The following is a 63,501-nucleotide window of genomic DNA, read 5'->3' as shown; positions in this document are numbered from 1 at the left end:
AGTTCACCCAGTTCCAAACCCCTGCCATGGCAGGGACACCTTTCAAAAAACACCCCAAACAAGCCCAGCTTGCTCAGAGCCCCATCCAGCCTGGCCTTGGACACTGCCAGGGATCCAGGGGCAGCCACAGCTTCTCTGGGCACCCTGTGCCAGGGCCTCAGCACCCTCACAGGGAACAATTTCTTCCTCATATCCAATCTAAACCCATCCCTTTGCAGCTTGAAGCCATTCCCCCAGTCCTGTTACTACGTGCTCCTCTATGAAGTCTCTCTCCCACTCTCTTATTTTTGTTTTTATCAAAAGGCATTTACCCAACAGACTGCCATATGCCTCTGTTGCAATTTAGCAAGAACAATTCATTATGAGCTCAGTAATTATACAACAGTGAGGATTACTCCCTATACAACAGGGAGACTCCAGAGAAATTTTAAAAATCTAATTATTTTAGACCCTCTCATGTGAGATTTCAGTAAGTTTATACCCAGAACATCACAACAGCAAGCAGTGTGAAAATATTCAGCCTCACCTGGCACTGCAGAGTAAATACACAATGTCTGCTGCTGCCAAAGCAAATGGACAAATGTTACTAAGGAGGGACAGGACCCAAACAAATGAAACACTCACTGACATTCCCTCACCTGAAGCAAAGGTGTGTCCATAGGCTTTGGAACCCTGAACTGGGCGGATGTTGCCCTTGCAGAGGTGGTTTGGACTGCTGTCAGCACACAGCACCCAATGGATCTCAGAGTATTCCCATCATTTCAGAGCACACTGATGATTCATGCATGGTTACACGGCAATATTTACTCAGCTCTCAGGAGGCAAATTCATTTGCAGGGATTAGTCAGCTGTCAAGCACCCATTCCCTTGCATAAGAATGATATTCCCTAAATAAAAGTTTTCATCTCCAACTTGAACTTCTGCCCCACCATCTATTGCCTCTTATTTAATAAGGGGTGAACGAGGACTTGTCATTGTTTTCATGGATTGCAGGAGAAAGGAGCACAGGAGACGTTGACAGTGAAAAATGGAGAGGTGAATGTAGCAACTTGTTCCTCAGCACAGCTGAGCATAATCAAAGGAGCACAAACTTTTGATTTATTCAGAGCCAATCATGGTTGCAAGGGAAACAGGCTTGCTGGATAAAGATTCATCTCTGGCCAAAAGCAGGCAATGGCATCAAGCACTGCACACCTAGCAGCAGGGCAAGTGGGTTTCTGTTTTTTCCAGAGTAAAGAAACACACTGCAGGCTCTAGCAAACCATTGTCTTTTGGCAGATATCACACAATTTCTGTAAAATTTGCATCACCATTTCTTGCTCTATCCAAAGCATGCTCCACTTGTGGCTAAAATGGAAGGGATCTGTGCCATGGAGCACGACAGAAAGCTTGTCAATTACTGCAAACACATCCACAAACAGAAGAAAGAAAATACTTGTTAAAAACCAGCAGAGCACAACCTGATTCCTTGATAAATGGCCACTGAATTTGTAGGGCCAAAGCAAAGCAGGCTGTGGTTTTCAAGCCAACCTGCTGTCAGAGCTGTACCAAGAAAGGAGCACTCCCTGCCCTGTCCTGCTGCTGCAGTCATCTGGCTCCAAAACATCATCCATGCTTTCTCAGTTCTGTCATTTGAGCCAGTAAATGTTATTTTTCTCTTGTATGCTTTTAAATAAAGCTGTCCTAAGCAGGACAGACCAAGCATATTATATGCAGTGCTCATCTAAAAGCTGGAAGCCACTCACAGATGTATGAGAGCCCTTATTTCTGCTTTTATCTGCACTTGAAGAAGCAGCATTGAACGTAGCAAATCAAATTCCAGCCCCTGATGCTGCAGAAGAAAGGACAGTGAGGAAAGTGAGGACAGTGAGTCTCAGCCTCCCTTTGTCCCTGTGAGCAATACCATTTGCCATACTCACCTTTCCCTTTGGTACCACTACACCACAAAATCCCAGCAGGTCAGGTTACTGCGCTGCTCACCTGCCTCTGCCCTGTGCCATATGTTGGAGGCTCCCCTGATGGGGCCCTGGTGTAGCATTTCACCTCTGAGTGGGCTTTTATCTCAGCAGAAACAGAGATGGGAGCTACAGTGAGACTGAAGGCAACTGGGTCAAAAACATCATGAACCAGCTTCGTGCTACCTGTTGTTTGCTCATGGAAATCCTTCATCTGAACAGAGGAGTGATGGTGAGTGCTGAAAGTCCAGAGCCCTCCCCAAATGTCACTGTGACCCCAGGAGACCTGCGGGGCTTTAACCAATGCAATGAGAGGCCTCAGACATTTGGCAGTGTTCTGCCTGCCTGGGAGATGGGGCTGGCTGCCCTGACGAGCACCTGCCCGTGGGTTTGGGTTTTTCTCTCCCCTGCAGCTCCAGTAGCAGCACCCGGCTGGCAGCAGCACTGGAGGAGGATGGAAGATGCCTGCAGGGACCCAGGGCGCAGCCAGCACAGCCCTCCTGCCTCGGGCTCCCCTGTGCTCCCAGGGCTCAGGGTGCTGCCCCTGCTCCCCCTTCTCTTTGCACTGCTGGCTGGCTGTGTGAGCTCCCCTGCCAAGGATGCCAAGGGATTGAATCACAGGTGGGAAGAAACAAAGAGCCTGCAAGGAATAATCCCAGATGCAACTGCTCACATGGGGAAAATATTCTATTATCCAGTGCCAGCGTTTGCCTTTCAGGGAATGAAAACTCAGTACAAGGTAATGCTATTCAGTACCTTTCCTGGTGCAATCCTGCAGCAAAGACATTCACTTTATGTTTAAAATGAGCTCACTAAAAATCTCTTTCCAGAAAGTGCCTCAGATGTATTAGAAACAGGTAGGACTGATTGCAAAAATCTCACCATCATTCACTGCCAATGCAGCAGTTCCCTACTCAGCAAATAACCAACTTACAACAAACCACACCTGTGGTTTATCTACCAGTAGTCTAAAGAATGCAGGGTCTTGGAAATGGACAAAAAATGTTGCCATTATGCTAAAAAACACCCCAAACAAGCACTACTTGAAAAGCCAAGGTTCTGTGGTTTCTAAGATTTTTAATGGATCAGTTGTGGCTGTTTCTGAACTTCTGTTCAGCGAGAGCTTACACTATGCAAAACTGGAGTAGCAACACCATTTCCTATCACTAATTCTGTTTCTCTGCCATCCTCTTATGGAGAAGGTCTCTTTAGCCAGTGGTGCAGATTTGCCAAAGTGGTTGGAATTCCACCCCGAAGCAAACACGCTGCAAGGGCTGCCAGTGGCAGGGGAGGGAGGAGAGTACCTGCTCAGCCTTGCTGCCTCTGGGGGGCTGCCTGCCCAGGAAACACTGAGGGCTGCTGCAAATTTCACCATCCACGTGCAGAACAGCAGTTTGTCCTTGGAAATGCAGAGCTTGAAGCACATGCCAAACAGCTACCAGTGAGTACTGCTGGCCTCCGTGGCTTCTGCTCTAATCAGTGAGGGGAGGGAAAAACGATTTTAAGGAAAAAGAGATGGGTGCTCCCTAATTGACACAGGGTGGGCTTTTTCCTGCTGTGGAAATGTGACATCAAGGAACCAAAACCAAAACAAAACCCCACAAAATACTGAACAAGCACATGTTGAATATAAAAGCAGGCGGTTTTGTTGTCCCAGAGCAACAGTGCACAGCAAACATGGGCATGAAGGCTGCAAGCCCAGCAGCACAGGGACACGATTCTCCATTGTGCAGGGGGCATCCAGCCTCCCTGCTCCAGTTCCCAACTCTTCTGTGGGCAGGGAGAGAGGCAGGCTCCCAGAGAGGCTCCAAATTTCCTCCACAAGACACTGTTTGTTACTGCTGATGGTACTTTTTTAGTGTAAGTACCTCCATTTGGTGTGTAACAGATTGGGAATATCTCTGAAATTAATTACTTCCATAATGAGGACAGCGTTTGGAAATTCAGCCCGTGCTGCTGTGTTCTGCACAAGCAGTAGGATCAAACTTAGCAATCAGTGAAATTGGTGGGATGGGAATCATTCATATATGTGACTGTGTTCACAGGGGTCTTAGGATGAGGGAAGAGATGAGGATCTGACTCCATGTTTCAGAAGGCTTGATTTATCATTTTATGATATATATTACATTAAAACTATACTAAAAGAATAGAAGAAAGGATTTCATCAGAAGGCTAGCTAAGAATAGAAAAAGAAAGAATGATAACAAAAGCTTGTGGCTCGGACAGAGAGTCCAAGCCAGCTGACTGTGATTGGCCATTAATTAGAATGAACCACACGAGACCAATCACAGGTGCACCTGTTGCATTCCACAGCAGCAGATAACCATTGTTTACATTTTGTTCCTGAGGCCTCTCAGCTTCTCAGGAGGAAAAGTCCCAAGGAAAGGATTTTTCAGAAAAGATGTCTGTGACACATATATTCAGGAGAAGGAAGATTTGGATTAAGAGCTAAAATTTTGAGCAATTGTTGACTAAATTCAAACAGGGATCTTCACAAAAATGGAGAGGGGTGTACTGTTAACTATTCTAATTCTGGCCTTTCCATACCAGGTGTGGGAAGGAAGCTGCCATCACTGTTGCAGAAATCATCCTCAGTGCTGGGGCAGCAGCCCTGGGAGCCCGGGAGCGCCTGCGGGTGGTGCGGAGGACGGCGGAGTTCCTGCGCCGGGACAGCTCCGCGCTGACGCTGCTGCAGCATCACCATCCCCGCCCCGGGGGCTGGCTGGTCCTGGCCGAGCGCACCGCGCACACCCAGCCCGCCAGCAGCCACCTGGGGCTCTCCTGGCCCCTCACCTGCCGGGCCTCTGCCCTGCTCCCCGAGTTCAGCCAGGTCCTGCAGCGCAACGTGAACTCACATCGCCTCTCACGGCTGCTGGGCTATGAAATTGCAGGCTGGAGAATACTCAGCACAGGGGAGTATGAAAGGAAGTCTCCAAGACTACACCGCAGGCAGTTAATGGTCACCCCAACACCTGCATTAAAACCAACTAGAATTACCCAGAGACCAGCTGCAGCAGAGGCTTCCAGGCCTTTGTTCCTTCCTGTGCCAAGCCAGTTACTCACACCGCTTGTGCTATCACTCACAGCTACTAAGAGCTTATCAACTTTCTGTGCAGAAAGTATAACCATGGCAAGTTACAAGATGCAGAACAATATCCACCTTGCAAGTCAAGAAACCTTGGTCACCTTAGGAATGGTCTCAGCACAGGACATGCCAACTAAGCCCACAGCATCCATTATGTTTGCAGACCCTCATTTCCCATATCTTTCACCTTCACTGATGACTGAAACGAGGCTTCTCCTCTCTGAACTGGGAGTGCTGCCGGCTGGAGTTTCTGGTACATCCTTGCTGTCAGAGCGTCACGTGCCTGAGGCAGGCTCCTATTTCCTTTCCAGTAAATCAGAGATACCCACACACCATCTCCTACAGGACATCACTTCAGGCACAGAGCAGCTCTCCAGGCCATGGGTAATAAACGCTCTTCAGGAGTGGCCTCACAGCTCAGCAGCGGCGTTTTCTCCCAAGACAGAATTACACCCATTTTTGCCTGGAGCAATGTCAGTACCAGAAGTGCCAGATTACAGCAATGAGGTAAAATGCCACTTTCCAGAATCTGAAAAGCTTTCTGATGCATCCCTCTGTCCAGAAGCATCAGTACTGGACATACTCCCTTCAGTAGTCCAAGAAGCTTCAGTAAGGGCCACAGCTTTGTCTGGCTTCACATCTCCCATCAAGGACACATTCCCAGCTGTCCTAGCAAGCAGCAGCCTGAGCCAAGTGTTCACTAATGGCTGTGAACCTCAGTCTAAAGCTCCTTTGACTACCCCACAGCCCAGTGGCTTTTCATTTGCTGGAGGGAAAAGCAGAGCTTCTTCTGTGACCCAGAGAGAAGCACAGACCCTCTGTTCCAAATTGATTTTCAGTGCTGAAGCCTCAGCCAGTTTTCCTCACACATCAACCAGCACTGTCCCTGGTAAAGCTGAAGCACCTCTTGAGCCAAGTCTGATCACTCTGTCCCACCCTGACACCACTCCAGTTCTTACTGTGCCAGAAGACTTTTCTGCCTTTCACATGCCCAGGTTATCCAGAGCAACATTCCCTCCTCCTTACAGCAGCAGCATGCTCAGAACAGAGCCACAGCCCACGAGGATTTTACCCAGGGGCACAGAGGAATTGCTTACGCACAAAGACCTGGGAACAAGTGGGATTTTGCCAAGTGTCACTGAGCCTTCCCTGGAGTCACACAACACCTCAGGCATCAAGCCAGATGCTGTAGAAGCACCTCTGGTGACTTTATTTAATGCCACTTCTCACCTGGGCAGCAGCATACCAGGTATGTTTAAAGTTTAACTTTCCTTTTGTCCTCTTTCCTGCCAGAATAGTTCTATACAGTTTCTTGTGCAAAAGCACAACTTCCCTGCATTAGGCATGTGCCAACAGCAGTCTTCCCAATAAGGGAATGCAATTTTTTTTGCTTAGCTGGGAGCAGATAACAGCTCAGCTGAATGACCAGGCCCAGCTTTGACCAGCCTATCTAAGGAAAGATGGGGACCTTTAAAAAAGCTCTAAAGGAATACAAGGTTAGTCAGAGGTCTAGAAAACATGTCAAACTAAAATTATTAGTCTAGAACACTGAGCAAATACATGGGTTTGTAAAATATTTTGCTTAAAAAATGAAAGATGCATTCTCAGAATCCCCTGGGAACTAACACAGTGCTAATGACCTTCAAGTGCAGTTAAGATGATTTAAGTTAGACATTAGATAAACTTTCTCACAGTAAGGATAATAAAGCATTAGAAAAGATGCTTGAAGAACATTGTGGAGGATTTTTAAAAACTGAACAATAAATATTTATCAAAAGAGACACAGAAGTAGTTGAGTATCTTTTGGAGTAAAGAATTAGGCCAGACACATTTTTAGTCTGCCTTCTATTCCAGCTGCCTGAATCTGTGACTCAGGCTTAAGTGTATACTAACAATAGAGATGGTTTGTTTGTAGTGCCAGTTGGGTAAATTTGTGGGATTATGTCTTACATTAAATTTGTAAAAATGTACACATGATATATTTTAAACTGTTACAAAGTGCAGGATTCAGAGCCTTGTTAATGCCTCTCAGAGCTATCTTATTTGTAAAAGTTTATTAGACCTACATTAAGTCTGTACCCGAAGCCTGTACCACAGACTGCAGTCTGAGGTATTTCAGTTTGCAATCAGATGTCCCAGCAGGCATCATTGGGATAAAACATGTTGGGTATGACAGGACAAGGGGGAATGGCTTCAAACTGAGAAAAAGAAGGTTTAGATTGAGTATTATGAAGAAATTGTTCCCTGTGAAGGTGGGGATGCCCTGGCACAGGGTGCCCAGAGCAGCTGGGGCTGTCCCTGGATCCCTGGCAGTGTTCAAGGCCAGGTTGGACAGGGCTCTGAGCAAGCTGGGATAGTGGAAGGTGTCCCTGCCCATGGCAGAGGGTTGGACCTGGATGATCTTTGAGGTGACTTTCAACCCAAACCATTCTGTGATTCTGTCAAAGCCCTCAGACGGACAATATAGCCCTAACACATTTCTGTTATTAGCACTTATACAAGCACATGCCATGTAGAAATATTAAAAAAACCCCAACAACTTTATTCTTCAGAGATAGAAGCCACTTCCATTCCCTCATTTTTTAAAGGGGAGGTTGAACTCCAGCCTGCTTCCCATGGTCCTTCCTGTGCTGACAGAAACTGGCAAAAGTCTTCAACCACATGCCATAAAAGCATTCAAATACTATTCCCAACCCTGTAACACATTATTGACATCAGATTCCTTTTACATAGATCTAAATGGTCTTTCACCTTAAACTGTAATGATCTTACTGTCACAGAGGTGGGTGAGACACTGCTGCCATCACACCTGGAGCCAAGCACCCAGCTGTTTCCCTCCTCTGAAAGAGTACAGTTTGTGGAAAGTGAATGGATTCTTCCTCCATTTTCAGCTTCACAAGAGCTGCAGACTGCTATCCAAGGTAAAAACAAATTTACTTTTCTGTTCTTGCTTCCTAACACAGGTGCCATCAACATTTTCATCCACCCTGCAATGTGTCTCTGGCTTCCTGTACTAGAACCCATGCAGTCCTCAGACTATCACAATCAAAATATTCCTGTCCTGAATCCAGCCCTCCCTAATATTTACATGAGGTAATATACAAGGAGGGGATAATAATGGCATGACTTTATTACTCCTCACCATAAAGTGCAGAAAGCACAAGTACACAAGATCCAGAAATGGTGGGAACAGAGAACCATTTTTGTCACAAGCTGCAGGAACTGTGTGTCGTGATCCTTCACTCTGAGCCTGGTAGCAAACTTCACCTGACAGTCACAGAGAGGAGATTTCCTTTCAAATTTGTCCCCACACTTTATCATCCTCCAGCTTACCTGGTGTTGGCTCCCAAATTCTCTGGAACTCTTCAAAGCAGGCAGACCTGAAGCACTTACAGCAATCCCATCCCAGGCATCCATACTCTCATAAAATCCTCCCCAAAAAAATCCATTATTAATGTTGGAAATAGAAGACAAAACAATACCATGTTGTGGTATTTCTGTGTAAAAGTTACTAGAATTAGATGTAATTGTTTGGGAAGGAGCCATACAAGACTTGACTAATATTTTGGACTAGACAAAACAGTGTTAAGGATATTTACAGCTCTTTAAATAAACAGATCTCTAAATATGCTTAACAAATGAGGTTAAGATGTGATCAAGGACAAGACTTTACTGTTAAAAGTTTCAGTTTCAGTATACTCCACAATCCTGAAGCTGACAAGATTTCTTTGCCATCACTCAGCAACAGATAGCAATTTTTTCCTCCTAATTATTTTCCTCCCTTTTCTCCCTCCTCTCTAAAGGACAAGCAAACACTTCTCCAAAGGTTGTTCATTCCATTAAATTCCTAACAGCAACCATCGGCTGCCTGTTCTTTGTGCCCATACCTGCCAACACATTTTATGACAAGGAAGATGGCAACTCCACTCAGTTATCCCTACAGATCCTGCCAGCTGATGGCTCTCCATGGGGAGCTGAGAGCTGGCTGCAGTTTAACACCTCCCAGCAGGCCATGCACGGCTATCCCCTAGAGATGTACTTCCAGCATTCCCCACAGGAGTTTGTGCTGTCTGCCACGGATTCCGGCGCTCTGACAGCCCAGCAATCCTTCACCATCGAGCTCCTGAAGCCCCCCCAGCCACCCTGCCACCATTTCACCGTGCGGACCAAGAACAGCTTCTCCTCCTTCCTGAGGGAGAGGAAAAGGGTGGCTTTGTTCCTGGAGAAGCTCTCCTCCTTCCTGAACTCCAGCAGCCCCAAAGACATGGCGCTGACAGCTCTGCAGCCCGGCTCCACACTCATCTCCTGGTACAACAGCTCGCTGTGTGCAAGCGCCAACACCTCTTCCAGCTGGTGCGGGAAAGGCGAAATGCAGCAGGCCCTGGAGAAACTGAGGGTGCCAGCTGGCTCTGTGAGCCCACAGTTTGTCCAAGCAATGCTGCCAGAGTACAGAATCGATGTGACCTTCAGCATTTCCTACAGTGACGACTGCCCAGCCAGCACCCAGCCGTTCCCTGGGCCTTGCAGCAGCACCGTGCCGGCGCTCCATGCTGAGAACGACTCCTCGGTGAGGAGCAGCCGCCGTGCCCTGCTGAGCAGTGTGTGTGCCACTGCTGGCCTGCTGCTGCTGGCAGGAGTGCTCTGCTGGCTTTGCAGGTGTCCCAGGAGGATTCCTGGAGCTCAGCCTGTGATGGCTCAGACACACTCCCAGCTGAGCCCTGCTGACGTGGAACTGGACACCCTGAGACCTCGCAAAGCCCCTGTGCACGAGTGCAGGGCTGCACTTCCACCTCCGTTGTGGATCCCACCTTCAGGAACACTTCCCTCCCACGGGCAGCATCCCAGGCCCATCCTTCACATCACACCACCCTTCCAGCCACCAAAATATCAACTCCCTCCCCTCTATCCAGAGGCTCTGACCACCCGCCATGGCCAGGGCAACATCCAGAGGCTTAAATTTTAAAAACTTTGAAATGGTATTAAGAGCAAATCTACAAAAAAGCAAATTGCATTACAAGGTGCTATCCTCAACACCCAGAAAAAAACAACATCAACAGGCAGTTAGTGATTTTCACCATGTTTAAATTTAGAATAGAATATATTTGACCTACACCTGACAAAGAGGCAGTGGCAAAAGCAGAACCCAAGTGAAACAGGTAAAAGGATCCCTTGATGAAGAGGTAGAACTACAACCCTGCAAAAGTCAGAACAAGAAAATACACATCAAGCTGATGCTGGTGGGAATGAGGGGTGCTGGGCAAATCTCACTGCATTATGTCTCCCTGACTCATAAATATACATTTTATATAGAAGAGGCAGAACTGTCACAGAAGGATCACCAAAACCATTATGGTTCCATTGAAATTCAGAGGTGCTACAGCCCTGGAGTCTAGGCCATCTCGGAATTTTAGAGTTTTAAAAAATGCCTGACATTGTCCTTTCAATCTTTCAAAACTTTTTAAAGTGTTTCTATAAATACATCATATGTTGCATTTCTAAAGGCAATAGTAGCTACTGAACTCCTCCTGTTAGGTAATTTGATGCAATGTATCTTTAAAAATATATTTTAAAGTTCCAGTCTTGCCTTCTCTACAGTAAAACTGTCTCTTGTCTGCTTCCACCTGGGACAGTTGTAGCAGAGAACTCCTGAGAAGTTCTGCAAAAGAATTTATAAGGACTTTTTAAACATTTTGAAATCCTTCCAGTTTAAGAGATTATCATATACAAAATGCAATCCACAATCTAATTATGAACTGCATTTTGCAATCACATAATTGCACATCAAGCTACTTAATCCATAACTTCCAATTTTAATCTGTAAACTCTTTTTAGAGTTGACAAAACCTTTCTTAAACCTGAAGGCAGTGAGTGAAATAGGAGCAAAGCAGCACCAGTGGCACTATGCAGGGCAGGAGAGGAATATGGGATTGCCCTTCCCAGAAGTGCAAAGATCATCCCTTGCCACCTCTTGAGTCCCTGTGAGACTCTTCAGGTACCTGAAATACAGACCCAGTCACCAGCCCTGCTCATTTAATCACCAACCAGTCTCACCTGGCAGATACTCCAAATGTGGAGAATGGAGTCAGTAAACAAGCTAAACAAATACACATTTTAATAGCAGGTGCTATCAAATTTCTCTTTCTCTAATGAACTATTTAATTCCTGTGCATATTTGCAAGGAGTGCAGCTGAATAATAATGGCACATGAGGAGATGCAACACACAATTCCCAAGGCACAGGATGAGCTTTTCAACTCTTAACTCTCCAGCCTAGCAAATTGCAGAGCTGACATTTACATGATCCCAAGCTTCCAGACTTCAACATTCCTCTAGGAAACAAGATATGCAGTAAAATCTCATTAAAATAACCCAGAAAGTTATGAGAAGCAATAATTTTGTGGCAGTTTTCTCCATCAGAACATTTCAGCTAGGATATCAAGAGATGTGGTGATGCAGGACATTCTGTTCTCAATGAAGTAGTAAAAATAAAAGCAATAGGTCTTCACACTAGATCTCCAAGAGTTACATATTGCTTCTGTAAAAGCTGCAAATATTTTACCATATGATAGAAAATATTACCATGCAAGTACTATTTAATCACTCTGTAAAAATGGTTCTAAAATCATTTAACAGAAAATACACCTGCATCAGAGTGGCTGAATAATCACCTTGAAATTATTCATGGTACTTCAGCAAAGCTGAAGAAAGGATTCAGTCACAAATGTTCAGTGAAGAATATTTGTGTTCAGAGCTATACATCACAAACCATAGTATTTAAAGCTGCAGCTGAATATAAAATACTGATTTAGTTTTAGAAAATCTCAAAGATGTGTCTCAAACCAACTATAAGATACCCAATCTGTGAGCCCTTCAGCTGCTTACAAAGCCAGATGCAGACCAGAGGAAGGCTGACACACTTGGAGAGCTCAGGAATTCATCTTTCCTTAGCTCGTGTGGAAGACAACCCAAAACCTGGCAAGGGATCAGACCACAGACATTGGATGAGTTTTCCCAGTTGAGAATTCTACTCCTCAGTGCAAGAGGCTCTACTCAAAGAAACTGAAGACAGATCAGCTACCTTTTCATTCACAGCCATTCCAACTCAGGCCCTCAGACATGCTACCACAAGTATCTTACAAAACACACTTCATCAATAATATAATTATTAGCAAAAAATTTTATTGTACTTTTGCTTACAAAGCCTTAACTCCAACACAACAACTTGAAAGGCTTTGCTTTCTAAAGACCATTTCCATTCCATTTTTAAAAGTCTTTAAACCAACAATTTCTATCTGTAAAACCCCTCACCCTCCCACCCCTCAGATGAAAACCAAGCCTGGCACTCTCTCAGCTCAGTGTCTGGGTACCCAGTGTACGGTCTTTTCCATAATTATGGACTCCTGAGGAATCCTCATATAAATAAAAGGTGTTCATGGACCAAAATTAAGGATGTTATCAGCTTACTGTAAATTACTTCAATTTTTCTTTTTTTTTAAGACAGTCATCACTGATTTTGAAATAGTATCCAATACTTCTGGGCAAGGACTTTAAGGTGACTAACATTTTTGATTACTTGATTTACTCCATGGCAGCAGAGGTTTTCTTCATCCTAAAGCACGACTGGAAAACGCTTCAGGACAGCTCCTATTTGCACACAGCTGGTTTAACGTGATACGCAGGTTTTATACTTCATAGCAAAAATAGGTCTAGAAAAATGTAAAAACCAATCAAACCACAGCTATACAGTTGTATTGAAACAGTACCAAGAGCAATTCCAGCATTAAATATTTTTGCATTTTGGCCAGGTTTTGTCCCAAGAAACAGAATTAATCCTCACTGCCGGCCTGCTTTTCCATTTTCTGTTGTTTCCATTCTGAAAGGCAAGCAAACAAGTGGTAAGGCTTGTTACTGGAAGAAAAATCAAGTTAAAAAAATCAGATTTAAATGCTTTCATAAATACATTTTACTTCACAAACTGTCCTGTCTCTCCCTACCCCATATGCAATCTTATCTCCTCTTAATACTTCTTTAAGCAGCAGTCATTACATAAAGGAAAGGTTTCTGCAGAGATACATTTCAGCTGTGAAAAACCATCCACTATCAACCTCACCAAAACAGACAATATTCATGTGACTGGATAATATTCATGTGACTGGAGAATCCATTTTGAAAACTTGAGCTTTGGCTATTTTTTCCAAGGACTTGATTTTCAGCCCTCTTACACTGATCATTGCCTACCATCATCTCATTTCCTTCAGAGGAGGCTGGTTTGATTTTCCAGTATTTTTTGTAGAACATTTTTTGTAGGACTACTTCATTCCAGCACAGCCTAAGAGTCAACCACTTTATTACCAACAATATTTCTGTATCAGCCATTCCTTTGAAAGCCAAAGCAAGCAGAAAGTCTCAGCTACTGTTTAAACCCCTGCAGTTTAGTAAGAGTTTTGCTGCAGGGGTAATAATCATTTACTAAGAGTTTTGCTGAGGCCTAGGGAAGCCCAGCTCTCAGCAGCCAGTCTCACTCAGCACAGATGCAAACAGAAAACCAAACACTGCTGTGGTTCTCCATCAATGCTGAGAAGCAAAGGAATGTACTCAGATATTTTAATCATCAAAGGAGTATCTAATGCTGTAAACTCCACACTGACTGCTACCATGATATGGGTAGTGATACATTTCCTGATACAAACCCATTTTCTTCTTTCAGATGTTGATACAGCTCAGCTTTGTTGTTGACAGAGTTCAACCGGCCAATAAATTCCTGGTGTTTCCTAGAGTTGGCAGTATTAATTCTGTTGCTCCATAAAGACAGCAAGGACATTGGCCCTAAAATTGTAAGCAACAAGAGTCTAAGTGATGAAAATTTTGAATTAACATTACATCATTATAACACCTTAAAGGAAATTACAGATTATGATAATTCAACATGTTAAAACAACTAATATTGAACAAACTTACAGTAGTGGCTAAATAAACAGAAAATATGCAAAGTGATAATGGCTGAGGAGCTGCTGCACATGAGATGGACTCTGCTTTAAATGCAGAATCTCAGCATCAGCTCAGCCACTGTGACAGAAAATAATTCACACCAAGGAAGAGTGAGAACTGTCCATTCTGACAACTGCACTGCTTAGGCAAGTTGATTATTTATTAGCAGGAGACAGTGATTTCTGACACCTGCCCTCAAACAGCATTTCCCACATACAGGAGGTCAGACAGCACCAGCAGGAACTTGGCCAACCCCCTGTCAACCCAAGAATCAATCAGCAGACCCACACAGTGTCTCAGTATCTCCCTTTTTTCACAGACCTGGCAGGTCTGTGTTTTCCAAGAATTTCTCAACATTTAGCATTCAATTAAACATGATCTTCACTGACTTAGCTTTAACTCCAATATGATTCACCTCATTACTTTAGAAAACACAGACTGATGCAACAACATCTACCTTTAAAAGAAATAATCTGTTGCAATTGTTTTGGTTTACCTTTTGCCTTTTCAACTGTGGGCATTTCATCCATTGTAATGAGAGGCTTTTTGTTGGGGGGCTCAGGAGAATCAGGGGAGTCTTTGATAACTTCAGCTTCTGCCAGTTCTTCTTTCTCCCGATCCAAAAGACCTTTTAACCTTTTCCAGAGGGAAGGAAAAGGGTGAGGAAAAATATGCTTGAGCACAACATAATTCTTGATAGCTTTCTGTACTGCTCAAAATTATACAGGACGTGTATCATAAGAAATTTTCTTTTGACCCCTTGGAGTGGGTGAAAAAAAATAGAAAATTGTAGCCAAATAATCCTCTGTATAAGCATTACACATAGGAAGGGTTCTTAATACACAGTTTCACTTAAGTTGTTGAGACAATTCATGTCTGAATTTTGAAGGAAAGACTAAATTAAAATAAATACATAGAGAAATGATACAATTTCCTATTATCTTTTCTAGGTGAATTCAGACCCATTCACACCAAATCTCTTTTATCTCAGTCCCCATTTCTGTTCCACGTGTGAAAGCAAAGTTGTAGGAATGATCATTGACAGGAAGGCATGGAATGTCATCAGCACGGTGACAGCAGGGTAGATGAAAAGGCCCTCTCGTCCTAAGTGATCCCAGCATGCACAGAACACATGCAAATTAAGCTTACTACCATGAGTTTTTTGGATGTCTGTAGAAAGTAGTTTCAAAGAAGGAATACAGAACAGACTGACAGGTGCTTGCCACTTAGACAAGCTACAGTAACAACATGAATTACAGACAGGAGGTAAACGGACTATAATCCTGATGCTCAGCTGAAGAGAAGAGCCAAATCAAGCTGGGTTGTTTAATCAACCTGAACACTGAACTATCTACAGCTTGATAAAAGAAAACAACTGCTAGTCCCATGTTTTCAGCCATGCTTTAGGTTTCCATAAAGCAGTTTAATATCAAAAAGGTGGTGTAGTTATGACAGAATCCAACAGCAGGAACTCCTCAAGCTAAAACACCTGGCTAAGAGGTCAGCTAAGAACAACAGTTATGCTACAGTTTGATCTCACTTTAGAAAATGTACCTCTCTGAATCCTGCCATGGCTTATCTGATTCATAGTCTTTGCCCAGCTTCTCTGACTTGTCCTCTTTGTCTTCTCTCTTCCTGCCCCGTTTCTTGCGCTCCTCCTCCTCGGGGGGTTTGCTCCTGCAGGCCATGAGGCACTCCAGGACTCGCTGGTGTTTGTCAGAGTTGTTGATGTGCGCTCGCACCAGGGTCTCCAGCTCGTTCCACATGATGCGGTACTGCTCATCCCTGAGGGCCAGGAAACACCACACTGAGGGTCACCACCACCATTCAGCTACTGACTGGATGAATGCAGGCCTTAACAAACAACACAGAACCCCCAGACCAAAAATAACCCCCCAGAGATTATCTGTCCTCCAGTACTGCAGGTTTCTCCACCTGGGATTACTCCATGCTTGAACCACATTAACATTTCCCAGTTAACGCCCAGAGTAAAATATAAATTGAAATGGATTATGTCCAATGAAATCATATTGTTGGCACTTGTGAAACCTCTCAGGTGCTTGCTAACAATGCAATGTCAGAGGGCCACTCATGCACTAACATGCAAATTAATTATTACATTATTTGGGCTAAAAAAATTAAGGAAGAATTGCACCACACTATTGTCAATAACTCCCAGTCATGTAGGCAAATCAGGAGCTGAATTTCTTTTCAAAAAAATCCATTCTTGGAAATACAAGGAACACATCCCAGTGATTGAGGGATCAGAATATTCCATGTTTATTTTAAAAAAGTATCCCATATTTTAAATAACTGTTCCATAAGGCCTTTAATATATCCCAATTTTAATGCACCGTTCATTTATACTTCAGTTTTCCTTTTTTATAAACTTGAAATTATTCCACTTTATCTGTCCATATTGTATCAATTTCTTAACTTTGCTGATAACTTTGATTTCATATTTTTTAACATACTTAAATTCTTAGACAATAAAATTGTACAGTTTTCTCCCTAATATACAGCACTATCAGTACTGTTATAGCCCCTAAATGGTACAGGTGAAGCACTCACAGCATTTGGGGTGTGCAATACAGTGTTTAGTGCACTATGTATTACTTTAAACTATATTTTAAAAATCTGGTATGAAAACATTGCCAACAGAGTATTTCTGAGAAATAGTCCAGAATCAACAAAGAGAGATATGCATGTAACCTTTTTGGCCCCTTTCCTCTGGTACCAACTGTTGAAATTGGCAGTGGATCGTTCTTCCTCTCCATGTCCACCAAATTGTATATTGTTTTTTGGCAATTCAACACATCCTCATCAGTCATTGTTTCCTTCACAATCACACTGGCTAATGGTACTACCTGCAGAAATAAACAACAAGAAAATGCGTGTGTGTCACAGGAGAGCAATAGGGATTAAAAAATTAAAGGTAATGAAACAACACACAACAAAACTCCACCCTCTTATCCTCAGTTTAGTACTAATTCTAAGTGTAAGTGGATGCTTTCTTTACCCAGCAGAACTGGAGCTGTCAGGTTCAAATCACTTTATTTAAATACCATTCCAACAATCTACTGCATTAAATACAGTATTAGTTCAGCAAAAATAAAGCTGAATTAAACTGATTATACAGCAAGGGATTTATCACCCCATAGAGTTGGTACTTCATCAAGTGACAAGGCAAAACTCAATCTAGGAACAGAACAAAAATGTACACAGCCCAGGTTACTTACAGCTTGCATGTTGAAGATGGTGGTCTGAGAAATAATCATAGGCCAGTAACGAGTATGTTTCTCTAACTGATCTTTTGCACGTTCCAATGGAATTTCAAGACTTCCATCCATCTTATATCTGGGCTCTAGAAAAGGAGTTAATCGGTTTTCCCTCATAAATTCACCAAAATCCTAATGATAACCAAACAAGATACAATTAGGCATTTCTCTAACAAAGTAACTTTCAGTGAAGGGGCTAAACAGCTTAGCCTTGCTTATCACTTTGTACCATCCCACAGCCACATCTGACCCTACCAACCACAGCCCTGTCTCTAACTCTCATACATTTACCAGGGGGAACACAAAAACAGAGGCACAGAAATATGGGGTAAATATCAATGTATGGGTTTTGACAAGGAGGACTTCCAGATTTACAAGGTATTTCATGTATGGGAAGAGTTATATCTTTCCAGAAGGAACTTATGCTTATTTACGAAAGATATCAAGGATGTATTGAAAAAAATAAAGGATAAACAAAAGGCATGTCAGCTGATTGTCTGATATCAGAGTTCAAAGCCGTCAACTTCATCTTTTTTATTTACTGTACAAACACTCATGTGCAATCTATCCTTTGACAATAAGCACACGATACAGTCCTATATGTATCCAACCCACAGAAGAAACTTGCCAAGAAAAATATTTTTCTAGAACCAGAACAAACTTTAAACACTCCTAGTGCATTAAGGAGGCATTCCTTGACACACAAAGTAATTTATGAAGCAGGCATAGCAATCAATAAATGTAGTATTTTTTACCAAATACCTATCAAGGTATTTATTACAAAGGAAACTTGACCATGCAACCCACTCCAACATTTCCTTCCCACACCTAGTGCCCTGCATCTGTTGTCATGTGAGAGAAGCAGCAGTGTAGCACAGAAAGACCCTTACTGTGATCCTGTAGTCAGTGACCCTCCCACCGCAGCCCTCGCTAATTGAGGGGGGATCTTCCAGGATTGAGCGGGAGCTGCTCAACACATGCAAGAAAATCTCTCCCCCGTGGCTGCTGAGCATGTGGCTGATGACTTTTGAGCCAGACTTGCGTGGCTGCTCCAACAACACCGAGCGACCTGGTGGAGGGAGATCAGTTTCATTCACTCATTCCTGGGTGCTGCAATTTTTAAATTTTGAGCTGCATAAATACAGGAAGAATCTGAACCCACCAAGGTGGTGTTTTCACCCACCTGAACAACAAACTTCCATCTCCTCATTTCTTGACACAGAACAGGGTATATGTGCACCTTAAAATTTTACAAAGCAACACCAAAAGGCCTCTCCTAGACCAACCAATCATTTCTTCTATAGGATATTACTCTTAGGAAAAAATACATATTCATAAGGCATTCAAATGGCCCTGCTGCAGAACCACTCTCATTAAAAGCAACTTTCAAAAAGTAATAAAATAACCTCTTGAGTATAAAGGTATCAGCTGATACACTTGCTAATGCTTAAAATGGATACTGTTCTTCAGACAAGAGAAATAAAACTGCATTTGTCTTATTTTCAGTAGAATACACCAAGCATTAAAGGGTGCATTCTCCAAATAAGTTTCTTTTTGTCAGGAAGCAAAAATCAGAAGAGTGAGCTTACCTCAAATATGCTATTAATTTTGGTTCTAACCATTTTTATTAATCAAAGGACATTTTCACTACACAATCTCTAGAGAAAAACACATTCAGATATAGTCTTTAATAAAACCACTGCATGTTTAGACAATCAAATGACTTGACTGAAGGAAACATTCTGTTAAAAGGATATTTGTAATGCCATTTTGTTTGCAAACACACAAACCTCCATTTCAATACTTGTTGCTTCTTTACATATTTCCTCCCATCTTTAAGATTCAAAATACAATTGCCTTTGAAGACATTTAAAAACTTTCTTCTCTTATTTATAGGACATTTTAAAATAAATGTAGTATTTTTACAGTATATACACATTACTGCTACACCAATCAAAATGTGCCACATGCTCCATTTACAAAATTAAAAATTTTAACATTGAATAATTAGCCAAGGACACAAATTTACCATTAAGGAGAAAGTTTGTAAGGCATGAAGAAGGTCTGCTATTTACATCTACTGGTGAAATTCTGTATGCTCCGGTGCAATAGTGCAGTTCTGAAAAATAAAGGAGTAGAAAAGTGGAGTGTAATTCCAGAGACAGAAAAAAAAAATCCACAAAATAAAAGAATGGAAGAGGAGGAGGCTAGTCCACAATGAGCAGAACTAAAAAGTCTAGCTGCCTCTCAGTCTGAAAGTGCCCACTGGAAGGATTCCCAAGAATCCACAGCTCTGAGAATCTCATACATTCCCAACCAAGCCCTGTTTCCAGCAGAACCCCCAATTCTTTATCTCTTGAATCACTTCACTGATCAGTCAGTCTGCTCTTATTTCTCTTATCTCTATTTCTGGCCTGCTGGCTCAATGAGTCAACATAAATTGCTAATAGTTAATAGGGTGCATGAGCTGCACAGCCATCTCAGATCTGCCCTGGCTTTCTCTCCTGTACTCAAATTTGTACAAGTTACCAACCAGGTCTGGAAAGTTCCATGGCACCTACCCACACTGTTGGTTCGAGGAGTGCACCATTTCAGTGTCACAGTTTCTTTAAATGTGCCTTCTCTGCTATTGCCACCCACGTGGTTATCACCTGCAGAGAAAGGCAGAAAGTGGGGGGATCAACCAGAGTTTATTACACAAAAACAACTCTAAACTTGAGGTACAAAATATAACATGAATATATACACAAAGCAATCTAAATTTAAAACTTAAGATACCTAACCTTTTGATTTGACAATTAGAAAGTTCTACATAAGTTTAGTTCTATCAGTAGCAGGCAATTTTTTCCTGCTAAAATGCTCAGGACTTAAAGACAATATCTTTATCAAAATTTTCCACACAGAAATCAGAACTCCTACATACTAGAGCTGACTGTTTCTTGTACATATTGTATTCCCAAAGTCAATTAAACCAATCTAAAGGTACATTTGACAAGTTTAATTTTTTGGAGAAAGAAATATTTGGTCTCATCGCTATGTCACATTCAGCCTGAATTCTCTCAATGTGTTCTACTGACCACAAATGCTTTATTATTAAAATACTGGAAATACTTTATTATTAAAATTAACTGCAACAGTTTTAGAAATTATCTTCAGAATATCTGAAGGCCAAACTTATTTAACCTGAAAATTCCTTGACAACATTTCAGAGAAAAAAGACCAGTGTAACTAAATTCCCACTTTCCTAGCATCAGAGCTATTACAGCTGAATTATGTATTTAGAAACAAATGAAAGAACCCAAAATTTACAGGATCATAGAGCAGACTTTTTCCTCTCAAAGTCCTGATGGGAAAATGTGAAGAGGAAATGCAGTCAGAGTGCTTTTGTATTTTCCTAGGAGACCTAATTCCTTGAGCCTACAGGTTTTACAAAACTGCTTCTGAGCCCTGGCAATAAAAGCTTCAAGATTTCAACATCATACCACAGTTCAGGTGAGGCTGAGGTCATTACTGCAACACCCCATGCTTTTCATCAATCTTTAGTCATCCACTCCCCTAAAATTTGGAGCACAACACTTGGAGATGACAGAGGAGTTGCCTCCTCTTCCTCAAAGCAATGGGACAAAAAGCACAAACTCCCCAAAATGGCTACTTATGGATCATATGACATTTAATTCTACTAATAGAGAAGTTATAAGCTGATTTTAACAAAGTTTGACATCAGGCAGTTTCCTCAACAAAATAATTCTGCAAAAGGCTAAGTGTTGTGCTTTTCTAACTTTGGTTGAGCTATTAAAAATTCACCTCAGAGGTGATAGCAATTCCAAATTTACAAAAAAAAAAGATAGGTATTTCAAATACAACAAAAAAGCTCAACAGCCAAACAAGTCTTGTTTTTTCCAAAGCAATTATTGCCATAAACAGGCCTGTGGGATGTAAGTGGTGCTAATTATTATTACTTAAAGTTCAATTGTGCAAGGCATAATTTTGCACAAATATCCACAAGAGAGACTTCATTTTGTAAAATCTCCCTACATATTTGGTCTCTCACCTACTTTTTGTATCTCAGTAAGAAACTGACATGCCCTTCAAATCTCACAGCAATTTCCTGAACAAATGTGAATTTGGCCTGTTTTCTCATTGCTGTATTAAAATATATCAATAATGAGCAAAACTCTAATGCCAACATTACAAATTAAATTTCCTGGGTTACAAGGAATAACTGAAATATTTACTATTTGAGCCTGAAAATTACATGGATTTGAAGGTCTCAATCTTCCTTTGTGAATACTCCCAAAGAGGCTGATCAAAAGCCACCTTCAGAGGGCCATTCCTACTTACCACTCTTTAAAAAATCCACATGTGCCTCTTTGTGATGAAGCAGCTCCACATCATAGTTGGCTGATGTGTTAGCATGTTGTTCTTCCTTCAAAAGAGAAAGGTGGATATAAACAGAATTACTTTAGCTAGAGGTCACCATTTTCATAAATTAATGATTCTACATTTGTCTTTCAGTCTGGAAGAAAACAAAAAATCTCCAAGTGCCTCAGACAACAACAGGATTGCAATGCTGAGGGAACTTTGCTTTCTGAGCAGTTTAAAGATGCAGCCAACTACTTTTCCTCTTATTTACTTTTTTGAAACCCTATTCCTCTTTACACAAGCCTCATGTCACCATGCAGAGCATCACATACAAGTAAAAACTAGGCTTGACTACTTCACTAAATAAGTGAAGTTAAGGAAGCCTACAAAATGTTACATAATCACCAGCAGTTACAACTTACTGAGCAGCAGCAAAGACTCACTGCAGGGTAGAGTGACAATTACTTTTCAAAACCAAAAATAAAGAATCCAAACCAAAACCCACACTTTGAACTTAGTACTTCTTAAGCTTATGAAATGAAGTGCACTTGCAGCTGCAAGTTTATAACTAAAAAAAAAATTGATTTTTGTAAAGAGGACACTGCATCTTCAAACAGCTGCAGAAGATCAGCAAAAACAGAACAGTAACTCCACTAATTTACTCCAAGTTTAAAAAGAAAAACAATTAAAAAAAAAAAAAAAACACAGAGAACCCAACATATTCTATTACTATAAGGACAAAGGCAGAAGGGAGAGGCACACCAGCAGCACACAGGTCAGAAAGTTACAGACAAGGTATTTGCAAACTGAAGTCACATCTATGTCATGACCCATGTCAAACTCTCATAAAAACTGAAAATTATTTTGATATCATGTTTTAACTCATAAAATCCATGCAATATTGCTAGATTTCAAATATGCAATGATTGACTGTGTTACAAGTTAATGAATTTTTTTAATCATGAAGGTTACCTGCCCATGGCTCATTTTCTGTTAGAATACTGACACATCTGTCTCAATTGTCTCTTGCTGCCTGATCAGAAAATTACTGTCAACTTAACACCTGACATTCTAAACTGATTTCCCTCCAACTAGCAAAAAAATTTAAAATATGGACATAACTTCTACCACAAGACACTTAATTGAATCTCTTTCTTAACTAGATATATCCTGTCTCCATTTCATGTTTATGGATTTTCAGAGTAGAAAACCCACTGGAAAATCCTTGGTAAAAAAAGCAGCTTTTAGTTACAAACACCTTTATGTTGGGTGGGCATGATAATGAAACAGAGGAAAAAGAGACTCACTATGCCACTATAATGCACAAGGGTCAAGAATATCTAAACACAACTAGAAAAAGACAAAAGAATCACAGACAAATTGATCTGAGGTAAACAAGACTGTATTTATATAAAGTAATACAAACAGAACTGAAATAACACTTGTATTGCTACATCAAAAAGTGAGATTTGGCAATACAATATTTTGTTCTGTGATCCTTCTTTACTTTTTTTCCCCTACTTCATTTTTACTAACCTGATCACAGACATTGAATGTGGGCTAATAAAAGAAAAAAAAAAAAAACAAAACAGAAAATATGATATGGAGAGAAAAACAATGTAAAAATTCAATTAAAATAAACATCAGAAGTTTCCAAACAAATTTAGAAGTGATGCATCTGGTTAACACAGAGCTGCAGACACAATATTACCTTCATAGGGATGTTAGTTATTGTGGTTGAAGCCAGATCAAAGTGTTGCTGTACTAAAAGATTCAGTTTTGTAGCCAGGTGCCTCCCTGCACGGACACTGTGCACTTCACTGGTTAGAACAGGGGAGAGCTGAAATGAATTGATACATAGAATTCATAGTTTAGGTTGTGATATCATTCAACAGTACAGTTTGTTCAACTCTCAAATAAGCATTTATACTGCTAAAGCTACCACTCAGAAACCCACACCAGGGGAAACTACTGAGCAAGAAGCAAAAAACTATTTTCATTCTGAATTTTGAGCTTATGCCAACTGCTACAGATGCAGTACTTAAAAATGGTTAAAAAAATTAGAAGTGTGCTAAAAATTGAGTCACTAATTGTTGATAGGAAAAAATAGCATCACAACATGGGGAATAAATCTTAACAGCAGCTCTGGGCCTGGTTTTACATTCTTTCACCTGCTGAGTAACAGCAAAGTAATGTTTAGATGTCTACCTGTAAGTGCATCGTACATACACAAGGCAAATAAACACAAGCTAGGAGATGTATTTGATTTTTCCTTAGCCAAAAAGAACATTGGGTTGGGGCTCAAAACCAAAACAAAATAAATTTAAAAAACCACACAACAAAAATGACAACAATCCTCCAAAACCCTAAAACAAGAACCCCAAACAACAACAACAAAAAAATCCCAGAACCCAGACCCAGAGAGAGAAGTAGTCAATTTGCTATCTTCTAATCACAATTTTTAGCACAACTACAGCAGAGTTCTGTAGAAATGAATCACAGGAATGTACCTCCTCATAGTCCTTTTCATATATTAAATACTATGCAGCACTACATGCTTTTCATGTTAAGTCATTTTTCTGGGGTCTTTTCTTACAGACAGCATGTTAATGCAGAGCAGACTGTTGAATAGCAGAATATATTACAGATTTTTTAATGTACTTGGTTTCAAACAACCACCACATGTGCTTTTGCTACTGAACAACTGAGAATAATTTGCACTGTTTTCAGTCTGACATGGTTCAATCTGGGATAAGCTTTCTCATTTTAAGTTCCTCACCTCTTTTTTAGGACGATCTGAAACAAGGCTGTCTTCACCAACTGGGTACGTGTGGATTAACACCAGTTCACATTTCTGAATCTGCATTAGACTTAAAAAAAAAATCATTTTGCTTAGCCTACAGCATGGCAGATTATCTCCTAAAATTAAATTAATTCTGATATCTAGAACACAGAATCAAAACATATGTTAGTAACATGTTGTTTATGAAAGCGTGTTGCAGGAACTAGGTTACAGATACAAATTTCAAAAGCACAGACTTCAAAATAAGTTCTGATCAGAATAAAAATAAAAGCCTAACACTTCTTGCTCCTCAGATGCTACAGCTCTGTGCTTCTTTTTTGGACACATCGATGGAGTAAGTCCTTAACTGGTGCAATCTGTTCAGCTTTATTCAGCTGAATATTGACACTACAGAGGATTTGTGTCTCCAAGTGTAGGTAAGAATGAGGGGATTCCAGGAAACATGAGAACAACTACCCAAACAGCACAGAGAGCTGGGACATGTAATGGGATATATGCTAATCCTGATGTGGCTGAAGTTTGGAGTGATACAAACGTTGTACCACATCTGTACCTACAGGAATGAGACATCCTTGTCTTTACAATAGATTTAACACCTAATTTCTTGGGCAGGATCCTTTATACATGCATGAAACTGCAACTGCAGCAGGAAAAAAAACAGGAGAGTGCTGCTTCTGCTCTTGAAGTGCCTGAGGAGCAACCAGGAATAGGATCTCAACCCACAACAACTTTACAAGATAACACAGCGCTGTAGACAAACACTTCAGTTTCATTAGACAAAACATACATGGAGAAAGACTTCTCAGAGGAGATGCACTCTGTATTTTAAGATTCCTTTATCTCAAGGGAAGCTCCAGGCAATACAGTCATTTAGAAACTAAAACTAGTTTCAAAGAAGTTAGCTGTTTTAGTCAAAGGAAGGTGAACATGAAAGTAAACAGTATAATCAAGAAAAACTGCTCCAGATAAATTAGTGATTAAAAACACAATGTGTAACAAGGCACAGTTATGCATCTGATTTTGGAGCAGATGTAGAAGGTAACAAGCTAAAGAAATCCTGTCCTATGAGGATGACACTAGAAAGAAAATGATCATACATCAGCTCTAAGCCAACAATATGATGATTTACCACCTTCTACTTCACATTCATTCAAATGGTTCATTATAGTGAGTTTTGTGAAATACATCCATATTTCCTAGAGGATAGAAAAAACTGTAAAAAGCATACTCACTGGTCAGAGTTAGCTGCAAGTTTGTTGTGCTCATGAATGGTCTCCTGAACACAATCCTCCAGCATCCGAACGTGGCTGTCACTACAAAGAAAGGTGGATTTCATTAAGGCTGCACCATCTGTCAGAACCCCGTAACAAAACCTTTGATAAGGTGAGAAGTGCTCTGAGAAGGATCTGTGCAAAGGAGCTGCCTGCAGCCCTGGTGGCAATGCCAGGAGCCAGCAGAGCCCGCGGTGCCCACCTCTTGGCGTTGGTGATGCAGATGATCCTGCCGCGGTTGCCGACGCGCTCGGCGTTCTCCATGAGCGTGGTGCGGGCCTCGTGCTGGTACTCGGTGATCTTGCAGAGCGCCTCCACGGCGGCCACCAGCCCGTGCAGGATGCTGCAGCACTCGGGGTCCGCCCGCGGGTTCGGCGGCCCCACGGCCGCCAGCGCCGCCATCAGCTGGGCGGGACAGAGAGCTGTTACCCCCAGAGGCACCTCCCAGCTTTTCTAACACTCTGACTGCAGACTAACACTGGCAGAAGGGCAAATGGGACCACTAACGAACCTCACCGGCAGCCTTCTGGAAAACATTCGGCCCTAAATTATCCTTTGCAATTTAATTATTCGCATTTATTACAGAAAAATACCTGACCAAAATAACAACTTATTATAACAACTTATATCCAACACCCGAAAGACATTCTAATATTGCTCGTTGCCCTCCGCTTTTATTTTCTGAGAGTTTGGAAATGCATTTCTTCCTCAAAGTAAATTTTTCAGAGGATGAAGCACAACCATAAATAGGATATTAACAATTAAAGTATTTAACACAAGTTATTTGCCTCTCATGCAAATATTTCAAAAAAGAATTTAAGTTCAAAATGTAGCACTAAATTACAGAAGAAATATGTAACTAATTTATTGATAATGTTTATTTTAAATATTTAAGTCTCTACTTAAAGATACTGGATTCTTTTTAAATTTTGTCCATAGAATAATCCAGGCTCACAGGCAGCTATTTGAAATTCTGTTATACAACAATTTCAGACTAGCTCCACCAACACTGTAATTAACCAGAGTTACTTCACATTGAACACAATGTTTATTTCACAATGAAATCTGAACTACAAAACAAAAGAACAGTTATAAATCATACCTCCTGCAAGTTCTGATCTTCCTGAGTCCAAGAATTCAACACATGAGCCCCAGAATCACTCACAATGAAGTTCACCTACAACGATCAAAAAAGCACATTAAGGTAACAGCCATTAAATTGTTACTTCCCCAAATTTAAACCAACATGAATTGTACTTCTTTTTTCTGGTTGTCCGGAGATAATGTGCAATGACAAGCCAAACTCAAAATAACAAACCCACAAAAATCACACAGTCCTGCTATATTAAGCTTTCCCCTTAGTAATATAATTAACAACTTATATTTGTAGACCAGAAAATCATTCTCTACACCAAATAAGATTTACAAAATATTAGTATTTTAAAAGTGATATTATATTTTCAGCAGGATAGGCACAAAATAAAGTAAATTCTAATACTGTAAACTGCACATCATTCTCCAAAGTCTGCCACAGTATATCATGGGGTAAATATCTACCATGATTTAACAAACTAAGAAAACACGGTTTTCTAAACAAGGAGCTGTGTGTGCCAGGAAGCTCTCCTCCCACTTTTCCAAACTGTTAGCTCCAGGGCAATCCTACTCTCTTCATAAAGCCCAGAATTCCTTCAATGCTGACACCAAAACTCTTACAGAGAGCCTACCATGTGTATTCAGCAAGAAAATTCAACTTAAGACAATTCCTCACTGAGGCTTTTGTAAAGTCATTGTTCAGGAGAGCACAATAATAAAGCTCTAAGTTGCCTAAAGCACCTCTCCATGTTTTGCACCAGCTTGTAATGTGACATTAGAACAAGGAAAGATTCCAAAATTAAATATGTAATGAGATTTACATACTACTAAAACTAATAAAATAAAGTATATAAACAGCAAAATCAATTTTTAAGTGATAAATTACAATTTGATATCTTACTCTAAACAACACAAAGATATTAAAATACTTAAATAAAAAATGAAAACATCCCATATTGTATCAAGCATGATATGCAGCATGGCTGGCAGAACCTACCAGTTTCTTGAAAGGGAAAATATCATACATTATTCTACAGTATTCCATGGATGACTCCACTGAGCAGGTCCACAGGGACTTGGAGATGGGTGCCAGAGGAATGATGCCCTGGGTGCGGTTCTTCACTAACATATCGAATTCCACGTGCTGCCTGCATGATTCTGCCATGTAGGGGCAGTGATCCACAACGAAAACAGTTTTGTGAGACTCAGAAAATATTTTCATTTTCTTCCTGAAAGAAACAGACATCGAAAGTGGAAAGAAATTGCACACGGTGAAAAAAACCCAAACAAAACACATCGTAAATTGACTCTGAAAATTACACATACATCCTAGAAATTCATAAGTTTTACACTCCGTGTTTAGTAGACTACATTTTTAATCAGAAGACACTATTTTTTCTCGGGAGGAAAAATAAAGAAAAGTGGAACTATATTACTGAAAAGGCAACAAAAATACACAGTATTAGTCTCCCCACTTCTCTATTTAAAACCAACTTTAAAGAAGTACACAAATTGCTTCCTATTTAAAGCTTATTTCCTAAAACAAGTAACATCCAAAAGAAAAAAAAATTATTATTAAAGACCTATAAGTAACATAATCCAAATTTTAGTCTTGGCTTCGCTAAATATATATTATTTTTAAACAAATAGTTGCATCTGTACTTCAGCATCTCATGACAAATATACCAAGTGTGGAATTATAAAAATCACAGAGCAGGTAAAGCTGGAAGGAACCTCCAGAGATGATCTGGTCAAACCCCCAGCCAAGACAGGTGACCTAGAGGGGGTAATGCCTTCACTGGGTTTGGAATGTCTCCAGAGGGGGACTCCCTTCCCAGGCAGCTGCTCCAGGGCTCTGCCACCTTTTATGTACAGAAGTTCTTCCTCATGTTGAGGTGGAACTTCCTGTGTTTTCGTTTATGGCCACTGCTCCTCTCCTGTCGCTGGACACCACCGAAAACAATTTCTAGCATAAGAATTTACTTTTCCACGCGCTTCTGCTGAATTACAGAATACACAAGACAAAAAATACATGTAAGCTCATTTTGAAAAAATCTAAAATCCCAAAGCAACGAGGATCACGGAAGTGAGACCGCGGCTTCCTCGGGGGGAGGCAGCGGGGCAGGTTTGGGCCCCGCGCTCGGCTCAGCGCGGCCCCTTGGCCTGACCCGGCCGCTGCCTGCCCGGCCCGAGCGCCCGCAGCCCGCCCCGGGCGGGGCAGGGAGCCCGAGGGGCCGGGGCAGCGCCGCTGCAAGCGTTACGGCGACGGCGAGCGCTCCTCACCTGGGCCGGCTCCTCCTGTGGTGCAGCAGCCCCGGTCCCGCTCCTCGCCGCGCCCGGCCGCGCCCGCGGCCCCGCTCCGAGGAGGAGGAGGGACGAGGCCCGCGGGGCGCCCTAGACGGGGCCAGGCGCGGGCGCCTCCGGCCGGGCGCCCTCCATGTCCCTGCGGCGCTCTGCTCCCCTTCGTCGGGCGGCTCGGCGGGGAGCGCGGGGCCCGGGTCCGACCTACGCGCCCGGCGCCCGCGGGGGTGGGAGAGGCGGCCGGAGCCCCCCCCGCTCCGCCCACCCCTGAGACCGCGGGGGCCCCGCGCGGCCACGGGCGCCGCCGGCACCGCGGCTCCCCCGGGGGGAGCGCCCGGCCCCTGTCCGCACTTTCCCGGGCCACAGCGCCCGGCCGGGATCACTCGCGCAACATGCCGAGGCCGGCGCCGGCCTCGCTCTCGTTCTCGCTCCCGTTCCCTCTCCTGTTCCCCAGCCCGATCCCGCCTGGGCGCGGACGCCCCGCCCGTCCCAGCGCTGCCCGGACGGTACGGGGGAGGAGCTCGCGATCTCGCGAGAGCACGGGGCCGCCCTGTGGGCGGGCCCCGCCGAGGCCGCCGTGTTCTCGCGAGATCTGCGGGCGCGGCGGGCACGCCGAGGGGCGGCCGCTCCGTGAGATGTTCCAGTTTCTGTGGGAATTCTGTCCTCCAGCGTGCAGGGAGCCGGAGCGTGCCAGCAAAAGGCTCCCCGATCACCGAAACTTCATACTTTTTATACATTTTAAGAAACAGAAGCATCAGTGATCACAGGCGTAAAGTTACCTAATTTGTTTGTTAATTAGTACTCAACCCCGTTTGCTGGGTGTGTCTGTGGCTTCTCACGCTCATCAGTGCGCAGCCGAAGTTCTCCCCATTTGAGTCTGGGGTCTGTTTTTAGGAGGGGGTCAGTGGTTGCGATCGCCGGCATTAACTTTCCCCGTTATTGCTGACTTTACCCTTGATGGCTCTCAGCCACACAGCCCAGTCATTTTGGGACTGTTTCCCTTTTTTTTCTTAAAAGATGGGACAAGAATACGAATATAGAATCACACAACGCCCTGGCCTGCGAGGGACCCTACTAGTCCATCCGGATCCATCGCCCCTGCCATGGACAGGGACACTTTCCACTATCCCAGCTTGCTCAGAGCCCCGTCCAACCTGGCCTTGGACATTGTCAGGGATGGGGAAGTCACAGCTTCTCTGGGCACCCTGAGGCCTCAGCACCTTCACATGGAAAAATTTCTTCCCAATATCCAGCCTAAATCTATTCATTGTGCAACTGCTTAATCCTGCGTGTGCCGCTAGAACTGCTGATGTACACATGACCGCAGATCCCGAGGTTTGGCTCGGCACTATCCTCACACCTGCAGGACCCGCCATCTGGAGGAGGGCCGGGCGTTGTCTCGCGAGATTTGGAAGCCGGCGGCCGCGGAGGGGCGTGTTCTCGCGAGAGCGGCGCGCGGCCGGTACCGCCCCCGCCGCACGGCGCCCCCTGGCGGGGACGGGACGCGCCGGCCTCCCCTCGCGCCGCCATTTGACATCGGTCGGGGCCGGTGCGGGCGCACCCCCGGCGCGGCCGGAGCCCCGGGCATGAGTGAGTTCGGTGGAGGGGTTCGGGGACACGGCGGGGGGTCGCCGCTGCGGCCGCCGCCGGGCGATCGGGAGCGCGGGCAGCCTTGCGTTGGGACGCCCCACGGCCGGGGGCGTGAAGGAGCAGGACGCCCCTTGCCCCCGCCTCAGAGCCGCGGGCCGGGCCGGGCCGGGACCCCTCACGTGTCTCGGCTCGCGCCGGTGTCACGACAGGCGCCGGTGTCGCCCCTCAGCGTGGCGGTGGCGCCGCGTTTTGGGGGCGGGAGGCGACGCTCCCCGCGGTGACACCCCCGCGACGCCGCTGTCACAGCGGAGGGGACACCCCGGCGTCTGTCACGCCGGGGGTGCGGCGGTGACACCCCCGGGATGCTCCTGTCGCGCCGGGACCTTTGCCCCAGCCTAAATTCCTTGGAATTCCTTGGAAATTGCATTCTGGCTCAGCGCTGCCAAACTGGTCTCCGTGGTAACACAACCCACAAGCTGTGGGAAAAGGTGGCTTCCAGTAAGGATAAAAAAAGAAAAAAAAGAGGCAGAAAGTTAGGAGAAGGCGGTGGTCGCACGGAGATCTTTATTCTTTGGTGTTGTTTTTTGGTGTTTAATTTGGTGATGAAAGGCATTAGCAGGCATTAGCAAATAGCAGGAAGTGACCGTGTGCAGTAGGAGTGTTGCTGGGGTGACTTGGGGCTCTGCTACCTGTTGACACGGCTGCGGTAACGAGCGTCTGTGCAGCTGGGCATCTCTGCTAGGGCAGGGCTCAGGAATCATTAACTTCAGCTCCCCTAGTCATGCTCATAAAAAATAATACACGATAAGAATTTGCTTAAATCAATTATATTAATGATTACTTGGAGGTTTTTCCACCTCCTAAATATCCAGGCTAACTCACAGATTTAGCTGTTTCAGGATCAGGCAAAGGTTTTGTTTTTCACAGGCAGCCAGAGAGCATTTTAAGATTCAAAGATTAGGACGAGTGTCTTGGATACTGAAATGTATCCTAGCCATGGTTTGGAGCCACTGTGAATCACCATGATACAAACAGTGATTCTGCTTTTTGAGGTACCAGTGCTGCCTGAAAACTGGAGCTGGGCCCCGGCCTGACAGGGGACAGTGACTGCAGAATTTTTGGGGCTGTATTCCACACATCTTTCCCAGCACATTCCCTGTGAAAAGAAACATCAGTGCCTTTGCCACAAACAAACTTCCTTTCCTCTGACATGGTTGGGCTGGGGCAAAACCAAGAAAGTGCATCTATTAAACAGATGCTGTTTAAAAATTTATGTGGATGCAGACAAATTGTCAGAGGTGTTAAGTGCATTGTAGTCTGAATGCCAAATGCATTCCCAGCTCATGCAGAGGCCTCGGAGGCTTTGTTTATACTGGTCAGAGAATTCCTGGAGAGTGAGCTGAATTAAAGGCTGCTCTTCAGCAGCAGCATGGATCTCACTAAATCAATTCCTGCAGCAGTTCAGCCAGTTAGTGGGGAAGGTCATCTTTTGTCTGGGACGTTTTCTGTAGGAGATCTGACTGGAGGGAGGAGCAAGAAAAGCAGATCTCTAAAAACAGTGCAGTGTGCTTCCTTTCCTTGTCGTGTTTGAAAGAGCTCCAAGTGCTAAGTCAGGGTGAATAAATCAAGCACGTGTGATAGCCCAGCACTGCTGGGGGCCTGGCTGTCTCAGATACATCCTATGGGAAGTGAAATGCCAGTGTTATCTGATAAACAGCAAACCTGCACATGCCAGAGTGCTGATGCTTTTGATAGCACATGAATCCCAGAGCACACAGGTAAAATGTCTTGTGTTTGAAATATCCTTCCTTCTGCTGCTTACCTGGGATAGGAGCAAAAGGTCAGCTGAGGCAAATTTGAGGATTTCTTTCAGTTTAGCTTAAGATCCTGGGCTATGATTTGTAAAGGTGCCTGAGAAAGTTAGAAAATCAACCTGAAGTGATTTTTTTTTCATGTAGCTGAGGAAAGGTTCAATAATCTTTAATGCTTACAAAAATCTTTACTCTTGCAAATAGCCTGGCTAAGAAATGGATTTAATACATTCTTTCAGTACCTTAAACATTTCCTAAACCAAATATTAAGCCTGATATCAACAAGGCCCATAAATCCTATAAGCCTCTATCACTGCTGTTTGATTGCTGAAGACTGTTCAAGGAGTTTAAATAGTCTGCTGAAAAGGAAATCTAAGTCCAAGGCTCCTTAAAATAGACTGAAAATCTTGGTCTTGAAACTCAGCCTACCAAGCATGAATATGGAAAAATGCAGTGTAAAGGCCAGTAGTGTTTGCAATAGACACAAGCATGTTGCAAGTGTGCCATTTCTGGCAATCTGCAATTCCTGTGAACGAGTGCTGCAGGTGGAAGGGCGATGTTTTAAGGGTGCAGTTGCTTCTTTTCATTAGCTGAGTTGCTGTCTCTCTCCATGCTTTGAAAATGTCACAGTTCCATTCCAGCAGCAATGCTGGTGTTCAGTTATGGACATGAACAAAACACGAGCCTTTTGTCTTCTGAACCTTCCCTGAGCAATTTTCTCTACTCCATCAGTTTGAGCTGTGCCTTCTCTGCTGATTTAAGTCATCAGAATCTGTAATCCTTCAGCATTCTCTTTTGTGCTGGATTTATACCTCAGTTACCCTGAAGTATATCTGTTAGGAGGGCAAATTACAGAAAAGTAGCACTAAAAATGAATGAGTTGATGTAACGTTCTTTCACTTTCCGTATCACTCTGCCGGAAGCAGGGCTCTGCCCAGCTTTGCCGTGCTGCCCTGCCTCTGGCGGCTGTGCTGAGCAGAGGTGCAGGGTGCCAGCGCTGTCTTTGTCCCGTTCAGAAATGAGCTGCACCATCGAGAAGGCGCTGGCGGACGCGAAGGCGCTGGTGGAGCGGCTGAGGGAGCACGACAGCGCGGCCGAGGCGCTCATCGAGCAGACCACGGCGCTCAACAAGCGGGTGGAGGCCATGAAACAGGTCTGCTCTCCAGCCCTGCCTGTCCTGGCAGTGCTGCACTTCCAGCTCTGGGGATTCTGTGCTGCACGGAGTGAGCGGGTGCTGGGGTCATCCTCTAGTGCAGACTGGGTGTTTTAGTAGGGGTGTGGCTGTCATCTAAAAATAGCTTGTTTATGTAGTTTGAGACTGTGAAAACATTTTCACAGTTACTCCAGTTTAAAAATGAGAACAAGCATTTATTTGAAGAATGCTGGTAGAAATGGGCTTGGTATCTTACAAACCACTCCGTGGTGTCTCTTGGTTTGCTCTCCAATGCAATACTACACAATTTTATTAATTTTGGCATGCCCATTTAATCATACAGAGACTCTGACATGTTTTCTTCTGTTCAGAATACTTTGTCTTTGCACTGTCTCCTTTTGTTTCCAAAATAGCCTTTTGGGCTTCTTTGTGCTCACTTCTGTTCTGATGTTGAGCTGCTCAAGACGTGTTGTTAGATTGAGTGTGAATTTCACAAGACAACTCTTGGGAAAACGTAAAGCTGTCTTGTGACTTTCCATATGGGAGTCCATCCTGTCACTTTAGTGAACCCAAGATATGTTAATGGGCCTATAAAATTAGGTGCAATTAGCATGCAATTCAGCCCTGTAAAACTAGGCATGCTGAGGCTTCATGGCTTCAGATCAAGAGTATCACATGTCCCCATGTGTTGGGAGTCAGATCCATTGACTCGGGCCCGAGTGACTTGTACCCACACAGCCTTGTGGCTTAAGGTTTTGGGAAGCCACAGTAAATGTCAGGAGGTTAATACCTCATGGTTTGTCTTTACCACATCTCTATGAGTTTTAAATTGCCTGATGGTGAACTTGGCCTGCATTAACTGAAGGTTAAATAGCATCCACAACACACATCTAAGGTGATGCTTTTGTGTCTCTAAAGGACAGGATGTCTGCAACACCTTCTGATGTGTGTGTGTTTGATATTATTATTTAAAAGCAAGCATTGTCTTCCTGGTTACAGGCTGTGAGTGACAGTAGAACTGGTGCTTTGTGACTTGCTGAGTAATACTTGCCTTTGGTTAATCAAATATGCTGTACCTTGTTGGTTTGTTTTTGTGATAACCAGTACCAGGAAGAAATCCAAGAGCTCAATGAAGTAGCAAGACATCGCCCTCGGTCTACTCTGGTGATGGGTATCCAGCAGGAAAACAGACAGATTAGGGAATTGCAACAGGAAAACAAAGGTAAAATATGAATATTCTACCCTTTTCAAGCTGCAGCCTGAATCACTGGAAACAGAGTTTTACCACTGATCTCTTTTCAAAACAGAGCTGTAGAAGAAATTTTTTCTTCTAATTTCAATTTGTCAGTTTAACTGATCAAAATTCAATTCAAGAGTCCTAAAGTCTCAACCTCTGGGACTTTTGAAGAGAGATTTGGGAAAAATTACTTTTTTTGGTCCTTACCTAATGTCCAGCACAAGTGAGGAGATAAATAGAACTTCATTCTGCAGTATAGGGATCTTTTTGGAGAAGTGTTTAACGACTGCTGAAAATAATAGGAACAGTCAGGACAAGTCACAGTGTAAGTAGAGAAGTATAATTCCTTCTGGAATTCTGTACACTAGGAATGCACTGTTCCTCCAAGAAAGTCTTAGATTCTAACAATTCCACTCAGCAAAGGATTCGGTGATCTCAATTCAGATGAGTCTTGCCTTGTTTCAGGCATTATTTATCCTTTAACTCAGTAGATTTTGAACAGAAGCATTTTTCAACTCTGGTTTTACCTTTACCAAGCTGCAGATTAAGACAGATCTGTGAACTCCTTCCTGCCTTTTGTACAGTGTGGCTTGTAGCAGCCACACTCCAGCTGGCTTTTGTCAGCCACAGGGACTGAACACGAAGTCACACCAACAAAAGACTCTTTGTTACTGACCAGGATTTTGCCCAGGCTGATCAGCATCAAAGGCATTTGCAGACCCTGTGTAGATTTCATGGTGCAGGGAGCGGGGACACTCAGCTTTGGGCTCATTTCAGTTTTCTCAAGCTGAAATCCTTGTGCATTTTGATTTGGTTCTCTGTGTTAAACTCTTACCTGCATTTTGAATTCTGTTGGCAGAGCTGCGCACGTCTCTCGAAGAGCACCAGTCAGCTCTGGAACTCATCATGAGCAAGTACAGAGAACAGATGTTTAGGTTGCTTATGGCGAGCAAAAAGGATGATCCAAGTATAATAATGAAGTTAAAAGAGCAACATTCCAAGGTAATGACTTCATTGAGGGCTTTTGCTTTGTTTTTTGGTTAACCTTAGTTTGTAGTGAATCAATTCAAGGCTCACTTCATGTCAGTTTTTTATACTATTGTACTACTAATGAGCCCTAATTTTTATAATCCACCCTGTGCAACACAATCAGGAAACTATCAGTTGAGTGAGTCAACCTTCTCATTTATTAGAACTTTTAACAGGTAGCATTTCATTACTGCATTTGCCTAATTTTCTTTTGTTTCACTTCAGTCTTTAAGGCAACTGCCCTGTTACACTGCCAGAGGTTAGTAATAGTCAGACTTTTAGACTAGCTTTAATTTATGCCTGTGACACCAACAAATCATTAATAAACCTCTGCTTAGAGAGAGTAGGAGGAGCAAGCTTTTTAAATTCAATATTTAATTTTTTCCCCCTAAATATTGTTAATAAATTTTAAAAATTAAAAGTCCTTTTGACTATTGATTAACTGGATGAAGCAGGAAACACAAGTATATGTTCAGTTACTTAATAGTCAAAGAGACTTTTAAATTTTGGGGGAATTCATTAATCTGGGTCACTAACAGATCTAAACAGGAGCTTTTTAGCAAAATATTACATTTCATTGAAAATGTAACAATCATAGAGCAATGCAGCTGTGTGGACAAACATGTTCTAAGTGTTTAATAATCTTTCTCCTCAGCTAATTTAAGTTTGCAAAGCAAACTTAGGGTCTGCTTACTGGGAAAACAATTTAAGGATTTGGTTCTTTCTTGCCTGCTTACAGCATCCTATGTGTGTAATTATTGACATTGGTATGAAAAAATATTATTGGATTAGAACTTTATCATAAAATCTTGAAAAATGACAGATAAAAATAATTTTCAACAGAAATTATCTCAGAATATGGTGTAGCACCTGCTTCAGCTTCAAGAGAGCCAACACAAGAGGGGTAAAATGAAATCCATCCTGAAATGGACTGTGATAGTTCATTTAGGAGCACTTCAATGGAAAGGCGGGAAAAAAAACAAAAAAAGAAAAACAGCATCTCACAATGTAATTGGAACAGGAGATTTAGGCTTCAACATTTTCATTAAACCTCTTCCTTTATGAATGCCTGATGAAAAAGATTTATCACCCTTATCCTGAGACGTAGGATTTCTGGAATTTCATTATTCATTCTCTAGCTCAAGCTTCATATTCAGAAGATTGAACAATGTTGAAACACTCTTTAAATACCTCTCTCTTGTTAAGCAAAAAATCCATTATACCCAAGGAGTTAAGCTCCCTGTTCCCAGTAATGCTATTTTCTTGAGTGCCAGCTGTTATTTTAGTGCCTGTTCACAGATTATTCCAAGAGCATTGATTGCTGTAGATGAAGAAGCACCTCCTTTAAATAGAACAACAGTGTCTGTTGGTGTTGTATGCAAGAGAAAAGTGTGTCTTGGTAGCAGTGACCCTGATCGAAGTGTGCTCTTTGAATTTGCTCAGCTGAAACAAGGGCCTGAAATGGGTGTGGCCCCTTTTTGGTTTTCTCTCTTTAGAGAGAAAATACCCCATGTGTATGAAAGAGATACACAGAGGCTTTCACTGTCACTGCACTCTTCTTTTTGTTTTCCCCATGTGCCTTCCAGAGCAGAGCCTTCCAGTTTGGTGTTGGTGTTGGGGTCTGACCTAACATCAGTGACCTTGGAACAGCCCCGAAGTTGTATTGATCAGTTGTATTGAGCTGTGAAAGCAGGAAGCAGGGAGAGCAGCAGAATATCTGAAACCCACAGCTCCTACCAGTCCTTCTCCAGGGTGCATCCTTGCCTGACCACAGCTTCCTGTCAAGCTAAATTTGGGAGTTCTTAAAAATACACTTCATGTCATCACCTGTACTAGAAACTGAGAAGAAAATAAAGATTTACAGCAAGTTCTTCCCTGCCCCCTCACATTGAGAGTGGGCATTTAACAACTGCTAAATTATAGCTTGGGCGACTGGAATGGCAGAGGGGAAAGGGCTGATGTTTATGTCAGTAAAGGGTATTTGTTTTGGTCAGATGATTCATTATGATTCCAGCTGAGGCAGTTCTTTGTGGTAGTTTAAAGGCAAGCTGATCATCTGCCAGCTGTATAGATCTCCCATCAAATTCATCATTTAAATGTGGGATTTAGCTTTAGTCTCTACAGTCCTTCATTTCAGCCCTCCTGACCTGCTTTTCTTGATACTAGCCAGTAAATATTGTGGATTTTGTCCAAAGGCCAGGTCAGGCACAACTAGACTGGCATCACAGCAGAGTTGGAATAAAAGACAAGTTGAAAAAGGAAAGCTGTTGGAAATACCTTTAAACTATTTGGCTTAACTGAGCAGTGAATGCCAGAGGGGCACAGGCTTCTCACGTAGCATTGCAGGGAAAGGAAGCAGTGACCCTTATCCTGAACCTCTGAAGTCCACAGCCCAAATAAGCTGCAATTGGAGGTGGAGTCAAGCAACAGTATCTAAAATAGAGAGTAGAGGACAGGTTTGAGTTTGGTAGTATATGACATGGTAAGGATGACCACTGCACCTGCTCTTTTTTAGAGAAAAATGCCTGTCCATGGACTGGTACTGGAGATCCAGTTTCAAACACCTGGAAGGAACATGGCTTTCCTTGCTGTTCTCACAGGAGTGGAGCTGTTTTGCATATCCAAAATTACACACATCGGTTCCTGCTGCACAGGAGGGCCTGGTCAGGGCAAGCACAGCACCATCTTGCAGCTGTTTTGGGGCCAGGGTTCACAGCTAGTTAAGCTTCTATCAGATTCCACTGTGAGGCAAACCAGGTTTATTTAAATAAACAGGACCACTGTGGCTGCCCACACTGTAAAGTTAGAGAGAATTGGTTTTCCAAAATTGAGGTCTGTGATAAAAAATGTCACAGCAGCTAAACAACATTTAATGCTTAGCTTTTTTAATAATGGAGAAAATGTATCACTAAGATATTACTGAATATTGTATCTCAGGAGCTGCAAGTGCACGTGGACCAAATTACAGAGATGGCGGCGGTGATGAGAAAAGCCATCGAGGTGGATGAAAGGCACGGCTGCAAAGAGCAGGAGCGCATCAGCCAGCTCGAGGTGAGGAGAAAGCTGCAGAGGCACAGATACTAAAGGGAGTAAAGATCCTTCCAGGTGTTTGATGGAGTTACTGTCCCAGCCACTCACTGCTGTTGTGTTACCCTTGCCTTGCTGGAGCAGGGGAAGCACCACTGCAGCCTTATCTCCAGGAGGGGGTGCTTAAAGCCCATCCAAGAGGGCAGGAGGGTCAGAAACCTCATGTGCTCCCTTGGAGAAGATGACACAGCACTGATTTCAAGTCAGTGTTTCGCTCCTTATGCATTGGTTTGGAGTAGAGGGGAGGCTTTACCTGATTTCTTTCTGGAGTCTTACTAATGTATTTTTCACTCTCTGGTTTTAGCAAGAAAACAAAGGCTTGAGAGAAATTCTTCAAATCACTAGAGAATCGTTTCTGAACCTCAAGAAAGACGATGCATCAGAGAGCACGTCCCTGTCAGGATTAGTGACAAGCAGCGATCTGAGCCTGAGGAAAAGCTAAGGACTCTGGGAATCAGCAAGCTTCAGTTGCACACTTAAACCAATGGAGCATCAGGGGGCACTGGTCAAGCACTTGTTACTGAATAGGGCACCAGCAAGAGGATACATCCAACTCCAGCTCAGTGGCTTTTACACTGTGTGACATAAATTCAGCTGGTGTTCTGCAATACCCTCAGTGACAGATTGATTGCCATAGATCTAACCTCAGTAGGAAATGGATTAATGCACTTGCTGAATTGCAAATTCTTTTTATATGAACTTGTTTTACAGATAAAAGGTGAGATTTCAAGTAATTTATATAAGTTATTGCTCATACAAAGTTCAGTGCAACTCTTAGATAATAAAGGTAAGATTTCAAGTCTAATCTCTGCCTTAGAAAGTAGTAACTTATGAATTTACTCTGTGCATGATTCACATAGCATTTTTTCCTTTTGTTTTGGTTTTAATAACTTCTCATTTTGCAACAAACCTCTTTGATGGGAGGGGCACACAGGCAGCATAAAATTTAAGGATTTCTGTCATTTAGCCTTGAGGTATCGCTTTAAAATACAAGGCCAGTTTTTAAACATAAGGAATGCTGTCAATCAATAGCTTGGAGTTTTTAAATCAAACAAGATTCTTTCAAATACGTGCACTGAATTGTATTGTGAGAACATGGAAAGAGCTGTTCCCGCTTCATTGTTCTCAGGAACACAGGAGCAATACAATTCTGCCTCAGCTTTTACCTTTCAGAGGGGAAATCCAGCTCAGTTCTCTGTCAGTAAAAAACCACATGGGTCCTGTGTCTTTCTTCTCCAGTTGCCTGCCCAAACTTCCTGGGTGAGGAATGGTAACTGGAAAGCACAAAAGCAGTGGCAGTAGAAATGGGGGTGGAGGAAGGAGGAAGCAGCTTCATGGCAGAGCTGGCAGCCTGCAATTAGTAGTCTTAATTTTCCTTTCTCCTGTACTAACTAGTCATCAAGAAGGTTTTAAAGTGAGTTAAGCAGAGTGAAAGCTGTCAGCTACAGAAAACTGTGGAGCTACAGCTGCCACCCACAGTTTCACATTCTGGCTGTTTAATAACCCACCAAGCAGCGTGAGCTGAGCTACCCTGAAATCAACCACCACTTAGTGAAGTTTGATTTTCAGTCACAGCAACACAGAAGGAACTAAACATCCAACACTGCCAAGCATGCCAGCTTCAATGCAGCTTCCTGTGCCCCAGCACAGCTTCCCTGAGCTCGAGTTAAATGTTCCACAGGCCTAAGGGGGAGCTTCCAGTGGCACTGAACTGACTTAGGAGCAGCTCAGTACCTTTGTTCTGTTCTCTCTGTTGCTGCTCCTTCCCGTGGTGCTTTAAAGAGGAAATAAGTGAGAAAGGAGCATTAGCAGGCAGTAAATACTGCTTTTCAGTGAATTAATACACATGCTGACAGGACAGGTAAATCAGGCCTCCACATTCTCACAGGCTGCTTTAGAAATGGAAAAGCTGCTGCTTCTCTGCAGAGCACCTTGGCTTCTTGCTATGCTTAGGGACACATTGAGGACATTCACATGCATGGAAAAAAGTTATGGCCATTTCCAGACTTGTGAAACAGCCATGGGGAAATTCTGGGGGAATATTTTAGCTCAAGCACAAAATATTCTTGTCTGCTTTTATATTATCTGTAAAGCTTCGCTGGTGCTTCTCTAATCTAGATTTTGCATTTCTGCCATGGCTTCAAGCTGCTGACTTACCAGAAGCAACATATTTTTTCACTGGAGTGTTCTGTTGTTGCAAACTTACAAGGAATTTTGGGTTCAGTTGTTGAAGTTCTTGTTTCTAGAAGCATCTTTTCAACCATGCACTGGTGTCAAGAGGCATTTCTATCCATTTGATGCTGAATTCAGCTTCGTGGCTGACTTCTAGTTTGGTTTCCAAATACAGAAGAGGGTTGTTGGTCTGTGGCAGTACTTTGAGGTTGCTCTATTAGGAAATAATGCTTGAGTAGTGTTTATTTTTGTAAATTAAAAAGGAAAAGTGACTTAATTTATCTACTCTTAGTCTTCACATTTGATACGTCTCCCCTTTCAGTCCCCTGCCCTGATCACTGTAGGATTTTAAAGAGCCTTCACAGTGTGTGGAGTGACTATTTTTCATTGCATACCTGTTATTTTTGTAATGCAGATGGCTTGAAAAGGATTTATGGCTAGAATTGTGTACTGTACAGTAAACTTATTTTATCAATAAAGTTGACTGAAAACATGGATGTCTCCAGAACTAAAGTAAGGTCCTGGCTCAGAGATGAGCCTTGTTGGCAACAAAAGATAAGAAAGTAACCAAAACTGTTCTGGGTGGCAGCTGTTCAGCTGAGGGAGACTGAAACTAAACTTGTCTGGTTTGTACAACTAAAAGCTTGGAACAGCTTTGACTTTCTAACAAGCACATGGGATTAGAAGATTGTTCAAATACAGAACTAATGACACTGCAGAATTACATGTACTGGGATCCCTCTATAAATGCTTAAAGGCTTAGGGAGTTTCCTTAAGCTCCTTTTCTGGTTAAAAGAGGAAATTTCAAGTGTTGTGTTGGAATGTAAAACTTGAACTTGGTTTTTTTTTGAGAGCCTGGAGTCTGAGTGTCCGGGGCATGACCGGCCTCACTTTGGCCAGGAGAGCACCGTGGTGCTGCTCACAGCATGAGGGCAGAGGGAAGGTGAGACCTTAAACTCCTCCTGTGCTACCTCCTGTCATGGGCAGGGACACCTTCCACTGCCCCAGGCTGCTCCTAGCCCTGTCCAACCTGGCCTTGAACACTGCATGGGATGGGGCAGCCACAGCTGCTCTGGACAAATATTTTGTCATTTTTTATCAGTTCTGCTGTGACAAATCGGCTGCACACACCTGTTATCTAGCCAAGCTGATAAGAGAGCACAAGTCAGCTAAATGAAAGCTGTAGTAGATGCTGTGTGCAAAACTATTATCAAGTCATTCCTTTGCTTCTGGCCCATTTAGCATATGTGGGACTGAACTGGAACTGCATGGGAGGAGAGACTGAGTTCCTGCTGCCTGCAACCTTCCTGTCCCCAGACACTGGAAGCCAGTGTGGCCCTTGCATCAGGGAATATCCTTATTTCCCACGTTCAGAAAACACTCACCTGCCTTGACCAACTGCTCAGCAAGGAGGGAAACACTTTGTCACTGCGGTCTTGGAAGAAGCACGTGCTGGCAGCACTCCTCAGGCACCAGCAGAGAACAGGTACAGGGAGAACCCACTAACTCCAGCATTCTCTTTCCATTTCCCAAGGTGAAGGTTTACTTTTTTGGAGAATGGCAGACAATGACTTCTCTGCAGTGTGCTCAGCACCAGAAATCCCCCAATCCATACACCTGAGGTGGCTCTTCCAGCAGTGAGCAGCAGTAGAGTTGGTTTTGAGAAATCAGTTCTTGAAAGCTCAGCACAGCACACCAATGGATGCAGGGTGATCAGCACCTTCCCTTTTCCAATACTACATTCAGGAACACTGCAAACACATTTTTAAATGACTCATCATCTGCAACTCATTGCATTCCTGGCTAAGCAAACAGCAGCTGCCCCTCCTACAATTCTCCACCTGTGCTTCTTTGCTTCCTGCATATGGCTTTCGCCCTCAGCATGCAGGATAAAAAAGAAAAAAAAATCGAATCCAGCTCATTTTGAGCATATTAGATATCTGATGCTTTTTTCAGCCTTGTGAAGATCTAGTTCTGAAGCAGGCAGGGAAGTTTTACACAGCCCTCTTCTCCTGCCACTCCCTCTCACCCCCAAAATGAGCTTGTTTATTGCTCTGGTTTGAAGCTGACTTATCCCAGTGTTGAAGGAAGCACAAAGCCCTTCATGCTCAGCCGGAGTCAGCTGGCTGCCTGGAGCTGGGGGCTGGAGCAGACAGGCTCTGAGAGCAATAAAATAAATAGAATAAACAACAAGCATCTGTTGAACACACAAGTGTTACAGGAGCTATTGTTTCCAGAGAAAATTCAGACACCAGAGCCTACTAATCCAGGATGTGGGAGGGGAAGGCAATCAGATGGACATTGGCAAAATCCAAATAAATCTGGATATATCAATATATCAATGCATTTCCTGCCCCTGAGTAAGGACACAATAACCTAACACAATACTCACCTTGCACACCCAAAGGCTCAGTGTTTCTTATGCTGACTCTTCACTGGATAAACCAACCAGGAACCAAAGTTCCCCTAAAGCTCCCCAAAAACCACTGCCAAGATCACTGCAGCCCTACAGCTGCTGACAGGTCAGAAGGCAGAGAGATGAAAAGCTCCAAGGCTCAGTGAAAAATGCACATTTTGAGATGGAGCCTACTGATTCCTCTGGAGGGGCTCCCTCTTTTTTGGAAGCCTTTCCAGATCAAGGACAGCGACAGAAGGGAATCACAGAAACATAGAAGGGTTTGTGCTGGACAGGGCCTGAAAGAGACCTGTATTTCAAGAGTTACACTAAAAAGGCTTGAAAATACCCCTTCAACACTACAGTGGATCAGTTCATGCATTCTGATCATCACCACTGTTAATCACTGTGCCTTAGGGACTATGGCAGAAAATTCCTGAACCATCTCTTGGCAGAGCCAAAAAAAGGAAATACAATCTCCAAGTCAGGATCTCAGAAAAACAGTACAAAGCCCACTTCTGCTAGAAGATTCCTATCGTGCAGACCAGTTTTCAGGCAAGAAGGGAATGACAACCATTTCTTTGTTCTCCAGAGCCTCATCTGACAAAGCTCTCAAAACAAAAAGCCTCTCTGGACCACACGCTTCCCTCAGTGGCTGCACAGAGCACACTCTCAGCCTCTGGGTGTCACTGCAATGCCAGCAAGCTCCCCCACCTCAGCCCTTGGCCAGAGAAATTTTTCAAAGCAAACTCTCCATACAAGATCAAAGGCAGAGGCTAAACTGTAAAAACATCATTGAATTCAAAGAGACCACTTTAGTTTCAACATTGTTTGAAAAGACATCTTTATTATAAAAGATATAGAAAATTAAAGTTAAACTTGTTTCTTGCACAATGTTAATCGCAGCAGTTATAAAAACCCACCAAGGTAAACATGTTTAAGAGCATTTCTATACCACAGAAGGGTTTGCTGCCTGCCATGGCACATGGCAGAGACACGCTCAGGATGAGTGCTGGGAGGATGGGCAGAGACCCAGGAAGAGCTCCTTGTTTACCCCATGTGTCACAGGGAAGCCAGAGCCAAACCACAGGATTGCAGCCTTGCTTTGCTGTTTGAGGCAGATGGTCCAGCTCCAAGCAAGGACAGGGTTTGTCTCTAAACATCAGAAGGATTCAGTCACCTTGGACACTGTCTTTGAGCTCTCACTCCTTAAAGGAAAGCCATTTAAAAGTAATTCATTCCTACCTATGCCAGGGTGCTTTAATTTCCAACAAAGTTGCCAGAAAAAGTTATTTTGCCAGTTTCTTCAGCAAGAGCTGTTTCTTACAGATTTCCTACCAAGAATTTAAAAGGGTGGCTGAGAGCTTAAGCTTCTGCCCCTGGGGAATTCCCTCATGGAGGCTCCATGCAGGCACCTGAGCAGCCACTCACCTCACACAGGCAGGACTGTGCATCAGCTGCTCACTGAAGGTTCAGACACAGGGAGAAAGAGGCAGAGCCACCATACCCTGTGTCATGGTACAGCATGTGAGACTTGAGCCATCCTGCAGTGCATGACAGACCCCCACTGGAGACCAGGACAGGGCACAAGGGACAAGCACAGGTAAAACAGCCCCAGGTGTCTTTGGGATGAGCCAAAACCACATTGCTCCAGATGAAATTTGAAAATGGCTCTTGGGGTTATTTTGAGGAAGAGCATAAAGCCACCACAGGAGATTGGTCCCTCATCTGTTTTGTACTAGATTCTGTGTTGGGCAGATGCAATTCAAATAGGTAAGGAACACATTCAGTCAGCAAGGTTCCTGGTCAGTATCTTGCTAGCTGAATGCTGTTTTCACCCCTTAAAGGCAAAGTTAAAAGATGATTAAAAATAAATAATTAGTGTTTCAGCCAATTCCAGGGGGAAAAAATCGCAATTGGCTACAAGGAGCTTATTTCCTTTTTTCTTTTATGACAGCACCATCAAAAAAGATACTATACCAGAGCAGAAACAAGACACAGGCTGTTCAGAAAGCAAATAGGGAGACAAACCTCTTGTGTTCTCTTAGCAGCCATCTCTGCACAGAGACCAGATGACTGACTTGCTACAAAACCAGCCAAAAGCAAAGGAAAAAGTCTTCTTGTCTCAGATCAGTCCCCATTCCCAAGCCCCACAGTGCACACATACAACAGTTAACTCAGTGCAGTTTCAATTCAAGTCTCTCAGTTCAGCTTGCAAGGTTCAGTAACACTTCTTGGAAACCTGCGTGTCTGCAGCCATACATTTTGTACCTGTTGGAAGGAGATGCTCAGTTCCTGCTGGAAGAACTCCTTTCATGTCCAGCCCCTGTCCCTCCCCTCACAGCTGGACAGCCTGCCCACCCTTGGGAGCGAGTGGGGCACTGCCTCAGCAGACATTCCCACATGCAAGGAACAATCAGCAGGTTGCTTTCCAAGGCCTGTTTGATATTCCACGTACCCAAACAGCAAAGTAGACCCCACAGGATCAATGCCTGTCCTTGGCTACAAGTACAGGATTCTGCAGCTGGACACAAGCAGGTTGCAGCAGGCAGAGTGTGCCACAGAGGAGTCACAAACAGCATGTAGTGTACTGGACAGTGAACTGCTCTGCCAAGCAGCAATCTCTTATTCAGCAGGACAAATTAGCAGTGGTAAACCCTGCACCACTGGCTGGTTACTGGTAATCATCTCACCATTCCCAGTTCCCCCTCTCCATTCCCATCAGTTATTTGGCAAGTTACAGAAGCAGTGGAGTTCTCTCCCCGGCTGGCTGGTCTTTCTGGAAGAACTCTTTGATATGCAGCAGCTTGTTGTGGATCCTCTCTCTCAGGGGAGGGATATGATGGCTGGGGTCTAAGACATTGGTGCTTCTACGCTCCCTTTCCCTCTTCCAGGTGAGATAGGGATGTGGTGGGAAGGGCACCTCACTCCTCTCCCGGCGGAGCTGCACAGTGACCCCGCTGAGGGCCAGCATTGCCCACACTGACAGGATGATGAAGTCTGGAAAAGTAGAAACAGATTCCTGTAGCAAAGCAGAACATTCCTTGCTTTCCGAAGCACAAACACTGAACTAGCTTTGTGACAGATAGGAATCAAGTATGATCCCCACACCCTCAGATGCGCAGAGTGACTCCATGCAGAGGCCAGGACACACAGAGTTGGGAAGAGTCTCTCCACTGTATTAGGCCTTTGCCTGCCCACTCTGCACACTCCTCAGCAAGCTGCCAGCACAGGTCTGAGCAGCACCTTTCACAAGAGCCTTTGTCACAACACTTGCAGGAAGGTTCCTGCCTTCAAGTCCACTCAGTACTGCTTTTGAAGGACTAAAATTTCTCATGTGGATGTAAAATCTCACACTGTACTGTGTTCTCCTTCCATCCCCTTCCTGCCCTCACTCTGTTTACAACAGAACCAAAGAGACAGTGATTCCTCCTTAAAAGGATAATAAAGTCTCAGAGGACTCACCATTCCTTTGAAAAGGCACATTGGTGTAAGCTCTGCTGAAGTAATTGTTGAGGACCCTTCTGAGCAGGTCTAAGGTGATGTAAGCAAGGCTTGTGTAGACGTAACAAGCAATGGCCAGGACCACTGTGTAAGAGCCCACTATTCCAGAAGCCAAGATGTTCAGCTAGACAGGGAGAAAAACCACAGCTTTAGGAGACTGATGAACACTCTTTATTCCCCACCTCCCTAAGACAGTACAAGCACAGAATCATGGAATGGCCTGGATTGAAAAGGACCTGAGAGCCTATCCAGTTCTAACTCTATGTCATGGGCAGGGACACCTTCTACTGCCCCAGGCTGCTCCAAGCCCTGTCCAACCTGGCCTTGAACACTGCCTGGGATGGGGCAGCCACAGCTTCTCTGGACAAGTATTTTGTAGTTTTTATCAGTTCTTCTGTGATAAATCAGCTGCACACACCTGTTATCCAGCCAAGCTGATAAGATAGCAGAAGTCAACTAAATGCTGGTGGATTTAGTGGATGCTGTGCGCAAAATAAGTAATTCCTTTGCTTCTGGACCATTTAGCACAAGTGGGGCTAAACAGGAACTGCCTGCAACTGGCCCTGTGCAGAGCTTCATAAAGCTGTGCTAAGTTTTCTGTATATATTCCATGGGACAACATTTTGCATTAAGAAGTCTGATCCCCCTTCTCCCTCCCTCCTTTTGAGGTGACAGCAGAGTTACTTACAATTCTTGGGCAGCCAACAAAAAGCACTGGAATCATCAAGGCTACACAGGTAAAGGTCACCCAGAACACCACATCATCACGGAAGACCCTGTAGTCTCCTGCCAAGACACCACATTCAGCAGTGAGGAAAACATTTCCTTTTTCACAAATGTTTGGGGGTCAGCTTTTTCCCCCCCAAAATTCTGTACATTCAGAAATACCTGGAGTACATTGTTGAAAACCCAGATTTTGAGCTCAAATCCTGTTTAAGATGTATTGGAACAGTTAATCAAGAACAGAAAAACTGTCCTAGTTGAGCACAGATCTTGTCCATGGAACAATTTTTAACAAGGTACATATTCCTCACCTTGTAAGAATTAAAAGCACCAGAGTATTGATGCCCAATAAAAAGCTGTTTTGTTGCCTCTGTGGGTTCCAAACTAAAAATCTGCATCAGGCTCCAGAGTATGGTGCAAATGTAGCCATCACCACACCACCAGGCAACAAATTCTTCTGGGCTTTAGGAAAATTAAATCACTCAAACCCTTCTTTGCTCCCACTGCCTTCTAAGGCCTGTGGGTTCACTAGAGGGGATAAGCTGACCTCCAGCTTAGTCACTGTTCCACTTCAATGAAGAGTAACCAGGGACTGCATGGATTACCAGAGAATCATGGCTTGAGTCAAACATAGATGACTGGAGAACAAAAAACTGTCCCACCAACGGACCTCAAAAGGAGAAGTTCTGAGACTGAAAATTACAATAGCCGATGCTCTGATGTCCCAGAAGGGCTCCAGCTCAGCAGGCTTACTGGCTTTTAAGCAATTTGTCTAAGGCCTTTATGCCTGAAGCCTTCAAATTAGACTGTAGATTTTCTACTGGGATTTGTTCTGGACAGAGAACAAGAGAGTAAGTGCATGCCTGGAGCAGAGCTGGTGTCAAAGACATGGCACACAGTTTAAGTAGGAAGAGTCACCAAGTTCTCTGCAAAACAATCAGTTCCCCTTTCCCCCAGTACTTTTAATTACAGCACAGCTGAAAGAAGCTTTCATGTGCATCTCTATTCCTCCTAGAACTGGAAAGGGAACATTAAACATCCCAGTAATATAAACCAGAGAGTGCCATTCACTCTGCAGCCCTGCAGGAAGACAGCACTCATCAAGAGGATTACACTGCTTACCTAGGGGGGTAAAGAAGAGCGTTGAGGAGAAGAGAAATCCCAACACAAGTCCAATTACAAACATGCTGAGCAGGACAGAGCCAAATCTCCACCAGCTCACAACCAAGAGCAGGCCTCCAATGATTCCAGCCACTGCCGTCAAAATAAGACGCACTGAAAGAGAGAAAATTCCAGCACTCTGGAAACTTCAGTTCCTGCAGGAACATGTTCAGCAGCTTTATTTACATGCATGTTTGGCTTTTTTCAGTGAGTTTGCATGACATAAAAAAAGTACCAGAATGTGCTTCATGCAGTTCTCTTAGATGCCAGCCTGCAGCTGGGGATGTGCTGCTGAAAGGGTGGCAGGGGGGCTGGAATGGAGGCCTTGGCACAGTGCACATCAGTTCCCTGAGCTCCCAGGGAGTTCAGGTGGCTACAAGCTACTGCACATGTATCAAAAAAGGAATTCTATGAGGTGGCACAGACAGAAAGAACTAATTCTGTCTGGTCTGACAAGCTGGGTGCAGACAACCTACTTCCACTTTACAGATGAAACCTACATTTGATCTGAAACAGAGGTCCATGCATTGTGAAAGTAGGAAGAAAGTATGTTGCAAATTCCCACAGTTTCCAAACACCTCTAATCTTCCTTGGTTAGATACTGAAATTAAATCCAGCTATTAATTCTACATCACTGTGATGCTGGAATGAACATTTACTCCATTGCATTTTCAGCTATTATGGCAATCAGAGCTCAAGCACCCAGGCATCACCCTGCTGCCCTTCCTGTGGCTGGCCAACAGCACAACTGAGACTGTACTTGAAGGGTTCCCAACAAGAGTTTGGGAAGAGCACAGGATATCCTGACACATTTACTCACCATCATAGCTAAGGCCAGTTACCCTGGTAATGAACACAAAGAAGACAAATGCTGCGACAATGAAGCCCATGAAGAATAAGTCTAGAGAAGAAGGAAAAAATATTTAGCAAGCTTCATACCAAGCCCCCATCAGTGGATCTTCAGACATCTTCATATCACAACAAGGAACATAGCAGCTCACAAAAGGAGAGCCAGACAACATTTTGTTCTCAACAGGGGTGTCCTCAAGCACTACAGATAGTCTAAAATTACATATTTATAGTTCTATTGCCCATCATGCACCCTAGTTCTAGGTTTCTATTCTTTGCATCCCAAAAACTTCCTGCTCTGAGCTTAAAGGCTCAGAGCCCATAAAAGCAAAGCAGTGGGCCTAACTGGCACAGCATCACTATCAAGTGAATCTTGGTAATAATATCATCATTCTAAGTTACACAGAGTAACACTTATGAAGTTTCAACAAGATTTATTAAATATTCAGTACCTGTTTTCCAGAATCTGTGTCCAAAAAAGCAGGTGAAAAGACCAAGAACAGCAAAAGCAGTGAAGAATACTTTGGTAGAGAGTTTACCTACAAGAAGAAGGGTAGGTTAAGTACAGCATTCCAACTAGTAGTCCCAACAAAGAGATTAAAATATGGTCAGGTTGCTGTCTGTCACAAACTTTACTGACAACTTGAGAGCTGCCACTCTGTCAGATCTGCAATGCTTGAACTAACAGTTGGCTTGGTAAGATCTCCAACAGAACATTGAAATAGTCCCAGACTGATTAAGAAATCAAGTGCTTCCTCCTTATTCAAGAGAAGTTTCTTTAAGTAGATGTAACTTATTTATAGTTCAGATATAAATTTGCCAGAAAAGTGTCTGCTCAGGTTTAAAAAAGGGACATCCAGTCATCTGTAAAAATCATTGCTAATGGATTGGTGACCCAGGCAGCAGCTGTAGGCTTAATCACTGCAACCTTCACCATTTGTCTCCCTCTCATACATTTGCCATGCAACAAAAATTATCATCAGCATCCCATTATAGCTCATCTCCATCTTCTGTTGAATTTCTTACCTATATTTAAGCTATATGCAAAAGTAAACTATATTTTCCATGTGCTCTGAATTAGAGAACTTTAGCCTAGATAACTCGTCTCACGTTGTCATAGAACAACATTGAGTTTGACAGCGACTTGTGTTACAGTATAAAAGAAAATAAGGAGAACAAATCTTACTTTATGAACCAAATTTACCAATTACTTGTGTCCCTTCTGTATTCATAATGGGAATGGCAGCTTTGCAGTGTCTGCGCAAATTCCATCATTATATAGCTTTGTACAAAGCAGCATGACTTGGTAGTCACTCCACTACTGCTGACATTATCTTCACTCTTATTTTAGATGACTGCCTCCTTTCAAAATATCTGCAGGATTCCAGTTAGCACCTGCACAGTCAGAAAAATCCGGCTGGAGGCTAATCTAGTCTGTGTTTTATTAGCTCAGCTTCACATCCAGCATCTATAGTCTACAAATTATTTGAAATTATGTATCCAGTTGAAATGGACAAAGCTGGGGTGGCACTACTGAGTTCAGAGTTACATTTGCAAGCCACATATTAAACCTCCATTAAGTTTAAGATTTAATTGCTGATGGTTCTCTTTAGTCTTACATCATCATTCTAGACTTTCTCCCTCATCAAGAAGGAGATTTCACTAAAGCAACAAAATATACACAGTGCAAAACAAATATCTCCTGCACACGTTGGAAAAAGAATCTTAAAGCACATTTGGCATGTTGGAGCACAAGAAGCTGCAGAGGAGTTGGCAAGGACATACAATTCCCAACTTACTGAGGGAAGAGCAGTTATCTACCAGGTCAGTAAAACTGCAGGCATATGTATGCACAGGTATGTATGCAGCAGAAGTGTTCCAAAGAGGATCCCACACTATGACATTGTAGATCACACCTTGCCCAGGAAGTGAGGAGAAGTAGACATCGGTCTTGTCATCAGCTGTCAGCGTAAGCATCTGGAAAAGTAAATATCTGTGTTAAAGGCTCACAGGATGGAACCCTTCCTTCCCTCCAGCACTACTGTGTTTTCTGTCAGGGGAGAAGATTCTCCCACTCCTGTTTTGCTCCTCCCTGCCTGCGGGCACAGTTCAGGTTCCCTACCAGCCTACTGACCCAGGTCCGGCCTCCGAGGCAGGCAAGGCTGCCATTCCACTCCCCAGCAGGGCCAGGGAGCTTGCAGGAAGAGAAGCACAGGGGAGGAGAAAACAAGAGAGCCCCACTGCCATGTGGCTGGCAGCCAGTGCTAGGGGCTCACCTTGATGCCGTTGGCTCTGACGCTGCGCACCCCGGACATTTTCCGTATGTGGCTCATGAGCGCCATCTCGGCCAGGTCGCTCTCGGGCAGGAAGTACTGGTACACATCGTAGCGCAGCCGCCAGCGGGAGCTCTGCCCAGTCCCCGAGTCACAGGAGGGGGGGCTTGCTCCTCTGCAAGGAAAAACACACCAGCCACAAGGCCCCACACCTCAACATCAGTTTTCAGCAGTTACCTGTCCTCAGGGTGTGCCTCTACTCTTCAGAGGTGCACACCAGCAGCTAACTCAGAGCTGGACTGTATTTGTGAGCACAGGGCACAGCAGCATCACACAGAAGCACACTGGCACAGGTGGTGGCTGTGCTGGTACCTGCCTTTGCACTTACAGAGGTGTCCTATGAATTGCCATAACGAGAATTCCAGGAGGCCACAACAGCCAAAGACCACAGCACTACTGTTTGTCTTTCCGTGCAGTTCTGAAGAGTCTTCTCCATTCCCTGCCTATCACTTGTGACACCAGGCACCATTCAGGAAATAACACCTTTTAACTTGAAGTCTCAAGTTAAACAAAACTCTGGATCATTATCATGCTTTAGTACTAGGAAAGAAACAAAACTGGCTGTAACATACAATTGCTTCCCAAACAAATTAAGCTGTTACAGGGAATGGAAAGATCCAGTATTTACTGACTGCTTACATTTCTGAAGTTGCATAACCTCCTCCACAAGATGTAACTCTCAACCTTTATCTCCCTCATGCAGTACCTCTTCCCCTCCTCCTTTTCCCCATTTACATTTGTTGCAGCAAACAAGAATCCTGCCTGCAGCTGGGTGGTTCAGCTGTTACAGCAGGGTCTTATTTTAACCTTTTGGTCAACACTGGACAGAAGGCCTTGCTCAGTGCACTAAAATTCTCCACACACCTGGTATATCCCAAGTTTGCAGGGGCAAACTTGATGTGTATATCAACCAATGTGTAGTCCAGGTAAATATTTGGATCCACTTCCAAGTCAAATTCTAGATTGCAGCCCCCAGGAATAGGATCTAGAACACAGAGAACATAACTGCAGTTAAACGCTTGCAGGCACAATCCACTTGCAGAGCACAGAAAATCATCAGGTTCTGGCCCTGCAGGCAGCAAAAGGGTTTCACTGCAGCCTGTGACAGGTCCCCACACATGGGTGACTCCAGGGACTGGAGTGTTGGAATGGAAGGATACAAGCTCCTGCCAGGTCCTGCACACATAGCTCAGGGCAATGCCAAGCACAAACACGGGCTGGGTGGGGAAGGGATTGAGGGCAGTCCTGAGGAGAAGCACTTGGGAGTGTTGGCTGATGAGAAGGTTGACATGACCCAGCAATGTGTGCTCACAGCCCAGACACCAACATCCTGCATGCAAAGAGGAGTGGGCAGGGGGACCTGCCCCTCCAGTCTGCTCTGGCAGGACCCCATCCCAGCACAGGAAGGATGTGGACCTGCTGGAGTTAGTCCAAAGGAGGAATATGAAGATGACCAGAGGGATGGAGCACCTCTCCTATGATCAGGGTTCAGAGTAGGGGTTGTTCAACCTGGAAAAGGCTTTGGGGAGACCCTTCCAGCAGCCTTCCTATACCTGAAGGGAGCCTACAAGAAAGCTGGAGAGGGAATTTTTACAAGGGCCTAGGGATGACAGGACAAGGGGTAATGGCTTTAAGCTGAAGGAAGGTAGATTTAGATTGGATATTGATGGGTTGGGTTTTAGCTTTCATATTTTTCAGATTCTCTGCTGCCTAGGTGTGTAGCTCTGAGCTTCATATTAGGTGTCAGTAAGTTCTCTTTGCAGGGTAGGTAGACAAAACAATCCCTTTCCAACCTGAGACCAAGGACAACCATTACAAGTTTCTAGAAAGTATCAACAATGGAGAACTGAAAAGAGCAACAAGGAGGATGGGACTTCATAACCTCAAGCTATAACTGGACAATTAATTCCAATATGCAAATGGACCAAAACTTATAGAAGTGTGAGACCTCATGACCAGTCATCCATTTTGGGTCCATCTTGGGTGTAGGCCTGGCCAGGGTCTTGTACTGCCCAAGGTATATCTATTAAGGCCTTTCAATAAATACCTACTTTATTCCTTTAGCTCTGTCTAGTCTCTGTTCCAGGTTCAGCCTCTCAAGGCATCAATATGAGGAAGAAACTCTTCCCTGTGAGGGTGGTGAGGCCCTGGCACAGGGTGCCCAGAGATGTCCAAGGCCAGGCTGGATGGGGCCCTGAGCAACCTGGGGTAGAGGAAGGTGTCCCTGCCCATGGCAGAGGGGGGTAGAACTGGATGGGCTTTATGGTCCCCTTCCAATCCAAACAGATCTGTGATTCCATAATCCCATGCACAGCAGTTTTCTAAGGCTTAAGTCATGGCAAGACCATAGAGTACCTCCAATACACAACTCACAATTCAGCAGTGACAATAAAAACCTTTTCAAAAGAATTTCTGCTATCTCCATCAGATTTCCACCATGTAAGACTGAAAGGCCAGCACTTCATTCCCCAGATGTCTTGCCTGGGCAGAGCTGGCACGGCCTGAGCACGTACCTCTCTCCATGTAGGGGATGGAGATGGCGGTGCTGAGCACCTGGCCGGCAGCCAGGGCGCGCAGGTACCACGTGCACACCGTCTGCTCCGGCCGAAGGATGGACACCAGCCCTCTGTCCACCCCGACTCCCGAGCTGTTCACCGACGGGGTCTGCGCAGAAACAAGTGACAGAAACAAACAGTTCTTCTTCAGACGATTCCTATCACAGTTTGATAACATTCCTGTATTTGATAACATCACAGGAGGCTATTCCTGCCACAAACCTGCCAGGCACATACATCTGTGCCAGTTACAACAGATCAGGCTCTGCCCAAAATGTATTTGTGCTTGTAACTGTCCAGCTCCACATGTAGGGCCTTGCTGAACTATTTGAGGTCTGCCCACCTCTCAACCTCTCAAGGTCCCTCTGGATGGCATCCCTAGCTGGTGAAAAAAGGGAGCTCTGACACCACACACTGCCTGGCTCAGGCTCAAAAACCCAAGTGACAAGTGTGGGACTATTAAAGAGCTGATAATCACAAGCAAGTTGCAGCGAAATCCAGCTAGTAGATCTGGCAATGGATTGACTAGTACAAATGTAAAAGAACTGGAGTATACCTCACAAAATGTTGTGAGATGGCAGCAAGGAAGTGTTCTGGCAACCAGCATACAGAAGCACCTTCCTATCTCCACCAGAATGGACATGACTGTATGACAGCTGCCTTAACACTAGCAATGCCAGGTGTTTTTGGGGCCAGGCCAACTACTGACCCAATCCCCAGCACCACCATCCCTTCCATAACCAGAGCTCTTAGGGAAAGATAAGCAGCAATGACAGTATCACAATCTCACAGCTGGAACAACCAGTTGACCTGCAGCCACATTTTCAGCATGGAAAGTGCCTTTGGCCAAGGCAGCTACAGTTACCCAAGGCAATGCTGCAAGGATGCACATTGGACCTGGCAGACTAAGATCTGGCTCAATTTCATATTTCTAGAGGCAGGCCAACCCTAAAAGCAGTACAGCTGCATTTATGCATCTCTGCCCTGGGCCTGGTAAGGCCCATGAATGCAAAGAGGATCTGAACTGGCAGCAGAGGATTCTGCTGCAAGCAAAGACTGAACAGGTCTAACAGTAATGTCTCAGCCCTGTAATCCTGGCTGTTTCACCAGTACAAGGATGGCTAAGCTGGGTGACTTGTGTTACAGGTCTACATCTTCTAAGCTTCCCAGGCTACTTCTTGGCACTCAGTATATTCTGATTTCAAAGATGCTGCTGGAGAGAGGGGAACTGGATTGCAGCTTTCAGATCTCCATCTACCACCTTCAGCTTAGTCCATGTTGTATTCAAATACCAGTGAGAGCCTCCCAGCACCACCACAACAAAAATCAGTATTTTACTGACTCATTTTGTCCCATCATTACTGGGATGCAGAGTACAGCAGCAGGAATGTTTCTACTGCTAGAAGTAGCAGCTTTCACTGGAGTAATGTAGAGGAATTTCTCCATGAGTTACCAAAGGAGGATTAGATTCAGGACAAGGAGCTGGGATAACAACACATTATATCTGCAGTGGTTAAATTCAAGCCATGGGAACAGCAGACAACTAAACATCCCAAACTGATAATGTATGGAGCATCTGGCAAACACACAGATCTGGTTTTAATGTGACAAGCTGGTGGACAACAGTCAGTAGAGCCACATGACAAAAAGCACCACTGCCACCAAATAAAGAGCCTTGAAACATTTTCAAGCCAGCTCTGACATTCCTTTGGCATTCAGTCTTTCAAAATAGCAGCTATGACATATAAGAATGAGAAAGGATTTCTGAAGCTACAGTAACACTGCCTAAAAGCCAAGCAGGTAAAAGACATTATTTATACAGCTTCAGTCCATTAGTCCTACATGTACCAGAGCCAAGTGTTTGTTGAAAGACAGGCAGCACTTAACAGAAGTGACACTCTTACCTTATCAAAGGATATCACCACATCACTCTGCTGGGCATGCACTTGAAAAATAACCACAGTCACATTGCTGGCAATGTTCCTGATTACAGCCTCCACTGGATTGGTCTGGTTAAGTAGCACATTTCTGAATTTTCCCAAGGAGAGCTCAAGAAGACCTGCATTACAAAAAAAAAAGGAAGATACAGGGGTTTTTTTTGGTCCAGAGGGAAGCAATTACCAGGGAAGCCTGGAAGTTTCCAGCAGCCCAGTATTAATCAGCTGGGAGAAGAGCAGGATGTTGCTTTGTGCTGCTCTCATCCTGTGAGCTGTACCAAGCTTTCAGAGACTGCTGCACACAGAGCTGTACCTGCAGACACAGCCAGGGTACCTGCCCTGCAGCCTGGCACTCACCTGAGCACAGGGACAGAGCTTCCTGCCTGGAGTAAGGATTTGATACAGCTCAGCCAACCAGCCAGCTACACTCCAAAAAGTCAGTAAGAGAAGATACTGAGGACTGCCTGATCTTTGGCAAATACAGGCAGGTATGTTTGTAGCAGCCAGCCAACTTGCACAATATCCATCAGACTTTTCAGGTGAATTCCTACAAACCATGGGAATTGAAGTCAAGTTCCAGAAGACAGAGTCAAATCTGTAGTTTATGTACATATGTTTACCCACTTTCAGCTATTCCACATTTTTCACTGCCAGTTTTTAATCATCAGAACTGCTGCATCCCCATCTCTAGACCAAAAAATCTGACTAATTTTTCCTAGACACAACCCAGACCATTTCTTCTTTCAATGAGCATAACCCCATGATCCACTGTCATTTTAATTTAAAGAGAACCACATGAACTAGGATACAAGATCTTTGAGAATCAGCTTTGGCTTGTCATTCAAGTCCTGCAAGCAAGCCTGGCTTCTCCCCGTGCTGCAGGGACAGGGGATGCCAAGGGAGGAAAGCAAAGCAGCCACACCGAAGCCACAAGATGCTCTTTGGTTGGTGGCTGCAGCCAGGCTGCACAATGCCTTCCAGGCTTTTCCCTGAATTCCTCTGCCTGCCTCTGCACCCAAACAGACCCCAAACTTATCAAGCCTGAACACAACACTTCCTCAATGAAGTTGCCTCTGGTGGAAAGGGTTGGTACTGCCGAGTTCCCTAACACAGAGTCACCAGCAGCACCATCCGAGGGACACTTGCTGGTGACACTGAGGGGCTCCCATTCCACAGGGAGGGTGACAGTTTACTTACCTGAAACTATACCCAGTACCCTCTGACTGCTTTCCTGTTACTTTTCTCTCTTCTGCCAAGAACTGGCATAATTGGCCAGGTTTTTGGCCTCCTGATATGTTAACAGAGGGGAGCTGTTATGCCTCCTCCACTCCATACACAGTGAGGGAAGGAACTTCAACCCCTACATGCTCACTCCCAAAATTCAATTAATACCAGTACTGCATCACCACTAAAACCTCAGCTAAAATATGGGGGTTCATAAAACACTTGTGAGGAAAGAAAGATGCTCCATTTTTCTTCTCCATCATCTGCAATTTGTGTTAAGGTAGAAGCTTCTACATCAATTTTTCACACAGTAATGTAAAATTAAAGCTGCAAAAAAAAACTTTGTGCATCCTTCAGTTTCTGATTCTTCAGAGTCCCTTGAGCAGCATTCAGAAATCCTCTGATCCTTCCTCACTAGCTCAAGTTCTATCACAAATGCAAGTAGCAATATGAATGCTAAAGAAAAGCATTCAGAAGGCACAGACTATATATTGATACATTCAGAAATTTACAGTGAATGCTTACAATTCACAAAGAATATTTTTCTTTGATCTTTAAAAACTTTAGCAGAGCTTCCTGAACCACAAGACATTCACACTTTTGTTCTTTGAGAAAAAAGCTGAGACCATAGACATTCTCAGTGTGATCTACATCAAGGGGAAAAAGCTGCATTGCTCCGCCTTGTTTCTCACCTCCACTCGGCACCCATACCCAGGGGCCACTGCATAAATAAGGACAGATTCGTCAGCAGGACACACAGCCACTACTTTAGCGTGATCATGAGACTCAAAATGTCAGAGGCACTCTCTCAAGTTTAATTAGCGTGGTGAATTAAGGTATGGTGCTCTATATTGCTTTCTGTTTGCATAACTGCTCCAAGAACAGCACATGTGACACACGTTATCCCAAAGTCTGGGCAAAGAGCAGAGACTCAGGGTGAAGAACATCTACACCCATCAGACAAGTCTTGTCAGGCTTGCTGTTCACGGGCTCCTTGAGCCACACTTCCAGCCAGGCCTAAAAGAGGATGAACACTGCAGAGCAACAGAACCTTCTAAGAAGTTTTTGGAAGAGCAATTGCTCCACAGCTACACACCACAGCACCCTTCCAGCCTTCATCTCTGTCATTTGTCACTACTGGTGCACTGAGACAGAAAGGGAAGGTGGTGAGCAAGATTGATTAAATTAATCAACTCACAATTCACCAGGCCTATTGCTATCACCAGTTCTCTGGTTCTAATACCAGACAGGCATTAGACTCCCTGAGCACAGAGAGCTCAGTCTTGTCAAACATCCTTTGGACACAAAAACCTCAGTGACCACGTAGTGCTCGTCACAGTGTGCAACCTTCTCCTTTGGGCAAGCTTGAGCCGAGATGGCCCACCAGGCAGGTCTGCAGGACCAGCAGCACATTTAACACCATCTCACAAGTGAGAGAGTTGATCCAGCAAGTCAGAAACAGAGACGGGAGCAAAATCCAGGCATCCCAACTTTTGTATTGCTTCCAACAGTGAAGGTCTGGAAGCACTCTAAGATGTCAGGCTATGCTCTCTTCCTTGCCCTGTAGGAAGGACTGTAACAGTCACTGCACATCAGAGTAACTTTGGGTTAGATACACGAGAGGAACCCAAACTATTACAGAGCTTATCAACTGCACAGATGGTGAAAGGAAGTCAGCATTGCTGAAACCGAGCAGCAGCAGAGCAGAGATGGAGCACTGGGCGTGTATTACTCCATAAAGAGCACCAGAATTGGAGCACAGTTAGTCCTGCACACAGCACTGGTGAACAGAGCAAACAGCCCACTCTGTCACCTCACACTACCTCCTCTCTCACATGAGGGGCAAAGCCAGTAAAGACAGCAAAGAAATAGAACCTCCTGAAACTCTTCTAAGATCAAAAGTCCTTATTCCTAACTCAAAACAAGACAAAACAATTCCAGAGCCTCGGCACTTGTTATCCCTTCCCTGTGACACACAGTTTCCCCAACAGGCTACACCCAGTTTTAACTGTTTCCATTGTGCTGATTCAGTGCCAAGCTCTTGGCTGCTCTGGTGCTTTGAGTAAACCACATTTCCAGCTCCCATAGCCAAGTGTCACTCCACACCACCACGGAGCAGTTAACCACACAGGGTTCTTGATTAGACCTAGCAGTCCAATTTCCAGTAAGAAACACAACTGAAGAAATGCCCTTGCTGCCTATACAGAACAGTCTTCACCTGCAGAGCTGTGCTCAAACACTCTGCTTCCCTCAGAGAGGTTCTGTGCAGGCAGAGAAAACACATTTCCACTGGGTGCTGAGCACCTTGCAGTGGATATGCCAAACAACCTGATGTAAGCAAACTCCAGGAGCTAAGGAGAACCTTCCAGTGCAGGGAGTACAACAACAAGTAGTCACATGAAGACATTTAATGAAGATGAAGTGCAAGCTCAGACCAACAACCAGTTTGAGTAAGAAAAACATTAGCATACAGTTACTTAACAGAATAAAGCCTGGAGCCATATCCTATCAGACCTGTAAGGCCATGCAGACCCAGATCACGGGAGTCTGGCTACAGGGTCTGTCTTCCCACACTACTGAACCCCCAAAAAATACAGCACCTACCCAGCTCCCAAAAGAAGCAGGAACACTTCTGAAAGCTTCTGAACTTTGACTCTGTGTGTACTGAGACTCATGCTTAGAACAGCTTGATGCTTAAAGCAGATGACACCACAGAATGTGGCTTGTCACCATCTGCACCATTCCCATCCCAGAGGACTATTCTGCTCACCAGGCTAGAGGTCTTTACAGCCTCAATAGTGAGGGAAGAGTTTTGTGTGAACTTCTAAAGCATCACCTCTGCATAGACTAAACAGTTGGCACAAACAAGTTTCACCCAGATAAGCTCCCTTTACAAAAGCACCGCTCAGTCCTGATTACAGTATAAACTCACTTTAGTTTTTCCAAAACTAAAGAGCCCCCTTGGGATGTAGCAAACACAGCCAGTTGAACTCCTCCTCAGGAAGGCAGAGCTCCCTGGAAGGCAACAAACAGAACGTATGAAACACTTCTGCACAAAGACCAAGTTTGAGGGGCTGCAGCCCATCAGAAAACCAGAGAGGTAACACAGGCCATCATGCAAAGATTTTACTAATCAGCACTTTAAAAACGAAGCAGGATCTTCAAGGATTAGGAGTTAGCAGAGCCCATCCCTGCAAAGTGGGTGTCCACAACTGAATAAGCACAAGACAATTTCAAATCAGTGAACCATTAAGCAAGTGGCCTTGTTTAAAGGCCCTAATGATCAGCTAGACTCTGGTACACGAATTACACAGCTTATTAGATTTTCACGAGGGAAATACTTTCCCCCTCCACCCTCAATCTTGCAAGGAAAAACAGCAACAGGTTCCTTCAAGGCAAAGCAGTTTGCTTAGTCTCATAGTTGCTTTACCTTTTTACATATTGTAAAAAAATTACTCAACACATGACCCATTTTCATCAAGTCCAGGAGACAAACTGCTAGTTAACATCCTTTAAGTTATCTCAAGGACATCAAGGTCTAAAAGCAGAGCTTTCATTCTCACACCTGCTTGTGACCATCAGGTGTCCAGCCAAAGCTTTTAGGTCCTGCAAGAAACAGTGATTACTTGGCTCTCCATTAGGATCTTGGGCATGAGACTTGGGCAGAGAGAAGCCTCCCACACCTGGAACTGGTTCCAAATGCTGTCCTGCAGCCTTTCAAATTATCCCAAGAGTCTCCTTTGGGACAATTAAGCTTCATTCATTCAAGGCCACGTTGGGTGGGGCATTGAGCAACCTGGTCTAGTGGAAGGTGTCCTCTAGACCATGGCAGGGGGGTTGAAATGAGATGAGCTTTAGGGTCCCAAACCATTCTATGAGTCTATGGTTAGAAGCAAGTATAAAAATAAAGCAAACCTAAGAGGAGGAGGCTTACATCAGCCCTGATACAAAGGACTGATTGCTTATCTCTGAATTATCTCTGAGAGGAAACTGTTTATTTTTTCCTTTATTTAAACAGATAAGAATTTAACCAGAAAAAAAAAAAAAAAGTGACTGTAAATCTTCCCAAACTATACTTATTATAGCACATTTAACTCTGGACTCCTATTTTAGTCACATGCAGGAACGTAGGGAAATTACAAAAAAAGCCCGTGCCAAATAAAGTCAGATTACATCAGTACAGACAAAAAGTAAGTTTAGGAATCAAACTGCAAATTCTAGCTTTTGCTCCTTTCCCTAGTTTTACAGCGACAGTGTTTTCAACCCACCATCCACTAGGGTGGTGGGAACCTATGCACACCTGTACCCGGTCAGGGGGGAAAAAACCAAGCAAACAAAACCAAACCTCCTTTTAAGCATGGTTCCTTTGTCATGTAAGCTCATGTCCATAGGTAGCGAATGCCACCTTGTTTCTATTCGGGGAATCCAGCCCTACACCAGCCGCATCAGCTGTACCGCATCCCCGCAACGACGCGCCTGAAATGATTCCGAATTATCCATGAAACAATTAAAATTATGGCACCCATAGCAATTAAGGTATTAAAAATAAAAAAGTGGATAGGGAGGGAAAGGGGGGGAAAGGGTGGTTCTCCTTGTCCGTATGAAAGATTATCACGAATCGCTTCTACTGCGCCGCAGGCAGCTTTGCTCCGCGCTCCAGCTCATCCCTCCGGACAGCGGCAGGTCGCCCTCCGGACAGCGGCCAGCACCGGGGACACCCCAAAAGGCTCCGCAGCGTCAGCAAGCCCCAAAAGGCTCCGCAGTGGCAGGCAGCAAGCCCCAAAAGGCTCCGCAGTGGCAGGCAGCAAGCTCCCGCCGCTGGACACAAGCCCGGGCACAGCCCCGCGGTTCCCGGTACGAGCCGGGCTCCTCCGGCCGCTTAATGGCGGCCACAGCCCCACGCGCCCCCCGCTCCGGCCCACACCGCCCTCACCTGAGGCTCTGCCATGGCGCAGGACCCCCATGAGCAGCAGGAGCAGCGCAGGGCGAGCCGAGACCCACATGGCGCCGCGGAGGGAGCGGGCAAGCGGGGCTGAGGCCGGGGAAGGCCGGGCAGCTGCGGCGGGGCGGGCGCTGGGGGCGGCCCGCAGGCGGGGCCCGCCCGCCCGGCTGGATGGAGCCGCTCCCGCCCCCTCCGGCACCTGCGGCAGGGCCCTGCCGACAAGGGCGGTGGGAGTGCGGGGGGGAAGCGCTTGGCCGCGGTGACAGCTGCGAACGCCTAAAAATGCACCGTGGGGTTCGGACCGGCGGTTTGGGACTTGGGGCTTAACTTTGGAGCGTGAAGAGACCCGATGTCCCCGGAAACAAAATCTTCACCCGACCGTGCCGTCGGGAAAACACTTTGGGCGGATAATTTGTATGATTGCTGCACCCGCAGCATCAGTGACAAGGCTACAGAGGGGTTATTTCCAAAGGTGTGTTGTGACAGGATAACAGAAATGGCTTCAAACTGAGGTTTAGATTGGATATTAGAAGAAATTCTTCCCTGTGAGGGTGGCAAGGCCCTGGCACAGGGAAGCTGTGGCTCCCTCATCCTTGGAAGTATCCAAGGCCGGGTTGGATGATTGCTCTGAGCAACCTGGGATAGTGGAAAGTGTCCCTGCCAGT

The 63,501-nt window shown here is 44.2% G+C and overlaps 3 protein-coding genes across 7 annotated transcripts; 1 reads left to right on the top strand and 2 right to left on the bottom strand.

The window, feature by feature from the left end:
- Positions 1 to 12,518: 12,518 nt before the first annotated feature.
- Positions 12,519 to 29,614, bottom strand: INTS13 (integrator complex subunit 13). 4 transcript variants are annotated; one of them, XM_059472753.1, is made up of 17 exons: positions 29,117 to 29,614; positions 27,831 to 28,062; positions 26,844 to 26,918; positions 25,944 to 26,146; positions 25,703 to 25,783; positions 24,447 to 24,537; positions 23,379 to 23,507; positions 21,647 to 21,731; positions 19,867 to 19,956; positions 19,335 to 19,424; positions 18,196 to 18,374; positions 17,267 to 17,437; positions 16,740 to 16,894; positions 15,582 to 15,812; positions 14,524 to 14,663; positions 13,730 to 13,865; positions 12,519 to 12,912 (listed from the first exon to the last, which is right to left on the bottom strand). In XM_059472753.1, exons 2-17 carry the CDS (start codon positions 28,053 to 28,055, stop codon positions 12,873 to 12,875), a joined length of 2,121 nt encoding a protein of 706 aa, XP_059328736.1. In that variant the 5' UTR covers positions 28,056 to 28,062; positions 29,117 to 29,614; the 3' UTR covers positions 12,519 to 12,872. The 4 variants fall into 4 exon arrangements, with proteins under 4 accessions (XP_059328736.1, XP_059328737.1, XP_059328738.1 ...); XM_059472754.1 differs by lacking the exon at positions 29,117 to 29,614 and adding an exon at positions 28,568 to 28,780; XM_059472755.1 differs by lacking the exon at positions 29,117 to 29,614 and adding an exon at positions 28,520 to 28,539.
- Positions 29,615 to 30,641: 1,027 nt separating this feature from the next.
- FGFR1OP2 (FGFR1 oncogene partner 2) lies at positions 30,642 to 41,708 on the top strand. Of its 2 annotated transcripts, none has more exons than XM_059472254.1 (6): positions 30,642 to 30,724; positions 33,552 to 33,688; positions 34,793 to 34,910; positions 35,785 to 35,927; positions 38,892 to 39,005; positions 39,346 to 41,708. In XM_059472254.1, exons 1-6 carry the CDS (start codon positions 30,721 to 30,723, stop codon positions 39,481 to 39,483), a joined length of 654 nt encoding a protein of 217 aa, XP_059328237.1. In that variant the 5' UTR covers positions 30,642 to 30,720; the 3' UTR covers positions 39,484 to 41,708. The 2 variants fall into 2 exon arrangements, with proteins under 2 accessions (XP_059328237.1, XP_059328238.1); XM_059472255.1 differs by lacking the exon at positions 30,642 to 30,724 and adding an exon at positions 31,031 to 32,502.
- A 2,727-nt stretch (positions 41,709 to 44,435) lies between these two features.
- TM7SF3 (transmembrane 7 superfamily member 3) lies at positions 44,436 to 62,897 on the bottom strand. Its single transcript, XM_059473127.1, has 12 exons — positions 62,828 to 62,897; positions 56,638 to 56,792; positions 54,692 to 54,842; positions 53,043 to 53,163; positions 52,122 to 52,293; positions 51,645 to 51,822; positions 50,298 to 50,384; positions 49,817 to 49,897; positions 48,958 to 49,110; positions 47,801 to 47,898; positions 47,074 to 47,236; positions 44,436 to 46,608 (listed from the first exon to the last, which is right to left on the bottom strand). The coding sequence occupies exons 1-12, from the start codon at positions 62,895 to 62,897 to the stop codon at positions 46,346 to 46,348; spliced, it is 1,692 nt and encodes a 563-aa protein (XP_059329110.1). The 3' UTR covers positions 44,436 to 46,345.
- Between the last annotated feature and the right edge of the window lie 604 nt (positions 62,898 to 63,501).

This window comes from Ammospiza nelsoni, chromosome 5 (genome assembly GCF_027579445.1).
Source record: "Ammospiza nelsoni isolate bAmmNel1 chromosome 5, bAmmNel1.pri, whole genome shotgun sequence".
NCBI lineage: Eukaryota > Metazoa > Chordata > Aves > Passeriformes > Passerellidae > Ammospiza > Ammospiza nelsoni.
This window is presented reverse-complemented; position numbering and strand designations above follow the sequence as displayed.

Bases quoted from the DNA above. Each gene is read 5' to 3' on its own strand.
- INTS13 (XM_059472752.1), bottom strand. From the start codon at position 28,079: ATGTCTGTTTCTTTCAGGAAGAAAATGAAAATATTTTCTGAGTCTCAC. The intron at 13,866-14,523 runs GTAAACCAAAAC...TTACAATTTTAG, and splicing joins CACAGTTGAAAAGGCAAAAG to GGCCAATGTCCTTGCTGTCT. The intron at 12,913-13,729 runs GTTTGTATCAGG...CTTGCCTTTCAG, and splicing joins CATCTGAAAGAAGAAAATGG to AATGGAAACAACAGAAAATG.
- FGFR1OP2 (XM_059472254.1), top strand. The intron at 33,689-34,792 runs GTCTGCTCTCCA...TGTGATAACCAG, and splicing joins GGGTGGAGGCCATGAAACAG to TACCAGGAAGAAATCCAAGA. The intron at 34,911-35,784 runs GTAAAATATGAA...TTCTGTTGGCAG, and splicing joins ATTGCAACAGGAAAACAAAG to AGCTGCGCACGTCTCTCGAA.
- TM7SF3 (XM_059473127.1), bottom strand. From the start codon at position 62,897: ATGTGGGTCTCGGCTCGCCCTGCGCTGCTCCTGCTGCTCATGGGGGTC. The intron at 53,164-54,691 runs GTACGTGCTCAG...TCTGTGTTCTAG, and splicing joins CATCCCCTACATGGAGAGAG to ATCCTATTCCTGGGGGCTGC. The intron at 52,294-53,042 runs GTGTGTGGAGAA...TTTTCCTTGCAG, and splicing joins GCAAACTTGGGATATACCAG to AGGAGCAAGCCCCCCCTCCT.